The 72089-nt window shown below is 33.6% G+C and overlaps 1 protein-coding gene across 1 annotated transcript; it reads right to left on the reverse strand.

Annotated features, from left to right (window-relative positions):
* Positions 1 to 9736: 9736 nt before the first annotated feature.
* Positions 9737 to 49874, reverse strand: Rab18 (RAB18, member RAS oncogene family). The gene is made up of 7 exons (XM_047520445.1): positions 49654 to 49874; positions 44493 to 44548; positions 24899 to 24960; positions 19618 to 19690; positions 15691 to 15809; positions 15550 to 15616; positions 9737 to 11715 (listed from the first exon to the last, which is right to left on the reverse strand). The coding sequence occupies exons 1-7, from the start codon at positions 49719 to 49721 to the stop codon at positions 11540 to 11542; spliced, it is 621 nt and encodes a 206-aa protein (XP_047376401.1). The 5' UTR covers positions 49722 to 49874; the 3' UTR covers positions 9737 to 11539.
* Between the last annotated feature and the right edge of the window lie 22215 nt (positions 49875 to 72089).

Raw genomic sequence — 72089 nt, forward strand, 5'->3', positions numbered from 1 at the left:
AACCTTAAGGAGGGATATGGTCAATATGGCCACCACCAATAGTCTTGAATGATCATTTTTGGGCTTCTTGTATGTAAGAAAACCTTTTAAACAACTATTATCTTGAATTTTGTTATATAAAGTAGAACCTATCCTAAGTAATACAACTCCTCTTATTTAAAGCTTGTCACTGGCATCCTATCACACTTATCATGAAATTCAAACTTCAGTCAGGCCTACAAGGTCCTATGTGGTCCCACGTTCACTCATGGTCCATAAACATGGCCTTGTTATTCTGAGCTCACTAAGCTGGATATGCTCAAGCCCTTTCACATTTGATAGTCCCTCTGCCAGGAATGCTCTTATCCCAGATTTATGTGTAGCAGGATCTTTTCTTGTTGCTAAGGTCTCAGTTCTAACATTATTTGCTTCAAGAGGACTTGATTGAGGCCGACTGCACTTTTTATCCACTTACTGTGGTCATTTTCTTCTAGTTCTACTTGTTATTTCAAAATCATGCAATTTATTTAAGTTTCCCACTCTACTAAACTACATGAGGGCATTGTCTTTGATTTATTCACCCCTCTGTTTCTAGGACCTAGAACAGTGTCTAGGAAACAGGAAATATGGAATAAATCTTTGCTAAATAAATCAATGAATTATGGCATTTAATTCTAGGAAAAAACGGTTTATTTTAATAGATAGTGTTGGTGCACGTTGTTATCAGCTGGAAGAAAATAAACATTATAAAAACACCATAAATAAATTTCAGACAGATTATATACCGTGAAATGTGAAGACAAAAGGAAGCAAACAAAACTGTGAAATAGCTAGAGAAAACTTATAAGAATATTTGCATAAATTGAGATGGGGTTGTCTTCACAAATAAAGAGAAATTCAGAAACCATAAAAGGAGAGATGACTAGCTTTGAGCACACAAAATGAAATAATTAAAAACAAATGACTACTCTTGACTTGGAAGGGTATACTCAAGCACACATTGGTTCTTATACTTTTTCAAGAATGTGTTAAAATATATTAAAGGGGAATTGAAGAAAAGAACAAATTATAATAGTATAGTCCTTGAAAAATATCATATTGAGATATTTCTGTAGATTTATGCTAAGTGAAAAAAAATGGATTAGAGGAGAAAAAGGAAATCTAGAATCATAGTTGGAAACAGTCAACAGTAGCCAATCTGTTTGGGGGTTGCCAAGGAAGCCCTGGTCAGTGAAAAGAGAACCAAACATAATGTTCAAGGGAACATTTTCATAACAGGAATGTCATATATCTTGATTGTGATAGTGCTTACACAGTGTACATGTTTACTAAAACTCATAAAATGTCTTACATGGGTGCATTTTATGTAAAATACATCTCAATATTTTGAGAATTGCCTTAGGAACCTATCCTCTGTAGATTCAGGAACAATACATAAGATTATTCACTGTAGCTTAATTTATAATTTAAAAATATTAGAAGCATTATAGGCACCTATTTAAATAAGTTGAACAATCCAGTTTATTGTTCAAGGCAGTTTGTGCAGCCATAATGAAATAAGGAAGAACTCTATGAAATGATGATTTATAGAGTGACTTTTCAGGATACATTCTAAAGTAAAAAAGGAAGATTTTAAAAAGTATACATAGAATGCTACTTTCTGTGAAAAAGTGGGCTGGGGGAAGTTGAATTTTTGCAAAAAGAAACACAGGAAGAAAGGAAGATAAACCAGAACCTAGTGTTAATGACTCCATCTGGGAAGGGTGAGAGAACAGGATGAAATACAGAGGGATGGGAACATGACTTCACCTATATACCTTTTCATATAGAATCTAATTTTAACCATATCAATATTTTAATTTTTCAAAAGATTAAAGGATGAAAAGTAACCTTATAATTGAATACAAGCAGAAACAAATCAACTTAACTTATATCACACTGATAATAAAACCACACAGAAAAATAATTTATTCAAGTAATATGAACATCTGACTACATATCCATATTTATAGATAACACCTAAAGACAAAAAGAAAGCAAATTTTTATATTTCATTAGGATTGTGATAGGTAGTTTCTTGGAACTATAACACTGAAACCATTCCTAAGTGATTTAATCATGCTACTGTTAATGAACAGTGAACTGTGCTAGAGTAGGTATAAGCAGACATGTTTATAAACATACATGATTATGACTCTTATATGGTATGATGAAATTTATTACTGTTTTAGAGGAAACTTTGGTTGTGTGCTTATCCTTAAAACTGAGATATGAGCCAGGTGTGGTGGCACACACCTGTAATCCCAGTAGCTCAGGAGGCTGAGGCAGGATGATCCTGAGTTGGAAGTCAGCCTCAGCAACTTGGTGAGGCCCTAAGCAACTCAGTGAGACTCTGTCTGTAAATAGAAAAGGACTGGGGATGTGGCTCAGTGGTTGTGTGCCCCTGAGTTCAGTCCCTGGTACCAAAAAAAAGAAAAAAAATTATGAGTGTTACACACAGGAATATTTAATTAGCTTAAAATTCCTAGTGAAAAAAATATGCCTAAGAGAACACAAATCCAAAAATGATGTCTTGTGACCAGCACCTATACTACTTTGTGACATAGCAAGCTCAATACTTCAAGCTCCTTTTACACATGTTGATTTCACAGTGCTGAGGCACACCAGATGTTGTGTAGTTGCAGGGGAAGCCTGTTGTCAATATTCAGGTCTTCACCAAGAAGGGAGCCTGTTATGTATTCTCAACAGGTACCTCATTTGCAATTACCTACTCCATCTCTTTACAAATCATTCCTGATTTATCTCCAGTTCACTTTTCAAGACTTGTTGTCTAAAAGTGACAAAAAAAAAAAAAAAAAAACTGTCAGAAAGACCACAAATTGCTTGCAAAGAAAACAAATCAACCCAAACACCATACATATAATGCATACATACACACATACCCCAAATAAGGAACTTACTCAGAAAAAAAAATTTTTTTGTGGTATTGTTCTGGAACCCAGTTACACTCTATCACTGGGTACATCCCCAGTCCTTTTTAAATTTTTTAAGTTTAAAAGTGTCTCACTAATCTGCCAAGGTTGGCCTTGAACTTAAGATCCTCCTACCTTAGCCTTCTTAGTTGCTGGAATTATAGGTGTGCACTACCAGTACCAGTAGAAAAATAATTTACAAATTATTTTTAACTGCAATATGTCCAGTTTTGCTCTAGGAAAAATTTGATCCTAGCAAGACAATAAAGCATTGTTTCCCTATGTGAATTACAAAAATGGACTCAAGACAGAACAGAAAAGCTAAGACCAAAAGACCAATAACCAAGGTAGGTAATAATTTGCCAATAGTTGAGGGATACTGTGTTTTATGCTTCCTATTGTATTTAATGCTCACAACAAGCCTGTGATGATTTTGAGACCATTATTATGCTCAGTTTCACTATGAAGAAACTGAAATCCAAAATTTTGAGACCATTATTATACTCAGTTTCACTATGAAGAAACTGTTAATCAAGCTGGGTTGGGCTATGAGCCCAATTTTATTCCAAAAGACCACACTATTATGTTACACTGACTTCTGTGAAACTTGCAATAAACCATTTTTTAAACTCATTTTTAAAAATTATACTTTCCAGCACATAGAAAAAGACAGAAATCTTACCAATTTTAAGGATCTAGTCAAACATCGAGTTGGTAACAATAAAAACACAGTGGTTCAGTTTCCCACTGACATGTGAGAAGAAAACCATAAGGGAGAGTCTGGCATGCTAGGAGGACCTGAGGTCCTATTGGCCTAGGAGTTGCACATTTGAGTCTCCTCTATTCAAAGCTGAGCTTTCTATCAGTTGTTTCATAGGAGGTTTCCTCCAAATGCTTGTCAGAGTCCGGCTTCAAAATATTAAATTTTTATATGCCTACGATTTCCTCTGCATAAAAATATAAATATTCAAAAACTACCAGTTTTTTGGATTTTTTTTTTTTTGTATTTTACTTAGAAAACTAAAGAAACCCTACTTTAAATAAAGTATGCATGAATCTGGAGACTATAATGCTAAGTGAAAAAAGCCCCCAAACTAAAGGTCAAATGTTTTCTCTGATATGTGGAAGCTCACACACAATAAGAGTGGGGAGGGGAAGAACAGAAGTTTAATAGATTAGACAAAGGGGAATGAAGGGATGGGAGGGGGAATAAGAAAAGGAAAGACAGTGGAATAAATCTGACACAATTTTCCTATGTACATATATGAATACACCATGGTCAATCTTACCATCATGTACATCTGCAAAAAGGGGGTCCTAATTAGAATAAGATATATTTCATGCGTGTATAACTATATCAAAATGGATTGTCAGGTATAAATAAAATGATCCAATTAAAAATGAATAAAGGGCTGGGGATATAGCTCAGTTGGTAGAATGCTGGCCTCATAAGCACAAGGCCCTGGGTTCTATCCCCAACACTGCAAACAAAATAAATAAATAAAAAATAAAAGCATATAGGTTTTCATAAAGTTTAACTTCTGCCCTAACATTCTTGTGGCATAACCTATTATTTTAGTTATGCCAATACAAACTTTTTCTAAGTTTTCCCCATATTATCATCAGTATTTACAATCTTTATCAAACACTCATATGAATGTATTTGATTAGGGTGTTATTGGGAGTTAATTACTATAACTGGGCATGTAAAATTACGTGCTTTCAAATTAAAATGCTGCAAATTTATATAAAATTTTTATAAAATATTAATTTTAACATTAATATTTAAAGAATCATTTTTTAATGTAAAAAAAATAAATCAAGTACCCAGTTAAAGAAATTGATTAGGTGGCTGGATAGACCTAGAAAAGTCAATAGCTTTTATTAGTGACAACTCCATAGGTTCTGAAATTTAAAAAAACTTATGATCTATTCGCTGATGAAAAAAATTCCTAGGAGTAACTTTTATAAAGATGCAGAACTTTTGCGAAGAAAACTATAAAATACTGTAAAAAGTATAAACTCTGAATCATACAAAAATGTTTCATGTATCCTAATAGCAAGTCTTGTCATTAAATTATTGGTTTTCTCAAATAAACGCAGACTATCAGGTGATTTCAGTTTGAATGCTAATCTTTAAAAATTGATTAAAATCATTACACTTTTGTTTTTTAAAAACTTTTTAGTATGCAATGTTTCAAACAAATTCTAAGACAAGTCATGGGTGAATATGTGATACATATTAACAAGACTAGTATCTATTACACATTTTAGAAAAAAACCTCTTTCATATGAATATCATTTTAAAAAGGGACCATCAATAGGAAAAAATGAGCACAGATAATCTATAAACTTTATATGTAAAACAAAAATGACTTACAAGTGACTAAACTTCATAAGGACATTATTAACAACTTTGCTTTATCAGGCCCCTACAGCAGTCTGACAGTGAATGACTTGTGGAGCCATTCTAAAAATGTTTTGTAAAGCACAAAACAAAATACACAGGATTAAAGAAAATCAATTATACTGAAATACATGACTTTTCAAAGTTAAGATCTCTTAAAATAGAAGGACAAAGTAGAATACACAGTTATGGGAATTTCATTTAGAGAAAAGTAGTGTTTCAACTCAGTGAGAAAAGGAAGGTTTATTTAATGTATGGTACTGGCACAACCAACTACCCACATGTGGAAGAATGAGATGGCTCCTTAACTTGTGCTATACACCAACATGAATTCCAAATTACTACAAATATGAAAAAAAAAAGGCTAAAGAGACTGCATAATCTAAGGGTTGCAGAATCCATATGATATAAAATATATGTATTTTAAATCACAGAGGAAACAGGACAAAACACATTTTTAAAAAACAGCCAGTTTAGGACAATTTTGCTTATAAGATACACATAAGAATTGATATCTGTACTATTTCAAAAACTCACATAACTGATAAAAATTACAAAACACTGAACAGAAAAGCTATCAAAGGATATGAATGATCATTTTAAAAAAGATAACTCCAAATGGATTACAAATGTGAAAAGTACTCTTTAGAAAATGCAAACTAAAATAGCATTTGTGTTTCACAAAATGTATCTTATAAATATCAAGGTAGCAAAAATTAAAATATGAGAATACCTTTTGAGGCTGATGGGGATTGTAGGGAAAACAATGTCACATATTGTGAGAATGTAAATTGTTAACAGATTTTTGAAAAGCTATCAGCAAAATATATCAAATTTTAAAAATAACATGTTTTCTTTAACCCATGAATCCAAATCTTAGATCTAATAAAAATGTATGTGTACAAGAATATTTACTGTAGTGATACCTCCAGTGGCAGAAAAATGGAAATAGAATAATAACCATTACTAGTGGGATAGTTGAATAAACTGTGGTAGGTATAAATCATGCAATATTAATATTATACAACCACTGAAATGAATGTTACATGTACATAATAAGCTGGCCTGTAGGAATTTTCATATTCTATTATCAGGAAGAAAAACAACATGCAGAGATGAATATACAGAAGATCTCATTTTTACAATGTTCTTAAAATATAAACAGATTTTAACTATATAAAAAATAAAGCTATATGTGTATGTACATTTATGCGTGAATAAAGAGGCATGGAAAAATGCAGAGGGTACATAAACTGACACCTTGGGCAAGGAGGGGGGTGAGAGGGAATGCTTGGGTGACTGTTATGGTTTAGATGTGAGCTGTCCCCCAAAAGCTCATGTTGTGACAATGTAAGAAGGTTCAGAGAAATGATTGGGTTGTGACAGTGTTAAACCAATCAGTGAATTAATCCCCTGACAGGGATTACCTGAGTGGTAACTGAAGTGGCAGGGTATGGCAGGAAGGTGAGAATTGGGGCGTGACTTTTGGATATATATTTGTATCTGGCAACTGGAGACCTCTCTCTGTTGCTTTCTGATCATCATGTAGTTGGTTCCCTCTGCCACACTCTTCTGCTATGATGTCCTGCCTCACCTTGAGCCCCAAGGAATAGAGCAGGACCTCTATGTCATAACCTCTAGGTCATAACCTCTGAAACTGTGAGCCCTCAAACTATTCCTCCTCTACAGTTGTTCTGGTCAGGTCTAAAAGTCATAGCAGCAAAAAAGCTGACTAAAACAGACATAGAAATTAAATGACAGAACACAAGACCTTAAAAATCAACTGGCCTTAAAACAATGTATGAAGTTAACTAACAGTTTTGTATGTACATATCCATAAAGAAATATATGGAAGTAATCTCACTGAAATGTTAGTAAGTACTTAAGAGTAGTGACTTTTCGAGTGATCTACTTTTTTCTTCCTAATGCATAGATACATCAGCAAATTGAACCCAATGTACAAAGAACACCTAACAATAAGAAAAACACATGTACTTACATAGTATACATTTAGTTGTCAAAAAAAATCTACATCTAACTGGCTTAAACAAAAAAGTAATTTATTGGCTCACATAAGTCAATGTCCAGAAATATATCTCACTCCACATCTAGGGGTTCCAGATTGCACCAGGGCTCCAACTTAGAAGTCCTCTTATTTTCTTGGTATTGCTTCAGGTGAAAAACTAGCTGCAGCAAGAAATGTACTCATCACAGCATACTTTCTGCAAGAAGGTCACTTCAATATCTGAGGAAGCCAAAGCAAATATCTTCTTGTATCTCAATAGTCTGATCAGGGTCAGGTATCTATCCCTAAACCATTTACTACTGGGGAGGGGAACACTGCTTAAAAGATAACTGGGCCAGTCAAACTAGACAGATAAGCATGTAACAATGCCATCCAAACCACATACACAGGATGTGGAAGGGGTTATCCAAACAAACAGCAGGTTGTGTGGTATTGACAAGAGAAGAAAGTAGATGCTGATAGGTAACCACAACACACATGAACAAGGAATTCAAGTAATCCAAGTATCCAATAAGATATTACAAGGGCTCAATCTCACCAGTAATCAAAGAAATGCAAACAAAACTACATAATTTATTACTTCTCAACTATAAGAGAGACATCAGACAATAAAGAGACAAAACAGACACTGTTCCAATGTGTTTGTGCACACATTGAAATGTGTGTGCACATATGCACATGTGCATGTATATATATATGAAACAGCTTTACCTAAGAGGCATGTAAGCAAACTTTACACAAAAACACTACTGATTCTTAAATATGAAACAATAAGCTAGCAATGAAAATATTAAAATTTAAACCCCACAAAAGAGGTTGACTACCTTTTTTTCTTCCAACCTGATTGATGTTTCCACTAAAAAAACAAAGATTTCTAAGGAATTCTTTACTCCTTATTCCCAAGTTTGACTTCATCTATCTATGTGACAAGTTCTCATATTCTCTTCTTTCAACATCTTAGACAAAACCTGGGATGAAGTCTATAGTTGACTATCTATAGAAGAGTTGAAGTTAGAACCAAAAAAAGATCTTCTGAAAACTGCATGTTTTTACCTCTCTAACTAGGAAAAATACATGGACAAAAAACTTTCTAATATTTATTAGCAAACTGGACCCCATGGGATAGACATATAATGCTTGAATACTGAAATCTTTAATCTATAATACTTACAGGATTGTTGTCCCAGGTCACTTGAAAAACACAGAAAAAACACCTATCTGTACCTAAAAAATACTGTGGATATGAAATAATTCTGTGCTATCCCACAAGTAAAATAAGTAATGGTGTAAGAACTGCCTTATGAGCCAATATCACACTTAGAGAATTATGTGTATGTCTTGAGTATGCAAAGTACAATACATCAAAATGAAGTCTAATTCCACTACACTCAACTAGAAAGGTCAATAAAGTGTGAGTTTATAGATGAATATTAAGTGCTTGAAATAAAACTATCCCAGATTTTGACTTTAAGCAAAAGACTGTTTCCAAACTTAATTGCTTTCTTTCATGTCCAATTATAAATACCAAGGTAAGGTGCCATAAGTCCCCTAACATTTTACCTTTAGTAAATCAGGGGTGAGAGATCATATACTCCACTACCTAAATATTTAGGTTAAATGACTTATGGGGTAGCTTTACATCAATGGGATTTATTCTATAGCCAATAAATTTGAAATACTTCACACACACATAACCAAAGAAAATGATAAAGAAATAGGGGAACTCCTTTAAGTTGGCTATTGTTAAAGAGCTAGCAACTAGCCATTACAAAAGAAGTAATCAGTAAGAGTATGTGGTCAGAAGTGAACAAGACTTGGAATTCAACTTGCTCAATGATTAGCTATCTGACCTCTGGGAAATAATCTAATATGCCTGTTCCATTATCTTATTCATTAAAATGGACATAACATGAATACCAATCTCTTAAAGTTGCTGTAAGGTTTATGAAACAATTCAGCACTTAGAACAGCACATACCACCAAGGAAGCTTTCAATAAGTGTTAACTATTACTCATAAATTGAAAAGTTAATTTGTTTAGGTCTATGTTAGTATTCCTAGAACTCAAAATACTATATTCTAATTGTTATACTTTGTACCATCTGCAAAAAGCTCTTTAAGTCTACTTCAAATTATTCTGAAAAGAATCAACAAAATCCTCGGGTTGTAGATATGCCTGATTTTAGATATTATAACTATCTCCTTTGCAAATCTCCACTATGAAACACTATGCTTGCAACACAAAATAGTAAAATGAAAGTCACATAAATAAGAGAATTTGAATAGCACTATATTCAAATGTTCCTCAGCTAATGGGAGTAAAAGGGAAATGTATAAGTTCTGTACAAATGCATCTAGGGAAAGCAGGCTATATTTATTCAAAAACTACAAAAGATTACAATATAAATCTATCAAACAAAATTAATTTTTTAAAGTTATATGAGTGACTCATAGGTAACCAAATTCTGAGCAAATCAAGACAACAATCCAATGCACAGAAAGATTATTATGTCACTCAAGGAGCGAAACATAACACACAGAAAAGTTTTGTCAATACAGACTACATAAATACACAAATCTAAAGTTTAATGTAACATGAACAAATCATAAGTACACAGTTAACTACCTTTTTTCTAACATTATAGAAGTAAATGTTTTATATTTAGTGAAATATACAGAATGTATAAAATCTTTAATCACATGTAATGTAGACTAACAAGTGTAAACCAAGTAGATAGTGAGGTTTTCACATGTGAGAATGTACATTTCAGAAAGAACCCAACTTGAAGTAAATTCATTAACACATATTGCAAAGGTCCACAAAAATGTTTATCATTTATAATTGTACAGAGAATAAATTGTTAAGAAATTAATATTAGAATCTTACTGAGGGGTATTGTAGTGACTACCCTTAAAGGACTTATTATTTGGGGGCTTAAAATAGCAGAGATCAATGTAAATTAAATAACATATGGATGGAAAAAAAACATACAATGTACAATACCAGAAGTAGAAAACTGAATACTGCGGAAAAGATATATTAATGTGTACAAGTTGGTTTTAATAAACTATTGGTTACTTATTATAATAAATCATGGGGATTTTCATTGCAATAGCATTTTCCCACAAGGTCAGAATCTGGAAGCAGTATGCCTTTCTCAAATTGTCTTTTCTTTTTTTCCTTTCCTACCCCTCAAAGCACAGAAATAGGTTTTTGAATATCAATTGGCTACTTATGGAGGCCATAAGATGCAGATATTCATAAACATTACATAAGTTACAACCTGGACCAATTCTACCAACATTTATGAAAAAAGATGGTTTTAAAAATGGTCAGTACTAAAGGAGTTATGATAAACACACTATTTATGTCCTTCTGAAACCCCAGTGAGGGAAACCTTACTGCCATTCTGCCAAATGCAACATAACTAAAAGCACTGCACAAAGGATTATTAATCCAATGTACATATCAGAGGATTAAAAACAACTGAGCTAATTAATCAATGAAGTAAATTAGGAAGTAATATCAAACTTCTTTAATGTATTGGTACTATTTTAGAAGCATCATCAGAATAAACAGAGATTTAATTATGAATTGACCTGGGCTACATTCTGTACTGATAATTTTGCTTAGTACTACAAGAATCTCAAATATCCTAGAAAAGCTGTGAAATCATGCTCTCTGTTATTCCTCAAAGGAAATTTAACAGGTTTGATGATACCTGTATACCTCCCATGGTTCTAGAAGTTCTATCTACATAACCAAGTAATTCAGTAATTGACAGGAATATTTAAGCAGGAAAGAAAAACAAAGAAAGGAAAACAAAATAAACAAAAAAGCAGCAGACCCTATATCAACATATACTAGATGGATGTTTAAAAAAATTACATGATAAATGTAAATCATAAAATCAAATGTACTCATAAAGATACACCTATTTTATGTTACATATAAAACTGTAGATTGCAAACTGTGCATGCGTACATAACATTTTACCTGGGAAAGCCGATGAGTAGGATTTCTTGCAAATATTTTACTGCCATGATACAAAACAATTATGTGCAAACTGCAAGGTGCCTAAAATAGCAGTTAAGAGTTTATATACAGAAAGATGTCACTATCTGATCAAATATGCAAGATAGAATTTCCCAGAGTTTATAACACAGAACAATAACCACCACAGGCTCCTCCTCCATGGCTTTCTTCCATGTGTGACAATTTGACTCCTTTGTTCTGGTTCTCACTTTCCCATAGTCCAGGTGTCTGAATGATCTTTTCAACAAGTTCTTCAAAGGCACATTGTACACCATCACAGGTTTTTGCACTTGCCTCTGAAATTCAAGGAAAAAGGTCGTAATATATCCTTTCTGTCCATATTCCCATGTTTTTCTGGAAAACTCTTAAGGCATAAGTATCAGCCTACAATATATTGAGAGTTGATTAAGCAATTTCTCCTCATAGGTTTAACATTAGTGAATTTCGACTCTAAAATTAAGCTACTTAAATTGTATCCATAAGAATATAGGCATATAAGCCCAGAATTCTGTGACTGAATTATAATTTGTAAAGCCCTACTCAAATATTGTGTCCAAGTTTTTTCCTTAGTTTTTCAGTGAACTCTTAAAATGAACCCTAAAGCAGATATTATTCCTATTTTAAAATAAGGAAATTTGTGCCCTGAGTTTAACAATTTCCCTGATGATTCTGTGCATGCAACCAAACAGCTACACGTGCCTGCATAAAATGACATACAACCATGAACACTGGTCCTATTTTATTTATGCTCACCAAACTCAAGTGGACACTCAGCACTGATTCCTAAACTTACCTTACCTAGTGCTTACCTTTCTCACTGTCTTGAAAGGTGACTAATTTTATTCCTTTTTCTTACTACTCTTCTATCTCAGCTGATGATCTAGCTGAGAACTCAGGGCCTTGTACATGCTATGCCCCGAGTCCCTCAACATCTAGCTTCATACTGAGGAAAAACAATCTGGCAAAAAGTATCTGATAATTCCACTAATAAATAAATTTACCAAACTAACTACATTTGTATCTTTATTTACTGCCTTCACTCCCTTTACAATGGATGAACCTGCTCCTACCTAAATCCCCTTTACTAGCTCATGGAATCCCATTCTTTCTCATGTAGTGAAGGATCATGCTCTCCCTCTTCTCTAACATACCCAACGCCCTAAAGTCTGCCAAATTATTGAAAAAAAAATGAATTTTCCATATAACCCACACATTCTTCCCGCAACTATCCAGTTTCTCTAGTCTCCTAGGAAATTGTTTAAGCAAAGTTATCTAGAGAAGCAGCTTCCACTTTTTAATCTTATATTATATTCTTCAAATGATAGCAGTCCTCCCTTATCCAAGGGGGCTAAGTACCAAGACACCCCTGTATACGTTTTTTTCTGTATGTGTATACCTATGATAAAAGTTTAATTTATAAATGAGGCACAGTAAGAGATTAGCAATGAATAAAATAGAATATAACAATACAGTGTGATAAAAGGCATTTGAAATTTTGCACTGTAATTTCTAAAATCTTACATTAATATGTTAGACCAAGGTTGACCATGGTTTACTGAAATGTGAAAACAGGGGATTACTATTCCCTAATTAGGCTCTTGTTCCCCACTGTTACAGTTTGGATGTGAGGTGTCCCCTAAAAGCTCATGTGTGAGACAGTGCAAGAAAGTTCAGAGGAGAAATAATTGGATTGTAAGAGTCTTAACCAAATCAGTGATTTAATCCCCTGATAGGGATTAACTGAGTAGTAACTGAAGTGGTAGTGTGTGGCTGGAGGAGGTGGGAATTGGGGCATGGCTTTGGGTATATATTTGTATCTGGCAAGTGGAGACCTCTCTCTGCTTCCTGATCACAATGTGAGCTGCTCTCTCTGTCACACACTCTGCCATCATGTTCAATCTCACCTTGAGCCCCAAGGACTGGAACCTGCTGTATACCATGAGCCCTTAAATAAACCTTTCCTCCTTTATTATTGTTCTGGTCAGGTCCTTTAGTCACAGCAGTGATAATGCTGACTAAAACACCTACCAGGTCCATTAAAACCATTCTTTTCAAACTCACCAATACCCTTTGTATTGTCAAATCTAACATCCTATCTTTGACATCTTTCAGCACTTCTAATCACTTACTCATTCTTTAAATACTGTTTACTTGACTTCCAGGACAATAAACATTCCTGGTAATCCTATCTTATTGCTATGTCATTTACAACATTACTTGCTAGCACCTTTTTCTGCTAACTTCTAATTGTTAGAATGCTTCAAGGTTCAAACTTCAGAACTTTTAACCCATTATTTTTGAAATGATCGCCCTAATTAGAAGACATTAAACGCAATCTAAATGCCAATGACTAACATATCCACTGGTTATCTGACAAAATACCTTTTTATGTCTAAGCAAAATTCTTGACTTCCTGCTTCTCTGCCCCAACCTGCTCTTTTCTCAATCTACCACATCCCAATTTATGGCAGTATAATCCACCTACTTGCTTATGCCAAAAACACGGACTTGTCTTTGACACCTTTTTCCTTATCTTCCACACTCAATATAGATGTACATTCCTGTCAGTTTTACCTTCAAAGTACTTCCCAGAACTACCAGTTTTCTATCACCCATCATTGCTATGTAGTCCAAGTTACCAAGTTATCTGGGCCAAAGTAAAAGCAGAACAAGACTCTTGCTTCTGCTTCTCATAGACTATGGTCTACAAAAATAAATTTTAAAAAGAGCATCAGACTCCACGCTTTCTACCATACTTGAAATAAAATCAATCTCTTTACCACAACCCATGAGGTACAACATGACCTTTTTAGCCTTATGTGATCACTATCATCGGTCTTCTTCTTCCCCAACATATGCTATACTCTATCCCACAAGCTTTATTCCTGTTCCTTAAATACATTAAACTGGTTCTGGACTCAGGAAATATTTGCTCTTCTCTTAGCTGGAGTTGACCTCCTCTAAAACTCACATAATGAATTTCTGCTCAAACAACAATATCTCAAAAATTTTTTACTATTTGATCCCTGCCCTAGTCCTTCTATCTGCCCTAACCATGTTTTCTTTGCTTCATTGCACTACTTATTTATTTAAACCTGGTTTTCCTACCAGAATGCAGACTCCATGAGGGCAGTAAGTTTGTTTTCTTCACTGTTACATCCTCCATGTTTAATAAATACTGACTAAACTAATGAATGAGGGACATACTGCAAGTAAGGAGTAAAGGTAGTACTCAATTTTTTTTTCTTGAAAAATCTTATACTTTCTACTTATACCACTCTGCTTCTATCCATATATGCTGTTCCCCAAATCCACCTGAAAATTCCTAGTAGCTTCTAACACCATGGGATAATCAAATCAGTAATTGCTAAAGCTGCTTTCATACTGAAATCACCTTAAGTACTTTTAATAAAATGCCTTTGGTTTTGTGATAAGAGACAGGGACCTGCAGTTTAAAAATCTCCCCAGGTGATTCTGATGTAGCTGTCACTTTTTAAGATGAGGGGTTGGTAAACTTTATCTGTAAGGATACAGATAGTAAATATTTTATGGTTTGTGGGCTATATGGTCTCTGTGGTAACTACTGAACTCTGCCATGTACAATCTACATAGACAATATGTTAATGAAAGGGCATGGCTGGGTTTATTACAAATGATAGAGCCAGATTTGATCCGTCCTATAATTGGCCACACTCTGCTATACTATGTTCCTCAAATATTAATATGCATATGAACCATCTAAAAATCTTGTTAAAATAAAAATCTCATTAAAATGCAGATTCTAATCCAAAAAATCTGGGGCAGGGTCTGAGATGAAGCATTTCTAACAAGCTCCCAGGTGGTGTTAAAACTACGTGCACATGGACCAGGAAGACGCAACTTTAGCAATGGGTGCCAGGCTGAACTGAATCCATTAGGTTTTTAGAGAAATGATTCAACTGTGTTCACATAATGTGATCCTATTTAACTTTATAGAAAGAAAGAATCTCATTCTATTGTGAGATTTTTGTAGCACCATCAACTATAAACTAAATAATATATTTTGTGGTTCATAAGCAAATAAACTTAGCAAAAAACCCACTTTAAGTTTCCTCATTAATGAAAGTACTGATATTTACTCACATACTTACCGATAAATAACATGGAATGCTTTCGTGCAAATTTCAGGCCTTCATTTCTATCAACTTCACGATTTTCCTAAAAGATAAATGCTATAATTAAGAAAAGCTGCTGAAATGTAGAACCAAAATGCCAAGTATCTGCCTTCTTACCTTATCAATTTTATTTCCAACTAGCATGTTTACTATGTCATTTCTTGTACAGTATGTTTCCAATTCATTTAACCAATTATCCAATTTAACAAAGGTGTCTCTTCTTGTGACATCATAAACTGAAATAAAAGCAGAGTCATTTATTAAATAAGCATTAAAAATAAGAGGCAATGACATATTTTTTATATGTAGCTAGAAGCTGACACTACTATATAGGTAAATTTGTATTTTGTTAAGCCTTTAATGCTTAATGAGTGTCTAGTGTCTACTGACCTACATGGAAAAAGTTTAAGTGTTAAAAAAAATAAATCAAGAGAAGATAGAAAAATTAAACAGACCAATAAGTAACACATAATAAGATACAAGCAGTATTAAAAAGTCTTCCAACAAAGAAAAGCTCAGAACCAGATTCTCAGCTGAATTCTGCCAAACCTTTAAAGAAAAACTAATGCCAATATTCCTCAAATTATTCCATGAAGCCAGTATCGCACTCATACCAACACTAGATAAGGACACATCAAGGAAAGAAAACTACAGACCAATATCCCAATGAACTTAGATGCAAAAATACTTAGTAAAATATTAGCAAATCATGTTCAATAACATATTAAGAAGATTATATACCATGACCATGTTGGTTTATTCCAGAGATGCAAGGATAGTTTAATATATGTAAATCAATAAATATAATTCATCACATTAATAGAATTAGGGACAAATATCAACTAGTAATTTCAATACATGCAAAGAAGGCCTTGGACAAAATTCAGCACCTATTCATGATAGAAATACTGAAGAAACTAGGGGTAGAAGGAACCAACCTCAACAGCATAAAGGCTATATGTGAAAAACCCAAAGCCAACCTCATAGTAAATGGGGAAAAACTGAAAGCATTCCCTTTAAAATCTGGGACAAGACAAGGATGTCAACTTTTACCTCTCCTGTTTAACATAATACAAGAAATTCTACCAAGAGCAATTAGGCAAGAGAAGGGAATAAAAGGGATAAGAGGAAAAGAAGAAATCAAATTATTACTGTTTGCAGATGATAAGATTCTATACCTCAAAGATCAAAAAAATTCCACCAAAAGACTGCTAGAGCTAATAAACAATTTTGGCAACAGGTTACAAACTCAATATACAAAACTCAATAGCTTTCCTATATACCAACAACAAATGTGCTGAGAAAGAAATCTGGAAAACAACTCCATTCACAACAGTCTCAAAAAATAAAAACAACATAAATCTCCCAACACCCTAGAAATAAATCTAACAAAGGTGGTGAAAAACCTCTACAATGAAAACTACAGTACACTGAAAAAAGAAACTGAAGAAGACCCAAGAAGATGGAAAGACCTCCCATGTTCATGGACAGGCAGAATTAATATTGTTAAAATGACCATACTTCCAAAAGCAACATACAGATTCAATGTAATTCCTATCAAAATACTAATGACATTCTTCACAGAACTAGAAAATACTATCCTAAAATTCATTTGGAAGAACAAAAGATCCAGAATAGCCAAAACAATTTTAAGCCAAAAAGCAATGCCAGAGGCATCACAATTCCTGATTTCAAATTATACTACAAAGCAGTAATAAAAACTATAGTAATAAAAACTGCATGGTACTGGCATGAAAACAGACACATAGACCAATGGTACAGAATATAAGACACACAGACAAACTCACACAGGTATATAGTCATCTGATCCTTGACAAAGATTTCAAAATCATACATAGTAGAAAAGTTAGCCTTTTTAACAATGGTTTGAGCCAACTGGTTATCCACATGTAGAAGAATGAAACTAGACCCATATCTCTCACCATGAACAAAAAATCAACTCAAAATGGATCAAAAACCTAGGAAATAGACCAGAAACTATGCAACTCCTAGAATAAAATGTAGGGTTAACACTCTAATTTTTAGGAATAGACAAAAACTTTCTCAATAGAATCCCTAAAACTCAGGAAATAATGCCTAGAGTTAATAAATAGGATTGCATCAAATTTAAAAGCTTCTGCACAGCAAAGGAAACAATTAGGAATGTGAAGAGACAACCTACAGAATGAGAGAAAATCTTTGCTAGCTACTCTTCTGACAGAGGATTAATATCTACAACATATAAAGAGCTCAAAAAGCTTTACACCAAAAAAAAAAACCAATAAATAGGCAGAATTAAACAGACAATTCTCAAAAGAAGAAATACAAATGGCCAACAAATACATGAAAAAATGTTCAATATCATTATCAATTAAGGAAACTGATAATCAAAACTACACTGAGATTTCATCTCACACCAGTCAGAATGGCAGTTATCAAGAATGTGAACAAAAATAAATGCTGGAGATGATGTAGAGGAAAAGAAAGACTTTCACACTTTTGGTGGGATTGTAAATTTGTACAACCACATGGAAATCAGTATGGAGGTTTCTCAAAAGATTAGGCAAGGGAACCACCATATGACCCAGCTATACCATTTCTCAGTATTTACCTTAAAGAATTAGTCATCTTACTATAGTGATATAGGCATATCCATGTTTACAGCAGCACAATTCACAATAGTCAACTATGGAACCAGTCTAGGTATCTATCACCAGATGAACAAATACATAAATACGGTATATATACACAAAGGAATTTTATCTAGCCATAAAGAAAAATGAAATCATGGCATTTGCAGGAAAATGAATGGAGTTAGAGACCATCATGTTAAGAGAAATAAGTCAAGGATCTTTATGTTTTCTTTCCTATGTGAAAGCTAGAAAGAAAAAAGGAAAATAAAGGTGGGGGTGGATCAAAGGGACATCAGTTGAGGAAAGTGACCAAGGGGTGGAAGGTGAGAAGTTCTGGTGAGTGATACTGGTCAAATTATATTTATACTGTGTGCATGTACAAATATGTAACAATAAACATCAATATACACAACTATCATAACACCAATAAAAATGCGGAAAAATATTCAACACACATCTCAGTCTTATTAAAACACATGTTGTTACAGAAATGAAATTATATCCGATGTGATAACTGAAAGCTAATTACAGCAAAACAAAAGCTATTCCCATTCATAATGATACAAGAGATATGTCTAAATACCAAAGAGTGTTTAGATTCAAATCCTGGAAAAATATAAAATATATTTTATATAAGTTTAAAAGCCTATGACCCTATTAATTTCTTAAATGGGCCAAATATTGCAACTTTGAAAAAATTACAGTATAGTAAGTAGATGGGATCTTAAATGTCTTCCTCTGTTACTACCGTCATCATATATCATCTTACATCATAGTAAGAAGCTTATTTAATTGTTTTCTAAAATTACATGTCGAACCAAAATGGTAACAGTCACTATCAAGTCATGATGTAAAAAAATTCTACCTATGATCAATCAATATTCTTTATAGTTTTCCAGAAATATTGAGAAAACTTTTCAACTAACAGCACTTTTCAACAAATTACACTGAAAGTCCACATTTCTTTTTCAAATTGTTTGATTATAGATTCATAGTGTTCAGTGCTTTGTGCTACTTTTATAAAGAGAATTGATAAAACAGATTCTATTAAGCAACAAATACTCTTCTTCCTTTGTAGACTGAAGAAAATATTAATTTAATGATGAATAAAATTTTTGGTTAATACTCCAAGATAGGACCACATGTATGTGTTTTCAGTTATGTCCTCATCAACATGTACTTTTAAACAAAAGGAAATAATGTTATCTTTACTTTTTCATTGCCACACAATGGACTAAACAAAATTTTTGAAGTTTTAATATTAATTAATATTAAATAAAGTTAGTAGAACTTCAAATTACCTAAAAATGGTCCAAGAGAAAAATAAAACCTTTATAAACTTCCCAGAATAGGAAAATTAGAAATTTTAGTGAATAATATTTTTAAACATTAAAGTAAAGTAAAAACTTACCTAATATAACACCCTGTGCACCTCTATAATAGCTGGGAGTTAATGTTCTAAACCTCTCTTGACCAGCAGTATCCTAAAAGTGAAAATCAATCACTATTAAATAAAACAAACTATAAATAAAAGACCTTCAACATACTTTGTAAGAGTATAAAATCAATGTCATTATTAAAAATAATATCAATGTAGAAGCTCATTAAAAACCTGGAATTTAAATAAGTTGTATTTTTTAACAGATATTACATAAAATAAATATTGATTCATCTCTGGAAAACTGGAACCAAGTAAAAATTTTTTTTTGCTGTTGGGGTTTAAAATTTTTATCACACATGAAACCCATTCATTGAAAACCATAATTCTCAATCCAGTTGTGCAGTCTTTTCTGAGAGTCTTTGTCCAACACCCAAAGATTCTGACTTAATTGGTTGAGGTTAAGGACAGAAATTTAAAAAATCTCCCTAGGTTATTCTATGTGGAATCAAAGCTGAGAACTACTAACTTAAAGACAGTGTCTTGTTTTAGGTAAGGAATTTTGAGATTGGGCTCTGTTAAGAGATTCTATGTATCTTCTTTTAGGAAAATGCATAAAACCAAATTACTCTTTTATATGTTTCTGATTCATGTTAGGGTTAATGAACTACCAAAGATGTATACTAAGTATGAAACACAAATTTTATAAGGGCAGGGACCTCATCTTTCAACTACCAGTTTAATCCCAGCATACAATGCATTTGGGGGCACAGAACAGTTGCTCAGACATTTTTAGGGGGAAAAAAAGAACAAACTAATTAACTACTTCCAGGCTTGGTTTCTTCTGCCTTTTTTCTAACACTGACCTTGAATTGTGGCTTCAGGGCAACTATGATCAAATCAGAGGCAACCACTCATATTTTTATATAACATTTATTAAATAAAGTTTTAACAAAGATAGGCCGATTTATTCACATATTACCACATGTCTTGCTTTAGGGTTACACTGAATATTTACTACCTGGCCTTTTAAGAAAAGTTTGAAGTTTGCTGATTAAAAAGAAACCTGAAGAAAAGTAAAAACATACATCAAACCTCAATAATGCTATGACAATAGAGAATGTCTGAGGCTATTTATAGCACAAAGAGAAATTTAAGAGGAAAATAATTTTCAATATAAACTACTTTGAACATAAATTGTTTGTCCAGATACACTTATATAAATGTGGAATGTCCTTGCTTCCAGATTCTCAGTATTAGAGTAACTAACCACCATCCCTGTCATGTTTAAGTGAAGAAAAAAACACATCTAAAATTCAACTTTCTATACAGATAAATTTATGATTTCTCTCTTTACAAAAATTCTTTCAGCCTCCAAGTTTCTTAAAAAAAAACCTGCCTCTGATATTTTAAATTTTTCAATTTGCATATTTCAACTCAACTTTTCAAGACTTAACAATATAAAATAAAAGTTACATAAAGCAAAGTCAACTTACTATCTAAAGCAGATTAAAATTCTGATATCATCTATAGCTTGATATTTTAATTTACTAATCATTAACAAAATACTACATGGATGCCCTCTAGTCATTTTTGATCACAATAATCAAATGATCAACACTTTTGTTTGGAGAAAAAAGAAATCAACTAGAAGCCATGATGATATAACATCACTTTAGAAAGCAACTGACAAAAAAAAAAAAAAAAAAAAAAAAAATATATATATATATATATATATCTCACATATATATATATATATATATATATATATGTGTGTGTGTGTCAAAAAACTAGAAGTGCTCATAGCCTTACACCAGTACTTATCTGAAAAAAACCTGACTCAAAAGCTAAATTAAAAATTCTATTTCAAAAAGACAAATTATGAGAAATATATCCCAGCAATTCACTGACATACAACCCCCTATTAATTAGCAGCATTCAAATTATTCAGTATTTGGAACTCCATCATATAAAGTACTATAAGTCATTTTTTTTTGACAGAGCAGGAGAAAAAATAAGACTTAGTTTTGGAACAGAAAATTTGGAAATTTAAAAATTAGCTGTTTTTCCATACATGGTACACTATTTCACACTTAGAAAAAAATTTGGGGCAAGGACCAAACATGAAACAATTTAGTTCCAAGATATCTTCATTATGGCAAGGAAAAGAGTCGTTCTATTTGCCTAAGGAAACAATATCCATAACTTTAATTAATTTCAGACATAACAGAAAGCAAATGAATATGAACTTTGTTCTCTCTACTCCTCATTGAGATTAACTTTAAAAACTGCCTTTGATGAAATACAACATAAAAATACAAACTGTAATTCCAATAAAATATCTACAAAGCCTAATGTTTTAAAAGTAAAGATGGAAAAAGTATTCGCATATTAAAATATTACATATTATTTTTGCACTTAACATGTGGATATTAAAATAGACCAATGTTTAAAATCTTGACATTTTGGATTCACTAATAAAAATGTTTAAATAAGTATGATAATTTTGAGTGAAAAACACAAAACCCTGTGCCATAGCATTGGACCAGAATTTATAAGAACTATATGCCTAAACAGAAGTTACACTTTTGCTTCTCACTGTTTTCAAAAGCAGGAATATGTGGGAAGTGTAATGATATCATTGTGAGATAAAAGAAACTGATCTTTTAGTGTTTATGTTGTGGTTTTATTTTCTGAAATGATAAGGAGAGAAGGGACTATTATTGATATAGATAAACCAAAGGCTAGAAAACATCTAGAAATACCAAATAATAGAATGTGGGAGTGGAAGTGAGGAAAGGATACAGAAAAGGGCAACAGAAGAAAAGACAACTCTCAGATGCTATTTAGGTCATGATGAGTATGTGTTAGAGAAGACAGCAAGGGCAGGGCTAAGTTTAATTATTCTATTTGATCCTAGGAGTCATTCTCATGTGGGAGAGTAAACTCATTATATCAGTATGAACAAAACCATAGCAGTTTCATGTATTTCTAATACTGAGTGGAAAGGCATTCCTAAATACGACATGACACTCTGATGCCATGAAGAAAATAAATGATCTGACCATATAAATATTAAAACCCTGGTATGGTAAAATCATCCCCACCAGTCAACTCCCTAGCTCATCTCATCTTTAACAATATTTGAATGTAATGACAAACTGAAAAAAAAATCTGTAGAATATCAAAGAATTATTATTACATGTATAAGAACATAAACATTCATCTTAAGATTTTAAAGACAGATGACAGAGTAAAAAAATATACCATATGATAAAGAGCTAATATTTTTACTATATAAAGACTAATTGTGGAAAGATGAATGCTAATATAAAATGGGCAAAGTAAAAATTCATTTTAAAATATGATCAATAGATATATGAGAAACACTCAAAAGAAATGTAAGAATAACTAAAAAAGTATTACTCAGAAATGCAAAATTGAGAAATTAACAATACTTAGAATAAATTAAGATGTAGAAGAGTGAATATCAAAATACAATTGGTGGAATATAATTGCTAGCACTAAAAACTGAAAAATAATACTTTTTTGGTAGTACTGTTAAATCTTCACATTTTTTAAACCAACATTTCTAATTTCAGTTGTACATCCTAAGGTAACCAGACAAGTACACACAGACGTATAAATCATGATGCTCATGAAAGCATTGCTTATTTTTGTGAAAAACTGGTATTAAATATACTTCACTGAGGGATGACTAGTTAAATAATAACCATAAAATGGAATACCAGGTGACCATTTAAACTGACAAACCTCTATACCTACTGACACAGAAAATCTACACATTGTGAGCAGGTCAATGGACAGACAAGTTAAAAAACACATACATAAGTATTTAATACTATGTATATACATTATTAGACATTTTAAAAGATGTTCACTAAAAAGTTATACTGATTAAAGATGAAATTTTTCCTCTATTGATTTTTTGTCTTAATTATACTTTTTAGAATGAGCTTATTATTTTTCTTAGGGGAAAAACTTTCTTCTTTAAAAATATTTCTAAATCTAAGTTTAAAGATGTCTCTTCAAGAATACCTGCCTGCATTTTCATTGGGCAGGAAGTAGAAAATAAATTTAAAACAAAACAGAAAGAACCTTCTTGTATGAGAGAAAAATCACACAGCAATCATCAAGCTTCAGATCCTATTCTAATATCTGTGTTTCATGAAGCCATAGAAAAGACAGAAAGAAGCAAAAAATTAACCATGGAAAGCATATGAAAAATTAGGTTCTCACTTTAGTACAGAAACCAATATTCTTAAATTGTTCAATATATTTTACTATGGTCTAGTTCAATGTTTCCCAAAATGTTTCTGTTAGACATTACTGTTCTGATTCATATTAAATATAGTTAGGGAAGAAGGGCAAACAGGCTAATAATCAAATATGACATGTTAGGAAAAAATTAACATGAAATATTAAACACACTCAGTCATTATTTTGATATAAAATGTGTGATAGAAATAGTAAATTCAGAGAATACCAGACAATGAATGACATCATAAAATGCATGAACATCTGCTATTTCAGTCTATGACTGATGAACAGGCAGCATTTAGTATTTAGCCACCCTGTGGAAGCAGGTCACAATTTGATGCTTGCTAATCAGTTCTGATATCATTTATCAAGTTATAAAATATGCATATATTAATTATCATAGTATTTGTAGAAAATAGATATAAGTAATATGCATAATATATAATTATATAGTAGCAATAATGCCTCTTGGATGTTTCTGACAGTTAATGGTACCTGACTCAGCACTAGCAAGACGAGATCTAGTTAGCAGAGCAATGTGGACCAGAATAGTAGGATTCATAGAAATGAAAACAAGCCAGTAAAGAAAGACAAGGTATTAAAAAACAAATACAAAGTGGCAAACTCAAATTTTATAAATACCTATAACAACAGATAGGAAAAGTATTTTTTCCCCTAAGTATCACTTCCCTTCCCTTCCTCTCAACAACTGCCTTTAGTGTTGATTTAGTCTAGATGGTCTTTTTAAAACTCCAGTGACACATATCCCATAACAATGACTGGCAGACTAGGTAATTTTTTTAAAGTCTTCTGTTTTGAAATATTCTGAAGTGATTATAAATTTAAAAATTTTAAGTAAAACAAGTTTCTTCCTAATTACCCAATTATAAGATGTATTTATTGTGCATTCTCTAATTAACATCAAATCTCCCAAGTTATTTAAGTTCTCATTTATCTCTACAATACTAATCAATTTCTGCTTCCCTGAAAAGTTTAATTCTAATACTTATTAAAAACATTTAAAAACTCTTACCCAAATTGCAAGTTTAGCCTTATTTCCATCCACTGAAATTGTTTTCACCTTAAAGTCAACACCTTGAAGAAATGAAAAATTTGATAAGTCATCCAGAAATATACTTTTAAAATTCATTATTAAGAAAACCAGAAAATGGAAAAGCCACTTATCAAGTGCTCAACCTCTCATCCCGAATTCTTAGAATTATGGATGTGAGATAAAAGAAAAAATGTCATTAAAGATCAGCAGCTCTGAACTGAATGAAAATCAAATTCATTAGAATTCAAACACTCACCTACTTGTACTTCTCCCCAAAAGGAAAAACAAAATTCAAGGTGATTAACCACTTGTATTTAAAATCAAGAGGGAGAATTATAGTACTAAAAGAATATTAACTGTGAATCATGGCAGGTTTTCAGGGGCTCCCTAATGATATACACACCGTAGTTAAAAATCCTTCACTACCCATCAACCATTAACTCTGATCTTGCTATAAGCAGCTTGCAGGACTGGTTAAAATGTAAGAGGCCCATTTACTCCTTATCTTAGGTATTCTTTAGTTTTGTCCTAAAAAATACATTAAATTTATATAACTAATAAATGATCACTTGCTACTACACAATTTCAAAAAGAATTTACATACAGAAACATTTGTCCCCAATCCTCTAAAAAACTTCGCAATTGACAGAATCGTGCCCAGAATTCTATGAAAAGCTTCTCTAAATACTAATATATGCAAAGAGAAGAAGAGCTTCATAAGTTACCCAAGGTTCTATTACAACAGCACCCTCTCCCACGAATTCCCTCCTTTCCAAGAAAAGGAGCTGACACATGCCATCTGGCTTAAGTAAACAGAAACTTCCCATGTCTTTAGAAGAATCTAAAAATAATGTTCAGTCTAGCCACTGGGCAAGAGGGGAAAACATGAGCTCAAGAAATTTAGAGAAAAACTTACAAAAGATCTTACTAGCTTGTCACAATCAATTCATAAGCGCTCCAACAAAGATGAACAGCACCCTCATAATGTTACTAAATGCTTAACAGAACACCTGTCACCAATATGGAAATATATTAGTAATTTTGGGATGACTTTTAGTGATTATTACACAAATAAGGTAATAAAAATGCATACTCAAAATGTGCATTGTGTCTAGTTTTCTTGTATGCCCAAGATAAAGTTTTAAAAAAAGTTCAGCAGTTTGGATTAGGAGCTGATAAAATCCATCCTACAATGACAGGCAACCATTAATGAAAGGACAGCACTGATTACATAGTCCAAGAAAAACCTTAATGTAGCAACCAACCAAGCAAAAAAAATTTCACATACTAAATAAGAGAGAAGGAAGAGAGGAAAAGAAGGAGAAGGAAGAAGGAAGGAAGGAGAAGATTTAGGGAAGTGAAAGGTTCGGACTCAGTGCAGGAACTAAATTAAGGTCACTGGTAGACAATACATAGAGTCTCTCATGCATATCTTGAGAACTGACTGTTTAAATTCTCAGGGGAAAGTACAAGAGGAACTTTTCCCCCTTTAACTTCAGATAATGTGCAGGGCAAACCAGTCTCTTTCCTAATTAGTTTTCCCAAGGAAAGAAACTCACCGTTCCCAGAATATTTGTGTTTCCTTCCTTCCCCATCACCTTTTTCTCTTTTATTATTTCTTGATTTTGCATATGTTAAAAATAGTCCAATAACCATCTCTGTCATATGAAAAATTTGCATGTCAATAACTAACAATATTTCCAAGTTATTCTTTTGACACATTGTGTCTGTAATTTACCAATAACACTCAAAGGAGACAATGCCCACTGGAGTCCTGCTATCAAAGCCAATAGTAGTAGCCTGAAGGGGCACCTCAGCCGGATCCAGATCCCTAAAGCCTCCATTCTTCTTCCCTTGGTTCTTGGTGAATCTCATGTAGCAATTGAGCTCTTTAGTTTTTACACTCTAATACTCATTTCTTACCATGCCTGGTTCTTTTTTTGAATCTGATTGATATATTGTCTTTATTGGTAGCAGCAACAGGAGTTTTTTGTGATTAATTTGCTTTTGCCAACTTCTTACCAGATTTAAATAAATCACCTTCAGCTGCTTCATGTGGGTGACAAGGAGCTCATAACAGAACTGTTATTTCAGTTTTTCTTTTGTTCATCTGTTTGCATTTTCAATATGATGCTTAGTTCAGTTTCTATTTTTTAAGAAAATATAACTATATAATAACTATATAATCTATATAACTATATAATCTATTTTTTAAGAAAAATATAACTATTGTTTATTTTTAATATAACATCATAAATAATAATTATTTTTCTGAAACAATTTTTTTAAAGTTGAGGAGTTTAATAAGGAAATATGAGAGGCACAGACACCCCAAGTGACAGAAAGAAAACTCAGAAGATGTCCCTTAAAGTCAAGTGGGGCCCTACCCTTGAACTCTCCAAAAAGGAAATCAGTGGGTTAGCAACAACATTCTCTGGCAGTAACTGCCAGGGCACAAGTATCTCAATCAGAACTGCCCTCACCGCCCATCCAAGGTGGGGAGGAAGACAAAGACTGTCCACAAAATCAGTGCAGAGGCAAAGAGGAAAGTCTGAGAGAGAAACAATGAGAGGTGGAAGTACCTTAACAATGAAACTCAGACTTTTGGCTTTGAACACCTCAAATACATCCATAAGTAGTTCCATAAAATATTACTAAAAAGGTAAAATGTCTAATGTTGTTTCCAAGAGTTCCCCTAGACTTCTCCCCCATGCCACAACACACTCCCAAGATATACACACAGAGTCCAAAGACCAAGCTTTTGAAAAAAGGAAAACAAGAAAAGCCCTGTTGTTCCTTAAGGCAATAAGGAGCTGAAAGCTGCTGGGGCCTTTCCCACGTGGCCTGCGTTCTGTAAAGTAAGTTCCAGCAGCAGGATGGCATAATTCTAGGTGAGTGTCTCACCTTTTGTCAATGTACTCTATTCTCCTTTCAAGGGCTGTAAATTTCTCATTTAGTGTTGTGAGTCTTGAACAACAAAACATATCAAATGAGTTGGGAAGGTCCGCGATTTCTTGATGCTACTAGTAATGACTTCAATGTATTTCCGGCTCGCCCAGTCCTGGTGAATCTCCCATTGCACTGGATCTTCAGGTCCTGCCACAGCAGCTATCTGAGGAAGCCATAACTTATCTTTATAGTAACAAGTTAGCAATTCAAAGCTATTTTCAACCACAAGAATTATAATCAGAGGTAGAACCATGACTTACTCTTTTGTTTTCTTATAAAGTTACATAAACCGATGATTCTTTAAAATACAAATCATTCCAAAATCAAACAAGTTCAGGGATAATTAGCTAATAACAGTGTGTGAGCTAATGAAAATAATATAAAAGTCCAAATAAAGCAATATTGATAGTATTTATTTTACCACAGTGCATGGAATTTGTGAAGACTTTTTGTCACTTTTAATATTGAGAAGTTGGAGTTTTTCTGAACTGCATTTAGAAACTATAAAATCCTACGATGCATAGTAAAGTAGTGATTGAAAAAGCCCAAATGGGTTCTTAAAAATTACTACTTCTTTGATATTCTATATTGGCAACGAAAAATCCACAGCCGTGACTAGCTTCTTGGTACTATAACCTGATATGCAAATTCAGGATGTAAAGACTGAATGTTGTGTTCATGTTGCTACTTCCTATGTATGCCCAGATGCTTCCATTTTGCTACTAAAAACTCTTGCCAACTTTTTATTGGCATTCTTTTATGGGATGAAGTAGCTAATCTTACATAATTTATAAGATTATACATTCTTCAACCCTAACCCTAAACTCACCCCTTCATAGGGTCCTATAAAACAAATTTTTAGAAAGAAATAAGTGAATAAGTAGCCTATGAATATTTTTATTTCTCCTGAATTTTCTTGAGATAAAAATGTTTCTAACATTTAACATATATTTCCTCATTGTTCCTTTTTTTTTTCCTAATTGTTTCTTTTTTCTGGTTTTGTTTGTAGTCCTCAGATGCAACTATTTTAGTTATTTGTGTTATTTTTGCATATGTTTTAATCTCTTGTCTTGACCTCAGTTTTTCTTCCTATAGTTTGTTTCTTTTACCTTTTTTATCATTTTCAATTGATATTTGAAGGTATTCCAAAATTTCAATTACTCAGGATAATCTTCCCTGGTTCTTCAGATTAGGTAGATGCTTCCATTATGTTATCTTAAATTATTATAGAGTATTTTTCCAAATTAGGACTCACAAAGTTATGTGACTATTTAATTTATGATAATTTTTTATTCTAGTTGTAAGCACTATGGTATGAAGGATCTATTTTTCTAGAAATGAGTACTTCATTCATTAAGTTTTCGTTGAATATTTTAAATGGATAATTCAAAAATATATGAATGAGGAGTACAAAGAGTAGTCACTACCTCTGTGGTCTAGTGATGTCTATGAAGATACTGATATTATCTCTAGTTAGGCTTTAAAAACTATTGACATCACACCTATTAAACAACCGATAGCTTATGTTTCACAGAACTTTTTGTGAGAGTAGCATGTTGACTTCTGGGCCATTCATGATTTTGAAACTTTAGTAGATAGAAATTTTATATATGAAGATTTACAATAAGCATTTCAGCAATTTTCTAGATCAAACAATTGCAAACAATGGTTTGTATATTCCTCTGTGGGTGGATAAGAGGATAGAATATAGGCATTAATTAGAAGTAGGGAGACTATTGAGTTATACCAAAACATATCTCAATTTTCTAAAATCATATCAAGAAGATTAACTTGAGTAAATAATAACTTTGCATATATGCATTAAAACTTTAAACATACAAAGATGCTGGTATGAAAAACATTTCTTTATCCATAATTATTGGATTTATTGTTTTATTGTAATGCTTTCTATCTATAGACAATAAAACATAATTACTATTATGTAAGGAAATGGAACACATTTTAATACCAGTTTTGGTCATTCATACAGCTTAAAAAACAACTTCATGACTCAACTGCTTAAAACATAACTTATTTGCATTCACATGTCAGCAAGTCATCTCCTGACTGGATGATGTATACTGGGGTTGTCTGGACTTAGATTTAACTACAGAGTAGGGCAGGTCTGTTGCATGTGTCTCTCTCATCCTCTGAGGTCCCCTGGTCTAGTGGAGGTGTATATGTCTATTAGCAATGGAAGTGAAAGAAGATACATAATAGGAAATCTTTGGTGTCTGTTAAAGTCTAAGCTCACATCTGACACAAACTTAGTTTTGCCCACTCGTCCTTGGACAAAGAAGACAAGGCAAAATTGAATATCAATGGTTTGGAGTAATAGAAACTACTTTTTAGTGCAGGAAGTACTGAATAATAAGAAAATGGGATGGATGTCAAGGTGACTGAAGGATCAGGAAAAGAACACTCATTTCATCCCACAAAATAATTCTCTTGAGGAACTGAGAAAGTTGATTCTCTAAAATGTATCCCTATTAAGCCACAACAACAGAGGGGTGCTTGTTTGTTTTTTGTTTTTCCAGTACTGGGGATTGAACCCAGGGCTTCACACATACAAGGGAACTGCTCTACCACTGAGCTAAATCTTGAGTCCAAGGGGTACATTTTTTTAGCTGCATCACCAATTTGTTTATTTACAATTTGCTTACAATAGAATATATTCTTTCTGCTTGGTGTATGGTTCTCTGCACCTGGATAAATGCATGCTATATTACTTCCACCACACAAGATGCTCTTCAAGGGTGATTACCAACAAGATATATTTACCCTGGAACACTAGTTACTCTTATTTGGTACTTTGGTTTTTTTCTTCAGAATGTCATACAAATAGAGCCATTCAAGAAGTGACTTTTAGATTCTGGCTTCTCTCACTCGGAATGATGCTTTTGAGAGCCATTCATGCTGTTGTCTATATGAAGAGTGGAGTAGCTTTTTCTCTTTCTCCCTTAATTCTGTCATTTTTCAAGAATTTCACACATAAGGATTTAATATTACTATGATATTTTGCAGAATTGACCTTTGTATCATTACGTGGTGACTCTTTTTCTCCCTGGTTCTTTTTCCTTTCCTGAATTTTACTTTGATGATAATAGTACAGTCACTCCAATTTTCATTAGTGCTTGTATCCTGCATCATTTTCCATCTTTTTTTTTTTTCCAGTATTATTTTTCTCTTCTGTCTGGTCACAGTGTATTCTTTTCCTTTTTTTTTTTTTTTTTGTTTGTTTTGTTTTGTTTTGTTACAGTGAAAGCCTTGGCATAAGTAAAACTTTTCATACATATTCTGGTTTTTGTGAGGTCTTTGGAGTTAAGATGTACCCCTTATGTGACAGAGCTTATTACAAAAGAAAGTACTATAATTTTGCCACTTTTGGGACCTGACTCTTTTTTTTTTTTTTGATCTTTTAATTTTTTACAGACTGCATTTTGATTCATTGTACACAAATGGGGTACATCATTTCATTTCTATGGTTGTACACAATGTAGATTCGTGCCATTTGTGTAATCATACATGTACACAGGGTAATGATGTCTCTCATTCCACCATTTTTCATACCCCCCTACCTCTCATTTCCTTCTATATAATCTAAAGTTCCCCATTCTTCTCTCCCTCCCCACCCCCACCCTCATTATATATCATTCTCCACTTATCAGGGAAAACATTCGACCTTTGGTTTTTTGGGACTGGCTTATTTCACTTAGCATGATATTCTCCAATTCCATCCATTTATTTGCAAATGCCGTAATATTATTCTTCTTTATGGCTGAATAATATTCCATTGTGTATATATACCAGTTTCTTTATCCATTCATCTGTTGAAGGGCATCTAGGTTGGTTCCACAAGCTAGCTATTGTGAACTGATCTGCTATAAACACTGAAGTGACTGTGTTACTGTAGTATGTTGATTTTAAGTCCTTTGGGTATAAACCGAGGAGTGGGATAACTGGGTCAAAAGGTGGGTCCATTCCAAGTTTTCTGAGGATTCTCAACACTGCTTTACAGAGTGGCTGCACCAATTTGCAATTCCACCAGCCATGTAAAAGTGTGCCTTTCTCCCCACATCCATGCCAACATCTATTATTGTTTGTGTTCTTGATAATAGCCATTCTAATTGGAGTAAGATGAAATCTTAGAGTTGTTTTAATTTACATTTCTCTAATTACTAGAGATGTTGAACACTTTTTCATATATTTATTAATTGCCTTTATGTCTTCTTCTGTATAGTGTCTGTCCAGTTCCTTGGCCCATTTATTGATTGGGTTCTTTGTATTTTTGGTGTAAAGTTTTGTAAGTTTTTTATAAATTTTGGAGATAAGTGCTGTATCTGTAGTGCGTGTGGAAAAGATTTTCTCCCACTCTGTACACTCTCTCTTCACATTCTTGATTGTATCCTTTGCTGAGAAAAAACTTTTTAGTTTGAGTCCATCCCATTTATTGATTCTTGCTTTGATTTCTTGTGCTTTGGGAGTCTTGTTGAGGAAGTCTGATCCTAAGCCAACAGGATGAAGATTTGGGCCTACTTTATCTTCTACTAGGTGCAGGGTCTCTGGTCTAATTTCTAAGTCCTTGATCCATTTTGAGTTGAGTTTTGTGCAGGGTGAGAGATAGAGGGTTAATTTCATTTTACTGCATATGGATTTCCAGTTTTGCCAGCACCATTTGTTGAACAGGCTATCTTTTTTCCATTGTATGTTTTTGGCTCCTTTGTCTAGTATGAGGTGACTGTATTTATGTGGTTTTGTCTTTGTCTTCTATTCTGTACTATTGGTCTGTTTATCTATTTGGTGCCAATACCATGCTGCTTTTGTTACTACTGCTCTGTAGTACAGTTTAATGTCTGGTATTGTGATACCTCCTGTTTCACTTTTTCTACTCAGGATTGTTTTGGCTATTATTGTTCTTTGTCTCTTGATCTTCCAGATAAAGTTCATGATTGCTTTCTCTATTTCTATGAGGAAAGTCATTGGGATTTTAATTGGAATTGCATTAATCTGTATAGCGCCTTTGGTAGAATGGCCATTTTGACAATGTTAATTCTGCCTATCCAAGAACATGGGAGATCTTTCCATCTTTGAAGGTTTTCTTCAATTTCCTTTTTTTACCTCTGACCTAATTCAAATATATCCCTATATAGCATTTTATTATGGTGTTGCTATAAACGAAGGTGAATACAAACATTATTTCTGATATTAATGCATTAAGTTAGATGAAACTTACTAGCTTACTCTGTGTCTCATTAGGAGAGAACGCTAATAGAACTTTGTGTGTGTATGTGTCTGTATTAAACCAGGTTTTAGCACTGTAGTACATCCCAGTCTTTTATTATTTATTTTGAGTCTTGCTCAATTTTGCATGAATTTCTTTCAAGGCCTATTTTATGAAGGGTAGTTAGTTAAAACTAGGTAATATCCTTAATAATAAAGCCTTTGAAACAAGTAAGTAGAATATGAAAACTTAACAAAAAAATACTTAAAATCAACAAGGTATGTTTGTAAATGGAAGAAAACAAATATCAATGAAGTACCTGCTTGTCAAAGAGGAGAAAAATCAAGCAATAGAAATTGACTTCAAATTGAAACAAATGTTAGACACAGCAAACAAGGAAATTTAAACATGTTTTTAAAGTTAGGAAGACATAAGTGAAACAAAAGAATCAAATTAAATTTCTACATATAAAAATTGCAATATCTGAGATGAAAATCACACAGAATGAGATTATCAGCATATTAAACATTGTAGAAGAATATATCAGTGCATATGAGGACATAACAAAGAAACCATCCACAACAAAAGACAGAAGAGATTCAAGGAAAATGAGAGAAGTGGGAGCCCAGTGATGTTAGCAAGATGGCTGACTAGAGGTGTCTGGCCTGCTTCCCTCTGCAAAAGAAGACCAAAACAAAGAAAACAAAACAAAATAAAACCCAAACAAACGAACAAAAAAATGCTATTATCTGGCATGTCTAAGGCACAGTGCCAGAGCGTAGCTGGGGATGTAGTAGAGATGTCACAGAACATGGAGACTCATGATGGATTATAAAGAAAGGAACTAAGCCCAGTCTCTACTATCTCCTCTCCAGTTGAGATTAACTCTGAACTAAAAGGGACTTCACACACAGAGGAATGGGTAAGCGGAAGGTTGACGCAATCTCTGCTAATATTAGGAATGCCTAAAGTATTTGCTGCTGGAGAAGCCTGTAGACCTCATTGGCCCTGATTCTAGTTTAGGAAGCTTCCAGGGAATCAACACCACAGTGCCACCCCAGAGGAAGAGTCCAGTTCATGCTGTGCCCTCCCTCTACCAGGCTCCTGCTGAATAACACCATCTTAAGATTCTATATCCACCCAGGATTTACAACAGTTTAATATATTTTATAAATATAAAATATTTATAAATATTTATAAATAACTAGAACAGAGAAATTCAAAGCTTCCCAGAACAAAGAAGTAATAAGTGATTTAAGAAGAAAATGCAAATTACACTGATTTGACCATTATATAACATATATACCTGTAACTGAAATATCACTTTATCCCATAAATATGTATAATTATTATGCATCCAAAAAAAGAAAATAAGATAGCATCAATGATCTGTGGGACAATTTCAAATAGCCTAATTTGTAAGCAATCAGAGTTAATAAAAATGAAGAGAGGAAGAGGGATAAAAATACATATGAAAAAATATGGTCAAATGTTTCAAATTTGATGAAAAATAAAAGTCCACAAATTAAAGACACCTAATGAACTCCCAAGTACAGAAACATGAAGAAAATTAAAGTAAGGGACATCATGCGTAAACTGCTCAAAAAAATTAAATACATCTGAACTGGATATTTTGAACAATAAAAAAAAACACCAAATGATATAAAAATTGATGAACTGTGAAATGCCATGAAAGCATAATTAACAGGAAATTTATAGCACTAAATTCTCACTTTAGGAAAAAAAAAAATCTCAAACCAATCAGGACAATAGTAAAAGCAGATGACTAGATGTGTAGGTCAGTGGTAGAGTGTATGTGGCATGTTTTGCTCTGGGTTCAATCTTCAGCATCACCAAAAAGAAAAAAGCAAAAATAAAATCCAAAGCAAGAAAAAAGGAATTAAAACTCTTATTAAAAATCAAAACCAGAAAAAATGACTTTAAAAAAGTTAATGAAACAAAAAGCTGGTTCTCAAGAAAAGCAAAAAAGCTGGTAAACTTCTATCCAAACTGATCAGGAAAAAGAGAGAAAACAAATATTTCCATTAAAAAAAAGAAATTTCCCAAGGTTTATAGATAGTATAGAGGTTAAAAGAATAACAAAAGAATGTTATGAGCAAGTTATGCCAATAAATTAGGTAATTCAGATGAAATGAACAATTTCCTATTAAAAGCTACCAGAATTGACTCAGAAACAAATTACAAAGAAAATGCCTCCAGAATATATGTAAAAGGAAATGTAAAGGGAATCAAAGCATATCACTCTAAAATAATTAAGTAATCAAAAGGCATAAATGAAGAAAAAAGAAAAATTCTTTAAGAAAACAAACGGCAAAATGGCAGAAGTCTTTCTTCATCAGTAATCACATTAAATGTAAATAGATTTAACTTGAATCAAAGGCAAAAATTTATAGAATTAAAAAAATCCAACTATATGCTGTATACAAGAAACTTACTTCAAATCTAGAGACTTGTATAGGTTGAAAGTAAAAAAAGAGGGAGAGGTATTTCACGTAAATAGTAACAAAGAAAGGGCTGGTTATGTGAATTAAAACAAAAGAATTTTTAAATCAATAGTGATGTGAGGAAAAGAAGGACAAAATTGTTGATGAAAAGGCCAATTTATCAAGAAGAAATAATAATTATAAACAAGCATGCACTGCAGAATAGAGCCCAAATATGTATAAGGGAAACATTGAAAGAAATGAAAGGAAAAATTGTTTTACAAAAGGAGTTAGAGATTTCAATACACTACTTTCACTAATGGCTAGAACAACTACATACATCATCAATGGGAAATAAATGATTTGAATAACACTACAAAACATTTTACCAAACAAACACTATTTAACAATAAATTTTTCTTAAAAGTAGACAGAACATTCTCCAAGACAGATCATGTGCTAGTTACAAAATAAAGTCTTAATAAGTTTCAAAAGACTGAAATTGTACAAACTACCTTTGTGAATGAAAATGAAATGAAATAAAACCAGAAATAACAGAAAAAAAAAACTGGAAAATTCACAAATATGTGAAGATTAAACAACATTTTTTAAACAATCAATAGTTTAAAGAAGAAATCATATAGCAAATAGGAGAGTATCTTGAGACAAAAACACAATATAGAAAGACTCAAAAAACTCAATGAAAACAATACTAAGAGGTAACTTATTGCTGTAACTATATGCATTATAAAAGAAGGAAGATTTCGAGTAAATAAACTAACATTATACCTCAAGTAACTAGAAAAGAGCAAACTAAGTGCAAAACTATCAAGACAAAGCAAAAATGACAGAAAACAAGATAGAGAAAATTGAGCTAAAGTTGCTTTTTTCAAAAAATCAACCAGTAAACCATATTGACTGAAAAAAAAAGAGTGAACACTAAAATTACAAAAATCAGATATAAAAAAGGGCATTACAGGTTGAGCATCATTTATCTCAAATGATTGGGATCAGAAGTATTTCAGATTTGGGGGTTCTTCAAATTTTGGAATATTTGCATAGACTGTAGTATCACACTGGTGCATAAAAAGTTTCAGACTAGGAAACTCGTTTAGTCAGTTTTTTTTTAATCAGTGAGACCAAAAGACCTGACAAGAACAAGTAGAGGAGGAAAAGTTTATTTTGGCTCAGGGTTTCAGAGGTTCAGCCCTGGGTTGGATGACTTATAGCTCTGTTTAAGATGAGGCAGAACATCATGATGGAAAGGCAGAGCAGAGGAACACTGCTCAGGACGTGGCAATCAAGAAGCAGAGAGCGAGTTTGGCTCACCAAGGACAAAATATAAACCCTGAAAGTATACCCCTAGTGACCTACTTCTTCCTGCCACACTCTACTTACCCATAGTTACCATCCAGTTATTCCATGATTAATAGATTAGGCTAAATCTCTTGTAATCTATCATTTCACCTCTGAAAATTCTTTCATTGTCTCACATGTGAACTTTTGGGAGACACCTCATATCTACCAGTGGATTTCAGGTTTTGGATTTTTGGATTAGGGACACCTAACCTATACTACTAATTTTACAGAGAAGGACTATAAAATAAAATTGGACAACTATATATCAACAAATTAGATAATCTAGGTGAAATGGACACATTCCAAAAAACATACAACTTGTCAAAATTGGCTCGTGAAGAACTAGAAAAACTAATTCAGTAGAGAGAATGAATCAGTAATCGATGATGTTTCTTCCCAGAATGCAAGAATGGCTAAATATTTACAAAATGAACAAACAAACAAAAGACAAGGATCAAGGTAATATATCACATTAATAGAAGGGAAAAAGAACATATGATCATCTTAATTGATTCAGAAAAGGCATTTGACAAAATTCAAAACCCTTTCATGATTAAAAAAAAATCAATGAACTAGGAACAGAAGGAAAGTTCCTTAGCATAATAGAGGCCTTGTATGAAAAACTCATAGTGAACATCATACTCAATGGTGAAGGATTGAAAGTATTTCTGACCTCCCCTGAGGTCAGAAAAAAGAAGATTAACACTAACTTTTACCACTTCTATTCTACAGAGTATTGAGAGTTCTAGTTAGAGACATTCAGAAGGAAAAAAAAAAGCATCCAAATTGGAAATACAAAAGTAAAATTATGTCTATTTATAGATGACATGATCTTACATGCAAACAAACTTTAAAGATTCCACACAAATATACAAACACTGTTACAACTAATAATTGATTTCAGTAAAGCTGCAGGATATAATATCAACAGGCAAAAATTAATTACATTTCTATACACTAGTAATAAAAAATCCAACAAGGTAACTTTTAGAAACCACTCCATTTAAAATAGCATCAAAAAGAATAAAATACTTAGGACAAACTGTAACTAAAGAGGTAAGGACTTGTACACTGAAAACTACAAAAGTTGCTGAAGAAATTAAAGAAGACATAAATATGAAGAAAGACATCCTATATTCACGAATCGGAAAGCACAGTATTGTTAAGATGACAACACTAACCAAGGTAATTTACAAATTTAACACATCCCTATTAAAAATTCCAACAGCTTTTTTGCAGAAATGAAAAAACTGATACTTGAATTCATACAGAATTCCAAGAGGTACTGAATAGCAAAACTTTCTTAAAAAAGAATAAATTTGAGGATTCACACTTTGAAACTGCAAAACTTAATAGGAAGCTAAAATAATTAAAAACTAAATAGTACTGGTATAAACACACTTATGTAGACCAATGGAACTGAACACAGAGCCTAGAAATAACCCTCACATATGTACTTAAGTGATTTTGACAAAGGAGCTAAGATCATTCAATGGATAAAGAATAGTCTTTTCAACAAATGGTTCCAGAAAAACTGGATGTTCACATGCAAAGAAATGAAGCTAGACCCTTATCTGATGCCATAAATGAAAGTAATCAGAAAATGGATCAAATATCTAAATATAAAACCGAAGTCTAAAAAACTCTTTGAAGAAAACAGAAAATCTTTGTGACATGGAATTTGGCAATCATTTTTTGGATATGACACTAGAAACACAGGCAATAAAAAAACAGAAACTGGATTTTATTAGAATTTAGAAATTATCAAAGGACATTATCAAGACAGTGAGAAAACAACCCCTCACAATGGAAAAAAATACTTGCGAATCATTATAACTCAATCACAAAGAACCCAAATTAAAAAATGGCCAAAGGATTTGAATGAACATTTCTCAAAAAAAAAAAAAAAATATATATATATATAAATGGCCAATAAGCACACAGAAATATACTCATCATCATTTTGCCATTAGGGACATGCATATCAAAACCACAATGAGATACTATTTCATACCCATTAGGATGGCTTCTTTTTTTTTTTTTTTAAGGAAAACAACAAGTATAGACAAGGATTTAGATAAATTGTAACCTTTGTACATTGCTCATAAGAATCTGAAGTATTGCAGCTGTTGTGAAAAAGTGTGGCAATGCCTTCAATTCCACTCCTAAGAATACACCCCAAACAACAGAGGTCAGGGACTCAAACACTTGGACGACAAAGTTCATTGTAATAGTATTCATCATTGTCAAAAGGTAGAAGCAATAAAGGCTTATTGATGATAACCAAAATATGGCATATATACATACAATGGAACATTATTTAGCCGTAAGAAGAAATGAAATACTGATATATACTACAACATTGATGAACCTGACAACATTGTGCTAAGTGAAATAAATCAGACAATAAAAGACAAATATTTTATGATTTTTCTTCTGTTAGAGACCTAGAATAGGCAAATTTCATACATAAAGTAGAATAAAAGTAACCAAGAGCTTTGGAAAAAGTATAGGTAGAATTATTATTTAATTGGTTCACAGTTTCTGTTTAAGGTGATTAAAAAGTTCTGGAAATGGACAGTGGTGATAGTTGCACAAAAACGTGAATATACTCAAAGACAGTGAATTATTCATGTAAAAATGGTTAAAATGGTAAGGTTAATGTTATGTATATTTACCACAACACCAAAAAAAAAAAACAGAAAAAAACCCACCTCAACCCCCAACACTGTAAAATAAGTAAATAAATAAACAAATAGATAACCTTGGAGAGTTAAATATGTATTAAAGAAATTGAATCTGTAGTTAAAAACTTACCCATGCTGGAGTGGGGGGACTCCAGGGCCAAAGTGAATTTTAGTAAATATTTAAATAATAATCCATTCTAAAAAAGATATTGCAGGAGCTGGATTGGTGGCACATACCTATAATCCCAATAGCTCAGGAAGCTGAGACAGGAGGATCACAAGTTCAAAGCCAGCCTCAGCAACTTGGCAAGACCCTGTCTCGAATATTTTTTAAAAAAGGGGGTGGGCAAAATGCAGTCTGTAAAAATAAAAATAAACAAGATTTTTTTAAAAAGGGGGGTGGGGTAGAGTAGGAATGCAGCTCAGTGGTTAAGCACCACTGCGTATAATTCCCCAGTACAAAAGAAAAGAAAATCTTGCAGGAAATTGAAGAAAAGCAAACACTTCCTTCATTTCCTTGTCTTTCTTTAAGTCCTACATCACCCTAATGCCAAAAAATTACAAAGACTTTACAGAAAACTACTGACCAATATTTCTCACAGACATAAACTGAAATCCTAAACAAAATTTTACATAATGCATCAAAAAATGTATAAAAGAACAACATATCATGATCAAGAAGGGATAATCCCAAAAATGTAAGGAAGGTCTAACACTGAAAAAACAAAATCAATGTGTACTTTGCTATATTAAGTTAAAAAAGAATACTACATGATCATCTCAACAGATGAAGAAAACATATTCAACAAAGCCCCAAATGCATTCCTAATAAAACCTCTTGATAAACTAGTAATAGAAGGGAACTTTCTCAATTGGATAAATGGCATCTATAAAAAACACACAGCTAACTTCATACTTAGTGGTAAAAGACAAAAAGGTTTTACTCTTAACATCAAGAACAAAATAAGAAGATCACTTTTACCCCTTCTATTAACACTGTACAGTAACTGAAGATTTTAGCTAGGGCAATAAAATATGAGGGTATAAAGACTAGAAAGAAAGAACGTAAAAAAAAAATACTAGAATTTAAAAAAAAAACCTCCTAGAACTTATAATCAAGTTCAGCAACGTTAAAGAATAAAAAAATCAACATAAAAAAAATCAAGAATATTTCTTCATTTAGTAATGAACAAAGGAAAAATGAAAGAAACACCATTAACAATGAAAATCCACTGAATATTTAGAGTTAAATCTGGTAAAAGTTATGAAAAGATCTGTACACTGAAAATTACAAAATGTTCAAAGAGAAATTTTGAAGACCTAAATGAATGGAGAGAGAATAAAAATTCTGTTCTGAGATTGATTCTCCTCAAAATGATCTATATAGATGATTCCTCTCAAAATCTAGCAGGCTTGTATTTTTAAAACAAGAGGACTCTAAAATTCGTCAGGAAATGCAAAGGTCAGAAAAACCAAAACAACACTGAAAAAGATCAAATCTGACAGATTAACAATATTTGATTTCCAGACTTATTATAAGGCTACAGAAATCAAGACAGATGAGATGATGACATAAAGATAAATAAATGAAAGTAATAGAATAGAGTTCAGAAATATATTCACACATATGACAGCCAACATTTTCACAGAGGTACAATAGCTATTAAGTATAAAAGGACAGTTTTTTCAATTAATAGTGTCAGAACAACTAGATATCCATATGCAAATAAAAGAAAAACAGAAGAATTTTTACCCATACTTCATGTTGTTTTAAAAAATTAATTCAAAAAATTATGCTTAAGGTAATATCTACAACTGTAAAACTTCTAGAATGGAGAAAAATCATTGCGACCTTCTGCTTGGCAAAAGATACAACACTGAAAAACTGATGAGCTGAATTTCATTGAAATAAAAAACATGTACTTAGAAATATACTGTCACATAAATGAAGACAAGTCAAAGACTGGGAGGAAAACATCTGCAAAGCATATAACATCTAATAAGGGACTTATATGCAGAATATATGAAGAACTCTCAAAAATCAAGAAATAAACCCAATTAAAAACTAACAAAATACTTATACTTCATACACACACAAATAAATACATATATGAGCAAACAAGAACTTTAAGAAGATGCTCAACACTGTGAGTCATTAGAGAAATGCGTACAAAACCAAAATGCAATACCAATTTTGAATGGTTAAAATTTAAAAGGTGGCTCATGCTAAATATAAGTGAGGGCTGTGGAAGAACAGGAATTCTCATAAGCTCCTTGTGGGAATGCAAATTGATACACTCATAAAAATATAGCCAAACTGTTTTCAAAAGTTAAATATACATACACCATATGACTCAGCAATCCTACTACTGGATATGTACTATAAAGAAAAAAAATTAATATTCATGCAAAATCCTGTACATGAATGTTTACAATAGGTCTATTTCAAATTACCAAAACCTAGGAAAACTCAAATGTCCCACAATAGGTGAATGGAGAAACCAAAAGTGGGACATTCATACAATGGAATTAAACTCAGTCAAAACAAAAGGAATCAAATTATTAGCAACAACCTGGATGAAGCCCCAAACCATTAAATAGTATCAGGTTAAATAAAAGAAATCAGTCTCAAAAGTTATATACTATGTGGTTTCATTATAAATAACAGTCTCAAAAGACAAAGATCCAGGACCCATTTGGGGAGAAAATTATATTCATTCTCACCAGCATGCTATACTCTTAGTATTTGTTTCCACAGAACCCAAAGTCCTTTTAGTAGTAAGATGATCTATCATTCTACAACTCTCCATGTTTCATGTGAGTTGGAAATGAAGATACTTTTATATTATATTCAGGTTCATTCCTTCAGTCAAATCTGAGCTTTAGGCAAGCTTATTTTTCTACCAGTTACTACTCTTCTACTTCACATTATATATTACCAGCCATCTTCTCAACAAAATTGTTTTACTACTAAATAACCTTTTAAAGGAGCAAAAACACACAAAGTCAAGTTAAAATGGATTCTGAATTACTAGTGTTTTAAATGATTCCCTTTCTTATGGCACATATAAACCTATAAATATCATTGTCATACAAAAGTTAAGTAATGCCTGATTTTTACTAAAAATTTAGAGGCACTATGAGTTCATATTGAAAGGAAACAAAGAAGAGCTCTTCCTTATAGAATTTCAAATAAGAAATAAAAACAGAATGAAAGCATTTGAAATATCATTTGACAACCACAGCTAGGCTGACAGGATCATGTATTGTCCTTACTACCTGTTTCAGGCAAGAATTGTCTATGCATGCTAAAACAAGAGGGTAAAAAGTGTAAGAATCAGGATGTCTATTCAGTCTCAAATATCTCTCCTCTCCATAAGTAATATATGAGTTACAAAGAGAAAAATATAAACTTTACAGAGGAAAAAAATTGCCACATATCATCCTATGTGACCAAAGTTGTATTCTATTGGGACAAATGAACATGGTGTGCTCCTGACATAATGCTTTGAGCAGCAGTTTTGTGGAATTCCTACCAAAAATACATAGCCAGAATCTGACCCTGAGGATACAATGGACAAGCACAAATTGAGGGACATCCCGACAAAGTTCTGTAATCTTCAAAACTGTCATGGATATAAACAAACTGAAGAACCATTTGGATTAAAAGAGACTGAAGAGAACTGATATCTAAATTTAATGCTCTACCAGAACAATTCTTTTTCTTTTCTATACAGGATATTAATGGGACAATTAATGAAATCTGTCTGTAGATAGAAGAATTATATCCACGCTCATTTAGGAAATACACATAATGCACATTATTCAGATATTAAAACATGTCTGCAACTTATTCGCAAACAATTCATTAAAAAAGAACACTGCATGTAGGTAGAAAATAAAGCAAATATAATAAATATTAATATTTGGGGAATTTGAGTAGGATGTGTAGTAAGCACTCTTTGCTATTTTCTACAACTTAACTCTAAGTCTGAAATTATTTCACAATAAATAAAAACAAATAAAGCCAATGGAGAGAAAAATTTTCTTTTCCCTGACAGTGCTACTATGGTCATCTTTACCATATTCTAACTCAGTAGCTCATGAGATTTAGAATTGGAAGAAAAATGTTTCATCACTCCCTAAAACCTCTTAATTTACAGATGAAAAGAACCAAATGTCAAATGACTTGCTCAAGATCACACCCAGTTCAATAAGGAATCAAGATAACTAAACAGATCTAACTCAGCTCAACAATCTTTCAACTATCCCAAAATGTCTCCTGATGGCTTTATACATTGTCTACTCCCAGCACATGTGATATCAAAATATTTACCTCTATTTTCTCTAATATTCTAATATACTAGTGTAATAAACCACTTTCAGGCAATCTAAATTTTATTTCTTAAAAAGCATTTGGGTATCATTGCTTCTAATAATCTTTAATAGCTATTTTCAATAAACGAGGGAGTTCAGAATATATACCACTCACTACAGTAAATGTTAAAACTACAAAACTGGCATAATTTAGATTAATAATGATAGAGACCAAATATGTATTATTCACCATTATGGCCCCATCTCTTAGGACAGTGTCTAGTATATAATAAATACTCAAATTATTGTGTATGCTACAAATTAAAAGAAAATCCATAGTAGGAATGAAACACATACAGATAATCACATTAGCGATTTTAACAAAGTGCCATGGACAAATGATAAGGAAGTTGGTTTTGCTGGGTGAGATGGAAAAAGACCATAGATTTAATGACACCAAAGTTAAGTCTTAAAAGACAAATAAAATTTCAACACATGGAAGTAATGGGGTGGTGAGAAGAAGATAGGAGGATTTAGACAAAACAACCCTTCTAAAAATTAAAAAATTTCTTCTAAATTTTTAAACTTAGACTTACCTATTGTTGCTGCAAGTTCTGGATCAAAAGTATCATCTGTGAACCTCAAGAGCAGGCTAAAAAAGATTTAAAAAGACAGATTAGAAATTCAGCTGTTCATCACAGTTATATTTTGACACAATAGATGCAGATAAGAAGAGCTGATGTAGGTCAGCTCCTGGGAATACTGCCACAGGGAAGATATGTAAGGAGGAATTATGGAAAGGCAACTCAAAAATTCCAAGAACAAAGCAGCTTACTAATAAATGCATACCCTATGTTCCCCTACACAATTCCCCAAATGCAAAAAGATGTTTTTTGTTTTTGCTGTTGCTGACCTTAAAAAAAAAATCTATACTGGAATGCCCTTCTGAGAAAATGATAGCAACATGTCATGCTTTCATAGATGAAACTGGGGGTGGATAAACCAGCCTCTTGGAATGAAATAAAATCACTTAAAAAAATTCTGTTGGGTTATCTATTCTATACTCAAGTAAAAACAAGAAAATATAAAAGCATAGCATTTTGTAACAAGAAGTATGACTTATTCAAGTGAGAAGAAAAGATATGGTTAAAAAGGAAGGAGATAAAAGATCAGTGAAAGGCAGAATACATCTACTCTGGCAAATACTCCTCAGGTTGTATGAAAGCAAATAAGTATTTTGAACTAGTGAAGGCTTTTAAAGAAAGAAATGACAAAAACTATTTTTTTTAATTTGATTTTTTTTATTGTAAACAAATGGGTTACATGTGTTTCTCTGTTTGTACATGGAGTAAAGGCATACCATTTGTGTAATCATAAATTTACATAGGGTAATGTTGTTTGATTCATTCTGTTATTTTTTTCCCTTTCCCCCACCCCTCCCAGTCCTCTTTTCCCTCTACACAGTCCTTCCTTCCTCCATTATTGCCCCCCTCCCTAACCCTAACTCTAACCCTAACACTAACCCCTCCCACCCCCCATTATGTGTCATCATCACTTATCAGCGAGATCATTTGTCCTTTGGTACAAAAACTATTTTGAAAAGTTAATTCCAGGGGAAAAAAAGGAGGAAAATCAACAGAAGAAGGATATAACAACCATGATTATATGGTGATGATGGGGGGGGGGATTAAACTTGGAAATGGTAAAGAAATGAGAAAGGAATGAAAATAAGACATCCAATTGGAAGGGTATGCTAAGATTTATGTTTCCCAGCATTATTTTACTTAATATGAGGCAGAAGAGTCAGTTATTAAAACTTTTCAAAAATAAATCTATAATCATGCATGGTAGTGCATGCCTGTAATTCCAGCAACTTAGGAAGCTGAGGCAGGAGGATTGAAAGTTCAAGGTCAGCCTCAGCAATTTAGCAAAGCCCTAAACAACTTACAGAGACCTTGTCTCAAAATAAAAAAATAAAAAGAACTGGGGATTTGGCTCGGTGGTTAGCGACTCCTGGGTTCAATTCCAAGTACTAAATAAATAAATAAATAAAATAATAAATCTAAGACTTTGTTAAAGCCCAAGATTTACAAAATTAATCAACCTGTTCTCACATAACTCCTAAAGTATACGATTGTTTTATTAACCTGTTTGCATTAATAAAATCAGGGAAACCATTATTCCATGTCTGAGTTAGAAATTTTATGAAACTTCTTTAGGTTGTGATTACTGCTGCTAGAGATAGTTTTGTCCACAGAATTTATGGACTCCTGCTAGTTTCCAAACCCAATGTCATTAATTATATGTAAGAGATTTAAATTTGGTTTCGTTGTGTTTTCCATAAGACAGGCTCCACAGAAACAAAGTAAAACACAAGAGTCAAATTCTAGATTTTTCTACTTAACATCTTAACTATATTTTTGCTTACCTTCAACATGAGTCAGGTGACAGCACTAATAAGACTCCTAATGACTTTAATTTTTTCTTCCCTCTCACAATTTAAGAATAAAAGATATATATCTACACTTGGTCAACACAGAAAATATTACTACAAAAACAGGTTATCTGGTTACAGTGGCGGACTCCTGTAATCCCAGTGGCTCAGGAGGATAAGGCAGGAAGATAGCAAGTTCTAGGCCAGTCTCAGCAACTTGGTAGACCCTAGGCAACTTAGCGAGGCCTTGCATTAAAACAAAAGATAAAAAGGACTGGGGATGTAGCTTAGTGTTAAAGTACCTCTGGGTTCAATCCTTAGCACCAGACAATAAAAACAAACAAAAACAAAAACAAATCTTAGGTTAGTATATAGTATATAGTATAGTATAGTATATAGTATAGTATATAGTTAGTATATAGTATAGTAGTAATAACAATACCATATAATAGTAGTAATAACCTTGTATAGTAGTAATAACAATGCCATAATAATAAAGTGCCAGACACTGGGCCAGAGATTTTCCTTCCACATTGTTAATCCTTACAACAGTCATTAATGTACTTTGTAAGGAAAAGATAGGGAACTGGTATGGTGTAAAGCAATAAACCCAGACTGAGTGTAAGTCAGATTTTTGCCAGTACAGAGGTAGCCCAAAATGTACTCTCAACTCTATGAATGCATTTTTCTAGGCAGAGAGTCTGTTTCTCTATTAGATTTTGAAAGGAATCCAGAACCCCAAAATGTTAATAATACTCTCTTATGTAGTATAAAAGAGTATACATTTAAGCCTTCATATTTTCAATGTTAAAGGAGTAAAATATTCTCTATGCAGATATAGATGAAGAGTAACTACCACTCTGCCACTTAAATACAACTAAATTTATAATAAACAGTGTGATTACAACTAATTGGCCTTTCCTAATTTATAACTGGAATTCCCCTAAGGAATGGGAATGGAAGGGGTATGGGGAATAGCAATTTAGATAACATAAGAGTTCTGTTCTATAACTCCTTCCTGTTCTTGATACACTTTGCTACATTTTTATTTCATCAGATCTAGCCATGGAATCAGAATCTTAAATTGTACATTTAACTTTGGATAGTTACTGAGAGGTTTCTATCCCAAACCCTTCACTTTTCCAGTGAAGACCTAGAGCATTCAAGTATCACACACAAGGTTACACAAGCAGCAGCACTAGTTTCATAATTCTGGTATCACAAAGTTTTTACACTCTTAACAGTATGAAATAAACTAGAAAGAAATTCACTAATTCAGATTAAGACATTATTTGTCGTGCAATAATTTCTCAACAACACAATGTCATCTCACTTCTGCTTGATCTAGCTCTGTAAAGAAACAGAAGCAAATTACTAGTTAGAACAACACTTCATGAGCACATCTATGACAAATGTTTTTGTACTAACTTGCCTTAAAAAGAACATGCTTGAACTTTAGATTAGTCGTTTATTTTCACTTTATCTGTGAAGATAAGTGTTCACGGTTGCTTTCTATAACACATTACACTGACCAAGAATATCCATCTAGCTAGAAAAATAATAGCTACCTCTCTGGATGCAGTTTTTTCTTGAAAGAGATACAACTCTTAAAATTTTGCAGTGAGGGGCTGGGGAGATAGCTCAGTTGGTAGAGTGCTTGCCTTGCAAGCACAAGGCCCTGGGTTCGATCCCCAGCACCCAAAAAAAAAAAAAATTTTGCAGTGAATTCACAGTTCACCGTTAAGTACTGGTCACATTAAGTTTAAAATAAGATTGTCAGAGGGAAGTGAATGAGGGAAATTGATAAATCCACATAATAGACCATATTCTAAAATAGGAATTTCAACTATCTCCAGTTCACTGTACCTCCAGTTAACCCTCCAGAAAAAAATTCACACACCTTAATTCATCATCCATTCAATACATGAACGTGCCAGTCAATCATATAATGGGCTGAATCACATGAAATGACAACCAACTATTCTTGATTTCAAAAACAGCAATTTCATGTCTTAAATGAGGGCCCTATCTCAAGGGGAAAGGAGGAAAGAAAGATCACAAGGTTTTGCAATTCTTAGTAAAACACTATATTAACTAATTTTCAAAAACATACAAAAGTAGAGGGTAATCATGAAAATGATTTTGTTCACACACACACACACACACGCCATTCTATTAGGCTAATGCAGTATTTCATTAATCTACTTCTTAGTATGTGCATATTCTGCAATCTAGTATACAAAGTACATTAAATGAGAACTATGAGAATGTATTGTCAAACTTGAAAAAAAATATAAATTTTCAGATTTTATTACATAAGAAGCTTGCAAATCCTGAAGTACCAAAAAAAGTAAGACTTCATAATCTTAAAAAAGTATGTGAAAAAAAGGTATATCAGGAAGTATAGCTAAATATGAGATTGCTTACAGCCCCTGGAGTTGAAAGATCAATATGACCTAGAATACAATCCATCATAATCAGATGGCAAGGCTGACTTCATCTGGAGAATTCTGTTCAGACCTGGATGAAATAACAAACCTCTGTCAACAGTCACCTACAGCCACATCTTCCCTAGTATGCAACTCTTGTGAATTTTATTTACCCTAAAGAGAGAGAGTCAAAAAAGGAAAAAAAAAAAAAATGCTTATTTGTCCTTTTATCTCCATATGATGTGGCAAAAAGAGAAGGAACCATTTCGGCTTATGTTCAAAGGTGGCCACGGCTTAAGCACTCGCATCTTACATTAAAGTGAAATTTTCAACAGTACAAGGTCAATGGGTTCTTTCGCAGTTCACTAATTTTTTAAAAAATATAATAAGACGCGACAATAGGCTGCGCCAAATTAGGCCAGGAATGTGACCTAAGGCCTCACGAAACTTCCTGTGTAGAACATTACGTATTTAGAGAAAGCCCGACAGAAATTCCAAAGTCTCTGGGGGTGACAGGTACCCTGAACCCCCAAGGCCAAGGCAAGCGTTGCTCTCGACTGGACTCTGGCCCAAACCCCCCGCCACGCCCTGAACTCCGCGGTGGCAAACCCGCGGCCCTGGGAATTGTTTTTTCTCGGTGGACAGGAGGGACAGCAATCCAGAGAACTGGGGCCCGGTCGAGGCCGTGAACCCGGCAGGCGCGGGGTGGGGCGCGGGGAGCAGGGGTCGTAGAAGCGCGAGGCGAGAGGCCCACGAGAGCGCGAGCGAAGAGGGTGCGAGTCGGGCCGCCGTCGCACCAGCGCCGTTTACCGTTCCCGTCACGGCCCAGGAGACAGAGGCCGCGGAGGCAGAAACTGCCCCGCCGCCCTCATCACTGCCCGCACGCCGGCTCACCTGGACTTGCCCACCCCACTCTCGCCGATGATGAGGATCTTCAGAGTGGTCAATACGTCCTCGTCCATCCTGACCCTGCTCCGCTCCGAGCCCAGCTGGCCAACCCTGTCCGCCTCTCACCCCTTCACCGCGGAGGGCTGCCTGCGCATGCGCACCTCTCGATGGCTGCCACCTTCTTTTCACACCGGGTGTTTGGGTTGCTGAAGCTCAGGACGCCCGTTCCGCCTTGAGGTAGCTTTGCGTCTGCGCACGCCGGGAGTCCGGCGTCTTTCCGGAGAGGTTGTTCCTCTCGTGCGCAAGCGCAGATAGGGAGAGTCGCGTGTGACCATCTCTCTTTCTCTTCTGAAGCTTGAACTCCTCCCCAACCCTGAGACAGCCTTCTTAAGTTTGTGCAGTTGGGCGATGACTTGAGTCCAAAGAGTATGTACAAAGCTTCTTTTATTGCAGCAGTCGCTCATGACAGCTGTATTGCGTTGGGAAAATCATAGCGCTTTGAAGCAGATTATCATAAATGTAGGTTCAACACTACCATATAATCGTTTTCTCATATTACTTTGCCACCTCAGCCTGTTTCCCCATCTCAGGGAGACAATAATTATTCTTACTTGCTTCTTAGAATTGTTATGAAGACTAAATGAGTTAATGAAGTCCTCTATAAAAGATGTGAGCAAGTTTTAACCTCTAATAGATTGAAGAGTACTCTTCATATGTTAATTCGCCTTGAAAGGGAAATGTAGACTTCATGTAGATCGGGTGCATATAAATGTGGCACAATTTCAAACCAACTATTCTTGCTTATAAGAACTGCTTCGTCACAACTGCAGTAATTGTGTGTGTGTGTTTTTCTTCTCTACTACTCTTGGAGTACCAAATCTCTCATATATACCTAACAAAGTGCCTGGTATATGGCAGACACTCTATAAACTTTAGTTCTCATCCCTTATTTCCTTATACTTGCTGCTAATTTCATATGCAATAGACATTTGATTAAAGAAAATAAGTAAAACTTAGGAATTAATTAAGGAGTTAATTTGTCAAATAATTTTTAGAGCTCTTCTATCAGATATCCAAATGGTTCCTTCACCTTCTTAAGATCTTTGCTCACATTTCCTTCCTAATGAGCTTATTCCCTATTCATAATACCAAACTTGCAAATCCCTCCAGCATTCCCTCTACCTCTCTGCATTATTTTTCTATATAACACTTACCTTCCTCTGAAAGACTAGATATTCTACTACTTTGTTTACCCATCTAATTTTCCTCAAAGAGAAATCTCATTAGGGCAAAAATTTTTCTTTTTGACTGTTTTGTTTACCCATATATCCTCAGTGTCTAGAATGCTTTCTGGCACATAGTATGTTCTAAATAAATAACTGCTCAACGAATTAATTGCAGGTTGTTGAGTTCATACCTAAACTTGGAGAATGATGTCAGTGAGACAACCTCAATCCCTCTCTGCAGTTTTCTTGCTCATCATTTAACCATTCTTGTCCTTTGAGTTTTAGCTTGTTTTTATCTTCTTAATCTACATACCTTGTCTCCTGTTGTCTTCTTGGATTTACATGGTTTCTTATTCCCACGTACTTTGTCCCAGAGTTATTTCTGTGGCCTAGATTTTTCTCAAGTTCAGACCAACATACACAACTGCCAAGATACCTCCACATGAATATGCCCAGGTGGAATATGCCAACCTAAACATGACAGACACTAAACTCACTATCTTTTCCTTTACAATAGTTTTTCACCTGACTTCCTTCTTAATGAATGACATTAACACTCATTTAATTTCTTCTCTCTCACTTCCCACATCTGTTTAGTCCTCACAGATTTACTCCTTTAAGCATATCTGAAATTTACCCACCATTTTTATCTCTACCATCACTACTGTGTTCGTCATCTGTTTGCTGGATTACTACGTTAGCTGCACTGTACTGTGGTACTGCAGCCAAATTTGTATTTTAAAATGCTAATTTAATTGAGTTATTCTGCCTTCTTCAAGCTATCCAGAGGTTCCTCATTGCCTTTACATGTATTTGTTAGCTTATTGTAAATACTGATATCCCTCCAACCCATCTCTTGCTATTGTGTGTCGTACATTTTGTATTTCAGCCAGACTAAACTTCTTTCATATTTTCAGTGAACCAAGTTTTGCTTGTCTCCAGGACCTTGTGCATATTGTTGCTTCTGCCTGGAGTACTTTTCCTGTCCTCTCTTCTGCACATACTCTTACACATTTGCTTGGATAACTCCTATTCATTCTTTGAATCCAGCTCTTTGATTCCTTCCCTCAGACAACTTCCATGGCAGTGTTACCTGTTTCTCTTATGTGTTCCACTAATAGCCTATACTTCTACTGTGGTGTGTATCCCACAGTATTATATATTTACCTCTCTGTTCTCCTACCAAAAAGTATGCTCCCCAAAAGAAGAACCGATTATTGTCCTGTCACTGTTTCAGATTCAGCATTGAGTACAATGTCTAATCTTAGATTAGTTACTCAAAAAGTGTTGATGTAAAATTCCCAAATCAGCCTTAGGAATTTGGAACAATGTAGTCTACTTGTTTATATAGACTGAGTTGTCTCTTGAATCTCTATCTTGAACATTAGAGCTGGAGGAAAAAATGCTCAAATAATTTCTAGTGCACACCCATTATCAGGTCCTGCTAGGCAGAAAGAAAGCACTTATGCACAGATTAAGCAAGGTAGTATTTTACCTACTAAATGAGTGATGTAGACAATAAATTCATCAGAAGTTCAGCCAAGAGTACAGTCTTCCTCAGTATGGGAGATTGGTTCCAGGATCCTCTGTGGACACTAAAATCAGTTCCTTATGTAAAATGGCATAGTATTTGCATATGACCTATGCATTTCTACATGATTAAACATGTCTAGATTACTTATAATGCCTAACACAATGTAAGTGCCATGTAAAGAGTTATTATACTGTATTTGTTAGGATATAAGAAAAAAAATGTCTGTACATGTTCAGTACAGATGCAGTTTTTTCTGAATATTTTCAATCTGCAGTTGGTTGAATCCAGAGATATGAAACTCAAAGACCCAGAGAGCTGGCTGTAGTTTGTCACTGAATCTTAGAACAACCAGAAAAGTATTCATGAAGGAAGCAAGACTTAAAAGAAGGGTACAATTTAGACAAGCATGACGGACAGGGGCCTATACTGCTAGAGATGGAATACATGGAATGAAAGGACTCACCTGACAGCCCTGGAAATTTTATGGAAACAAATGGGAAACAAATAGTGAGAGGTAGACTGGGAACAACTTTGACTGCTAATCTAAGGTGTTTGTGCTTTATTTTAAGGACAGCTGGTTACCAGAATATCTTTGGCAATATTCTTTCTTTTTGTTTGTTTGGCATTGCTGGTGATCAAGACCAGAGATTCATACATGTTAGGCAAAATGCTCAACTGTTGAAAAGTCTACCTATCATATAATTCCAACTACATGACATTCTAGAAAAGCTACAACTGTAGAGATATTAAAAAGATAGGAATTGTGGGGAGGGAGGAACCAATAGGCATAGCATGAAGATTTTTAAGGTAGTGAAAGTATTTGGCATGATAATATAACAGTAATAACATGTCATATGCGTTTATCTAAGTCCATAAATTGTACAATCCCAAGAGTGAACCCTAATGTAAACTATATAGTCTTTGGAGGATAATGATGTTGCCTCATCAAATGTAACAAGTGCAGCACTCTCGTGGCAGATGTTGAGAAGGGGCAGTCTATGCATGTGTGGGGAAGGAGGTATATAAGAAATCTCTGTACCTTTCAATTTTGTTGTGAACCTAAAATTTTTCTGAAAAATAGAACGTATTATTTTTTTTTAAATAGTAAGATATCCCATTAAGGACACCAAGAAATAAGAATGGTGTAGGAGACTGAGAAAGATTACAAGTTCTGCTAACCAGCAAAGAGAACACAGGGAATATTGAGATTTAGGGTATCAATTTGCATAGTTTGAGCTGTGTTTTATTCCAAGGCTAGTGAAGCATTTTAATGAACCAGTTATATCACTAATCCTTCTGTATAGTACTAATAGTCATCATCAAAAGGGCTAACTTTGTGAATTATAAAATGGTTATTTCCCAACAGTTTATAGAAATACATGTTTTTAAATACCTTATTTTATGCTGGTAATTCAGGTTAAATTTTTTACTTAAAGTTATGATGAGTTGCTTGCATTTTTGTCTTATTTTTCCCATGTGTTAATATCTAGAACACAAATAAAATATTTTGAAGGTACACAAACAAGAGAAGTACCTACAAAGTATACCTTCATTTTTTAAAAAAGAAATTTGCATTAATTTCCTTAAATTCTTGACTCTCTTTGATATTTTAAAATATTTGACATATTTTGGCATAAATATATTTAAAATTCATAGAGGAAGACTTCTACTTTTTCATCCCAGTCTACTCTGAGAAGTCCATTCTTTGAATACCTTGACCTCCTAAGTTTCAGTCTTTCTTAGTTTAAATTACTTTTCAAATTCTGTTTCTATTAAGTTTCCCAATTTCATCATGATGATAAAAATAAAAAATTCTCTTATTTATATTTTAATTCTGTAGCTCCTCCAAAGTGTTATCATATCTATAAATTATTGAAAATTATAATAGAAAATATGGTAGTCCTAACTTTACTTTAGAATGGTTTTAAACCTAGAGAAATAGATAAGTACACAAAATAAACATTGCATTGATAGTACACTCCAATACACAATATGGCCAATGTTTAACAATGCGTAATTCAAGATGATATGTTTTAGATCAGTTTGAGGAAGTTTCCTTGTACTACAGGTTTTTGAGTTTTTATTGTGAGTGGTTGTCGATTTTGGCCAAATACTTTTTCTGCATCAGTTGATAAGAACATGTGGCCTGTTAAGGCAGTGGATTACATTGATGGATTTATATTTATGACTGTTGAACCAGGCTTACTTTCTAGATAAACCACAGTTAGTGTTGGTATATGATTTTTTAAAAATATTACAGTATTCAATTTGCAAATATTTTCTTGAGGATTTTGAGGTGATATTGGTCTGTAGTTTCTTTGTTTATACAGTAGTAGTCTAATTTTGGTATCAAGGGTAATGCTGATCTAGTAAAATGAATCAGGAAGTGTTTGCTCTCTTTTCTGTTTTCTGGAAGAGATTGTGGAGATTTGACCTAAACTCCATTTAAACTTACCTCTTCCCTAAATATTTGTAAAATTCACCAGTGAAATAATCTGGGCCTGGAGATTTATTTTTGATAGGTTAATATATTAGGAATTGAATAGTATTGGTGTTATTCCTTCCTTATATGTTTGGTAGAATTGACCAGGAAAATTAGTTAGTTCTGGAGATTTCTTTTTAGAATGAAATTTAAGTATTTAAGATAGTTACAGGATTATTTGGGTTATCTATTGCATCTTTGATTAGTTTTGATAGTTTTTTTCCCCAGAATCAGTCCAGTTCACCTTAACTGACAAATTAATGTGAATGGAGTAGGTTATTATCCAAATATATCAGTATATAATGATTTTCCCTTTTTCTTTCCTGATATTGGTAGTGGGTAAGATTAGACATTTTCCTTCCTTCTTTTACCTTTTCTTTTTTGTCTAGACTAGAAGTTTATCAGTGTTTTTGGTCTTTTCAAAAAATGAGCTTTTTGTTTTTGACTTTCTCTAGTTTTTCTGTTTTCAATTTCATTGATAGCTATTCTTTTATTATTTCCTTACTTCTGCTTGCTTTAAGTAATTTTGTTTTTTCTACTTTCCCATAAGGAAGTTCTAGTTATTGACTTGAGATTTTTTTTTTAATATAAGCATTGAAGGCCAGAAAAGTCCTACTGAGTACTGAGTTGGCTACATCCTATAACTACATTCAAATGTTGTATATTTTCATCTTATTTTATTTCAATGCATTTGCTTATTTCTCTTAAGGCTTGATTCTTGACCCATGAATTATGTAAACATGAGTGACTTAATCCCAAGTACTTGGACATTTTTTGTTACCTTTCTGTAACTGATTTCTAGTTTCATTCTATTATGGCTGGAGAACAGTTTCTATGATTTTTATACTTTAAATTGGTTAAGATTTGTTTATGAACCAGGATATCAACCTTGGTGAATGTTCGTGTGCACTTGAAAGGAATACGTATTCTGCTGTTTGAGGGTGATGTATTCTTTAAATGTATGTCTGATCCAGTTGGTTAATAGTGTTATTCAATTCTTTTACATCCTGGATGATTTTATGTGTTCTATCAGAAAGCAATATTAAAATATCCAACTACAACTATCTATTTCTCTTATCAGTTTTTTGTTCAGCTCCATTGATAGGTGCAAATTTAAGATTGTTTTGTCTTATTGATTAATTGACCCTTTGTTATTAAGTAGTGTTCCTGTCTATTCCTTTACTCCTTTTCTTTGCTCTGAAGTCTAATTTGATAAACTGTAATTATTTTAACTCTCTTTTAAATGAAGCTTGCATAATATAGCTTCATATTTAAAATAAGCTTCTTGTAGACAGCATAGAATTAGTTCAGATATTTTTAATCCATTCTGATAATCTTTGCTTGTAATTGGTATATTTAGACCATTGAATTTGATCTACAATTTTATTATTTAGTTTCTTCTTGTTCCCTGTTTCTCATTCCTCTGTTTCATGTTCCCTGACTTGTTTTGGGTTATTGCACATATTTTAGTATTGCATTTTAACTATATATTTTACCATAGTTTTTAAATATTGCTCTAGGAATTACAATAAACACACTCAACTTTCTACATACTACTTAGAACCAGTTTTACCTCTTCTAGGTGAATGTAGAAATCTTAGAAACTTACATATCTCTGTAATTCCCTCTTATGTTTTAGTTGTCTTACCTGTACCTTCCTTGAAATTCCTGTCACATACTGTTAACATTTTTTGCTTTCAAACATTGAACATATTTAGTGAACAAAAAAGAAAAATAATATTTACCCAGATATTTATCCTTTCTGTTGTTCTTCCTTAATTCTTCATATTATAGATGTATTTAGGGCATTGTTTCTCTTCTGTCTGAAAAATTTACTTTAGTAGTCCTTCTTATTAGGTCTGCTGGCAATGAATACTGTTTTCCTAATCTAAGAATGTCTTCCTTTTTCCTTCATTATATATATATATATGAATTATAAATATATATATGAATATATATATATTCATATATATATATTTTTTTATTTTTTTACCAGATATAGGAAGAACCTTTTCTTTCAGCACTTGACACACATCTTATTTCTGACCTCCATGATTTCTGAGGACATAGTCATTTGAATCTTTGTTTCTCTATAGGTAACAAGGCATTTTTCTGACTACTTCCAAGATATTTTTTGTCTTTAGTTTACTGTATACATACATACACACATTATAGTTTATAATGGTTATTCATTATAGTTCATATAATATCTATACTATGTATACACACATATACATATATATTAAATATGTGTGCATATGTATATACACACATACATACATATGGGAGACAGAGAAAGTGAGTAATGGATTTCCTTGGGTTTATTTCAGTCAAGGCTTGCTGATTTTTAAAAATCTGTAGGTTTATGTCTTCTGCCAAATTTCAGAATTTTTAACCATTTTGTCTTTATATAGTTTTTGACACTTTATGTATTTTTTTTTCTCTTCTCCTTCTGGGACTTTGATGACCTGAATGTTAGAACTTTTACTATTGTCCCATAAGTCCCTGAGTCTGTGTTATTTTTTTTTATCTTTTTTTTTCCTGTTCAGATTGGATTATTTGAACTGTCTTCACATATATTGGATTTTTGCTCTGACAGCTCTATTTTTCTATTGAAGTCAATCAATGAGTTTTTAATTTATTTTGTATTTTAATTCTAAAATTTCTATCTGGTTCTTTCTTAATGTGTTTATTTTCTGAGACTATTTTTTCATTCATTTTAAGAGTATTTCTAATTGCTTGCCAGAGCATTTTTAAATAGCTACTTTAAAGTGTTTGAAAATAACTTCAAAATCTGTATCATCTCAGCATTGGAACATATTCAGTATCTTTTGAGTTGACAGTTTTGGATTGTATTCCAGACTAATTAGATATTGTTATAAAATATCTAATATCTTATTTAAATCCTATGAAAAATGTTGGTATTTTCTTTAATCAGGGAGTCTACCTGATTAGGTTGAGGAAACAAATTCCAACCCACTTTCTGTTGGCTGTGGTTCCCGGATCACCTCAGTTTTCAGAACCCTTGAAGGGCTATTTGAATCTATACAGTGTATATACCACCCAGTGGCCAATCTAGTATATGGGCTGTGATAAATCTATTCTCCAAGTTTTCGGTATGCTGAACAGGATCAGACTCAATCATATGATATTGGGGATTATCCCAGGAGTTCATAATCAACTATAAGGAGACACTTCCTTAATCTGCCTAATTGTTTATTTTCTGTAGATACTCATATCGGTCTTCTAGGAAGAAAGCTAGCTGTGCTGTGGACTTATCATAACTAAGTCCATGTCTGTTGTGGGAGGACTGAGAGAGAAAAACAAAACCAAAAAAAAAAAAAAAAAAAAAGGTGGTTTGGATAACTTGGAAGCTGGGACAAAAGAGAACAAAGAAAATTTTGAAAAAAAGAGGAAACATAGGAGGAGGAGAAGAAAATGGAGATGATGAGCTCCATACTCTGAGCTCAGAAGTTACTTTCCCACTTCTCAAGTCATTACCAGAGAACTTCTGAGGCTCCATTGCCCGCTTCCGGGGCTTTAAGCTTAGACCATCAATGAAGGAAAGGGGAGAAAAGGTAAACTCATTGCTGATTTAGATGTATGTCAAATTCTACTCTTCTTTCCAAAACCATATGCTACTATTTACTTTTTAAAGTTTTCAAATAGGACTCCTTACATTCTTTCCAGGTTGTATATCTTAAATTAGTGGGACAGAGAGGGTGGAGTATATTTATTCCTTCTTACTTAAAACTGGACCCTTTTTACAAGTTGCTTTTAGGTTTTAGAATTTCATCATAGAATTCCATCATAGGGTTATATCTACTGAATAACAAAGAATAATCTACCATGACAACAGCTCAAACAGAATACCTGTCAATCATGCATTTAAAACATAATTATTTATTTTCTAGATCTTTCACAATCTTTGATAAACATGGAAGACACTGTCAGAGCCTTTCTCATAGTATTCTCAACCCAGTTATATTATCAAAGGAATATCCATTTAGGAATAGACTGCCTGCCCTCTGCCTCCAGTGAAGTAGTATTAAGCTGGCCCACCACACATCAAAATCTCTTGCCCTGCTGCTCTTACCTAAGGCTACTTATGTCAGGCATGTCTATAGCTCCGGTGTAGCAAGAGGTGTCGACAAATACACATCATAACAAAGTCTTCAATTCAGAGACTCAGGTTTCTGCCACTCCTGGTGCTACAGTGTCAGTGTCCTATGGATCAAGCCAGCTGGCTGCAACCTGCTTCCGGATTCATTCCTGCAAGTCCTATTGCCTGGGGACTATGTTCTGTTCTTCTCTAGCTCTGAGATAATTCTGAGAATGACCTGGCTCTGTAATTAATACTCTCACTTCCCTGTTCCAAAGAAAGCTTGTGTCCTTGTTCATTGTCAAGTTCTTATGTGGCTAAACTGGACTAAATCTGTCAATCTCTGTTAATTTGGTATTTTGATGGTAGAACAATTCTCCTACCTTCTATTTGTGATAATTTCATACCCCTTTTTTATATAAAGGACTTATATAAAATCCTCTAAATGCATTTGTATCTTAATGTTTTCCCCTTAATGCATTTACTACCATTTTGGAAAAAAAATTACTGGTGACCATAGCAAGATTCATTTTTTTCTTGCTCCTAATTCTTTTATTTTAAAATAATTTTAGGCATCAGGGGTCTTTCCTGGTTGCCCAGGCTAACCTGAACTTCTGGGTTCAAGGGATCCTCCTTCCTCAACCTGCTGAAATTGGGACCTGAGGTGCATGCCACCAGGCAAAACTTTCTTGCTCCTAATTTTAATGAGAATAGCTATAAAGTTTCAACTACTGTTTGTTATATGTTATAATTTATTAAAACGGTATATGATCTGTAGGTTTTGTTACGTTATTCTATCCTTAGATATTAATTGATCTTGGTAATTTTTGCTACTGTTCAACAATATTTTCTGGCATTTTATTTGTGAGTTTGCATATATATATTTATACATATATATAATATATACATATATATGTGTGTGTGTGTGTATATATATATATATATATATATATATATATATAATCCTGAGACTGATTCATATTTTCCTGTATGTCACTGTCACTTAGAGATGGTGAAGCAAAGCAGGCATTGTTCTATATAACCACAGATATTGTATATAGGCAAATCTTTGTGGAGGACTCATCATGCTAGATTATCAACTCTTTCTTATTAATTTAAATATGTTTCCCCCTTCTGCAGTTAGCACTGTCTATATTCCTTGAGAAATCTTTCTCTAAGTGTCATTTGCAGGAATTTTATCTCATATCTCACCAATTCCAGGGTATGGCACATAACTAAGGCACAACTAATCAGCTCACTCCCCTAGTAAAAATGATTTTAATCTAAGGATGGGACATGATTCAACAGGATGAAATTCTAGGATTCTTACTGAAACTGTTAGAAGTGAGAAGTGCATTTTGCAACAGGTGACCAAACATTAAGACTCAGGCCTAGAGGTACTAGTTGCCCTCATGCTATGGTAAATAAAGGACCTAAATAGGCATAATACTCAAAGAGATAAAAGCCAGCTAAGAGATGAAGAGAGAGAGCCCTGGCAATATCAAAATGACCCTCTAGATTGAGCCAGACACATATTCATACACTTGCATGAACTTTCTGTGACATGACTCCTCTTTTAAGGTTGATATTTTTAAGGATACACCAATGAGCAGAGAATGATATGAGGAAGACTCCTTTTATCAAATATGTTAAACATGATACATGAGGTGTTTTTAATATGACATGTTCAAAGACAGGTTTAAGACGCCTTATTGCTCCTCCCTGATTCTTTTCCTCCCACCCAGACATAATTGCTGTCATAAATTCAGTCTTTATTATGCCCACACATGGTGTTATATCGCTACTTCCTGTTTATGTATCACACAGTTTTAAACTGTATAATTTTGTCAACTTATACAGACACTTCTGCAACTTGCCTTTTTCATCCAGTGTTAAGTTTGGGAGATTTAACTATGTTGAGAGATGTAGCTGTTAGTTCATTTCAAGTGCTATATTCTACATTCCATACAATTATGTATTCATCTGTTCTCTCTTTGATGTTTCTGTAGGGGATCAAAATATGCCATCCTAAAATATGTCACATTGGCATGAATGTTAGTTTGAGCTGAAGGCATTTGGGATTCAACAGATGCAGAAAGAATCCTTCCCAGAGCTTCTCTAATAGACCCAAAGCAGAGACTTCTGAGAAATAAGGACTGAGAATTAAGGACTGCCATAAATCTCCTGGAGATGGTCTATGGCCAGGAAGAGATGGAAAGTTGGTGCTGAGACCTGAACAAACCAACCCCATTCCATTTGTTTACCCCATAAGCATAAGGCATAAGCCCTTGAAAGCCCAAGCATCTTCTCTGTCTTGTCACTTCTTTGTAAGTTTATTATTCTTTGCTAAGCTGCTCTTTAAATCCAGTTTCTAACCTCCCCTGTGAATTATTTATCACTGCATTTGTCTTGCAAATACGCCCACTGCATATGCTCATAAACTCTGTTATCCTCTTGTTAACCTGTATATTATCAGTCTAAATCATAGTTCCTCACAGCCAGAGAAACTGGGAGAGTGGAGACTTTTCCAAAGTTTTGATATTTACCCTAAATCAGGTTGAGTTTGAGTGCTCATTACTCTCCAACCAAAAATTCTTCATTGACCCATTCATAACATCTCTAAAAGTTCCCTGTATCTCTGTCTCTTCAAGTTGCCTAAAATCCACAGCATCAAAGTCAATTATGGAAGGCTCTCATAAAGGTATTAGTCAGGAAGAGCCAAAGGTGAACTCATCACGTGTTCCACGGAGTGTAGAATTATTACTACTTGGGGTAGAAGTCTCCTAAAAGAAGAGAGGGTCCTGGGTGGAAATAGTGAGTAATTCTCTTCATGTGAGACTGTGAAGAAATACAGCAAGCCTGAGCTGGGGGGTAATTGGAGAAGACTCAGTGTAAGAGCACTAGGCACCTGAGAAGGGTTAGCAGCTTTGCCTTAAGGTGAAACACAAACTATTGACCTTACTAAACTAGTCAGGGCTAATCAGACAGACCTGATTTCAAAGCTTCACTCAATAATTTACTGTCTGTGATCTGAGGAAAGCTGTTCAAATATTTTAGCCTTGATCTTTTGTGGAATGAAATGAATTATACCTACCTTTAAGTGTTGACTGTATTATGTAACATGGTGAATATATGGTGTTGGGTGAATATCAGATCCTCAGGAGGTGGTGTTATTAATTTAGCTATTCCCATTTTGAAATTGCCATCAGTGTTGGTGATTCTCTGGGGGTTTTATTGTATACTGTTTGGTTTGAACCCATTTTCAAAGATGGGTCTTAAATGTAAGAAGTTTATCAGAATCAGGGGGTATTCTTTTTCTTCTGGCAAAGACACTTCTTGGAAGTCTGGAATAAATCACCCAATGTGGTATTCCCAATCCAGGGAAATATTGGGCTAAAATGAACATGAAAAACAACTGAAAGGGGAGAATTAAAAAAAAATCAAAACAGAAGGAGGCAGAAAGAAAAGGCATAATTCCCAAATACTTTCTTTGATACTATAGAGAAGGGTTGGATTAGTCAGCTGTGCTTCACTATAATGAAATACCTGACACAGGCTACTTATAAAGAAGAGATTTGTTAAGCGTCCATTTTTGGAGATTGAAAGTTGAAACTGCATAGCACAAACTCTATGGCTGCATCACTTCATGGTGCAGGCAGCAATAATGGAATCATAGACAAGAGCAAACATGATTACATCTCAGACCAAAAACAGAGAGATAACAGGAAGTGACAGGCTTGCTCCTTTAAGTCTCTTGAAAGAATTACCAAAAAAAAAAAAAAAAAAAGAAAGAAAGAAAGAAAGAATGAATTACCAAAGGCATCACATGAAAGCTACCTGGAGGTTGCATGAGAAATACCTCATGCCCCAATGACCTAAGCAACTCCCACTGGCCCCACCCCTCAAAGGTTCCACCACCTCCCAATTGTGCTACCCTAGTACCTAGCTTGGGTGGACACCCAAGCCATATCCAAACCATAGCTGGCATTCAGTAGGGGCTGGAGATGTTGGGAGCTGATTTCATATGTGTTTATGAACTCCAGGCCTGTTGACACATCTCCTGTCATGCTTTCTTAAGTCATTGCCCTCCTTTAGTATCTACATCATGCAGGTAGTGGGGCAGGATATAATTTCACAGAAGGTCTTTTGGCTACCGCCCTTCCCAGTAATAAAGAGCCAGAGAAAGCAGGCATATTATCAGATTAAAGGAAACAAATACTGATTTTTCTTCTGTCTTTTAATTGTGGGAAGAATACTCAGCATGAGATCTGACCTCTCAACAAAATTTTAAGTGTGCAGTATAGTACTGTTAATTACAGAGATGTGTTGTATAGTGGAGCTCTAGAATTTATTCATCTAGCATAACTGAGACTCATTTTTCTTTGTAAGGCAAGCCCTCCCAACAGCTCTGCCAATGCTGACACCTCTCTTAGAACTCATTCCAAACTGAACTTCTAGGATACTCCCTTTCCTTGCCAACCACTTTGAGCAAACAATCTTCTTAACTCATTCTCCTCTCTTAGGACACCATAGCAGATTCAAAGAAAAAGATGTAGCCAGTGAGTGATTGATGATTGTTGGTGGTAAAACTGTCTTCCAAGACAATAGGGAGCCTCTTGCTTATGTGGCTGTACTTAGGGGTAGCCCTCCAGTCCTGAATTGAACACTACTGAATGAAAGTAGAAGAAGACTCGGCTTCCCTTGAGGATGGATTCTAATGAACAGATCTTCATGGCAGGAATTCTGGGTCATCTGATCATTCCTACCCAGTGTTCAATGAAATATTAGAAATAATGGGGGTAGTCTGTCAATTTCTGACAACCTTAAGGGTAATCCTTTAATTAAACACAAAAAGTCCTACCTTATGTTCAAAGGGTAACTGGAGAATCCAATTTGGGCTGAAATTTTAGTTATCTTCTGGTATTGCTGATATGCTTAAAATTGAGATTGAAGGGAGCTCCAGGAGAGGTTGAGAAGTTGTAATGTTTTCCAACATGAGTTATACTTTAGAGATACCCAGCACTTTAAGACAATTGATACTGGATGCCATTTCTCAAAATATTCTGATGTCTTGGTTTAGCGTGGGTCCCGAGGGATATTTTGCTTTTGTTTTATTTAATTCTGTAGGTAATTTTATGTAGTTCCAGAGGTGAGATCCACCAGGGTAGAGAATTCCCCCATACTTCAGGGGCAACATGTGCAGAGATGATTACAGTATAAAATAATGGTGGTGGTGATATTGAGAGCAGTAAACTTCACACACAGTATAAGATCTGATGGCAGAGCTGTAACCACTAATTAAAATATATCATGTCCATTGAAACTGCCATTGTTCTGAATAAGTGCCCCTGGAAGGCCCATGTTTGATCACCTTGCCTATAGTGCTTTTGGGAAGTGGTGGAACCTTAAGTGGCCTGGTGAGAGGAAGTTAGGTCACAAGAGGTGTGCCCTTGAGGTAAGGATATTGGAACTCTGATCCCTTTTCCTCCATTTCTCTTCCTGGATGCCATGAGGTGAGTAGCTTTTTTTTTACCACGTGCTCCTTATCATGATCTGCTGCCTTGCCAATGCTGCCTTGCCACAAGCTCAAAATCAAAGTAACAAACCAACCATACAATGAGACCTCTGAAACTGTAAGACAAGATAAATATTTCCTTCTCCTAAGTTGATTATCTCAGGTATTTTGTCACAGTGATAGAAAGTTGACTAACATAAAACCCAAAGAAAATTGAGGGTTCTCAGGTAACTAGGAGAGAACCTCACCTAAGAAAGACTGATGTACTCTGAAAAACACCAAGACAGGGATCTATGATGTTTCTGTTTACTTCTTGAAACCCTAAACCACAATATGAATGTGATATATTTTTCAATAACTTGATAACAAACTAATATAAGCAATTGTGTCTCATGGATGAATGTATGATTGAATGCAATAATAAAACTGTGTTATTCATTGCAAATCTCTTGGTTAGAGAGTATATTCTTGCATATGCAAACTGTCACCAAAAATATTTAACTGATTGGTAAAGGGAATAAGTAGGCTTCTGGAATGCTTGTAATATTTGTTTATTGTTCTGGATGCTGGTTACACAAGTTTTTCCAGTTAATAAAAATTAATAGAGATGTATGCTTACAAACTGTACACTTTTCAGTATGTAATTTACTTCTACATAAAGTATTTAAAAATTAAACACAGGGGAAAAACTTGAAAAAATGAATAAAAACCTCTTCTTTTCAAGGTGTCTATGGGAGGTTGGCTAGGTAATTCTTATCAATGGGAGAAGAAATTTCAAAATTGAATTCTTCCATCTAACAGAGCTTCAGAGAAGTTAGATGGGGGTGGGTTACAGAAGAAAGAAATTGTAAAGTCTTTGTCAGTTCTTCAGTGCTATACAGGGTGAGCGAGTGACCTTTTGGAGAAGTGATGAATGTGTCTTTAAACATGCAGAGATAAACCCCAGTGTGAGGAGGACAAACTAACAGCTTTACTCTGTAAATAAAGGGAAACTAATTTAGGAGAGAGCAAAAGAAGGAGGGACATAGGGAATCAGTGATGAAGAGAGTACTTAAGGGAAAGCTTGAGCTATGTGATGGCAGATTAGATAGTTCCTGAGAACAAGACACCTGAAAGAATTGGAAATGCATCCTTGAAGATGCAGTGACCAAAGGATTTTTAAGAAAATGTGTATCTAATATTTAATTTCAAATTTATTTATGTGATTGCATACCCTTCATTGCTGAAAATCCTCAGTAATATTTGCTACTGTACCTATCCTGATACTTAGAATATTCTTCTGTATGTTCCTATTTTTACCTAATGATACTTTTAATCCCAAACCAGATAGATAGATGAGCCTATAACTGAGACTTACAGCGATTGTGAGTCTGATAGTACCTATCAAACTAATCACTAATTGTGATAGTGCCTCTTATAGAATATTGAACTATATTTAAATGCTGATACATGCTGTATTGATCTGTTTTCCATTGCTATAAACTCCTGAGGTTCGACACTTCGTAAGAGTTTTGTTTAACTCACAGTTCAGAAAGTTCAAGGCATGGTGCTAATACTGGCTCAGCTGTGGTGAGGACTTCATGGTGGATGGCATCATGGTGGAAGCAAGTACCAGGAGAGATCACATGGCAAGATGTGATTTCACAGACAGACCAGGGTAGGGCCAGGCTTCCTCTTTTATAACAGCCTCTCATAAGAACTAACCAGGGTCCCATGCAAACTATATCAGTTCCTTCCTAGTGAAGCACGCTCAACAACCTAACTACTTCCCAGTAGGCTCCACCTCTTAAAGGTTCCACACCAGATTTCAAAATTACCTCACTGAGGACCAAGATCCATATACATTAATCCTTTGGGAAGACAAACCATATTCAAACCATAGCATAGGCCTGAAACTTGGTGATTTTGAACTAGAATCTTAAACTGTAAAATGGAAAAGTATGACAGTGCCATGAAAGAATGACTGGGGCCCTTATGATATAGCTAGTTCTCACACATAGATTATAATTGCTACTCGTACCTTCAAGTATAAATGATCAGTGTTTCACAGGGAGCTGTGATGTGGGATGGATAGAGTAGTAAAACCTGAAGTCAAATGGTCAACTGTATTCCTTGGGAAAGTTGCTTAACATTTCTAAACTTGTTTCCTCCCCTGTAAAATGGTGGAAAATAACTCCCAGGTAAAGATTCTGTGAGTTATAAATGAAAGAATATATTGAAAATAAGTCCTTTAGCAGACAGCATATAGTAAATACTCAATATTTACTTACTTCCTTCTCTGTCTTACATAATATTGTATGAATATGTTATAAATTGCAAAGTGTCAAAAAGAATTGTTAGAAAACTATTGAATTTTTTGACCATTTACTCACAAACTATTTCTTCTTAACAACAAATTTCAAGAAGCAGAAAGAGTATTTTTGTATAGTAAATTAGTGTTTTTAGTGCAGTGATTTTCAACCAGGATTAGTTTTGCCTTCCAAGAATCATTTGGTGAAGTCTGCAGACATTCATTTTTTACAGTTTGGGGATTGTACTGACATCTAGTCAGTAGAGACAAGGGATGCTGCTAAATATCCTACAATGTAGAGGATAGCCTCCTACAACAAAGAACTGTCCTAACTCAGAATGTCAATAGCACCACTGTTGAGAAATCCTGTTTTGGCGGAAAGACTAGTTCGTCTGGTAGGCTTTGGTTTCAATTTTGTCAAGTTCCTATGCACATAAATACATTCCTTAGCCTTAACAACATTCACTCTTTAGCCTGTAAACTTTCAAAAAGAAAAGTGAGAAGATTCATTTCGAAGGTGATCCCGTGCTTACATGTTCATGAGTGCCTGTTACATCAATGCAAAACTTGTGTCTGCCCCAGAGAAGTCTAGAGAACTCTCTCATTAGACATTCTTCTCCACACCCTTTAGAAGATGTATTACATTTTGTAAATGTTACCATTTTGAAGACCTGTACAGTCCTGCCTGTCTCAAGCAATACTTAGTAAAGCAAATTCCACTGTTTTCAATTCATTCCATGACTCAACACTGTGGATGAAGCACTTTCCAGTAGAGAAAATGATTGTTTCAGAGTAAGAGCCCTTTTCCATACCAATCCTAAATCTTTTTTTTTCCTAAATCTTAATTTTAAAAATCAGAATGAAAGAAAGAGTGAAAAGATTGCTCAGATACATTTCTGTTAACCATAATTTTCAGAAATATTCTTCCCAGCTATAAATCTAAAAGAGGGTGTAGCTAGCATTCTGAGTCAACAGCTTGTGTTCAGCTTCTTCATCTCCTATAGTTCCTGCTGTTACTGCTGTCATCCTGTCCCTGCTCCACGACAGGGTCCTGAGGTCCAATAAGAAGGTCAGAGCCAGGTCGGCCAAGCAGCACAGAGTCCTGTTTGTTATTTACTTTGAACTTTCATAACACATTATTTATTTTATGTTTCCAACAGCCAACTGGTGTGGACAAGATAAATATCATTATCCCCAGTGTATACATGAAAAATCTATAAATTGTGTCTTGCTCTAAATCATGCAACTAAGTGTCGAGAATCCAGGTCTTCCAACTCTTGAGTTCTTTACACTATAGCAAACAAAATTATAAAGTTTACCATGTGCTTTTTTCTTTCCAGTTCTAAATTTGATTCATTTGTCTCAACTGCAGAATTAGAGAGAATTGGACATATTGACCTGGTGTAGTGTGGACCCACAGAAAAGGGCAGAACTCTTCCAGAACAAATATATCTTAGCTTGCAGGTGTTCTCCAAACCAAAGACTATCTGTCCTACAAAAGTACCTTTGGGAAATCACTCATTTCCTAAAAAGTCATTTCATAACTTAATTAATCATTTTGGATGGATTTTTCAAAATTAGTCTTTATTTATTTGCTTAATTTCACCCATTACTCTAATCTAAACCATATTACTATGATTTAATGTGCTAGTCAAGGTGATTATTTTAAACATTTGAAAATTTTGCTCCAAATTAGCAATGTCATGATCTGAATGTATATGTGCATTTCCTCCATCAACTCTTAAGAGAGCTATTCACTCTTCCTTGGTCTTTTAATTCCCCTAACTACTTCTTACTTGAACATTAATTGTAAGTTTATGCAGAACATAAAGATCTTTTTTCTTTCTGAGAATGTAGAGTCATGCTTGTGCCAGTTGTAGGAAGTAATTTTGATGGTAGCTTTATGTGTGCACAGGTAATTTTAGTTGTATTTTTGTTTGTTTGGGGAGGAGTTACAAGTTTCAGAACTAATTTAGTACTATTTAAAGTTAGGATTCTTTTAATATATAAAATTGTAACTTGTCTATAACTATGATGGACAAAACCAATAATGTAATATTCCTATAGCAGTGTGTAACTTCTGAATTAGGAATATATATACCTTCTAACTTCTACAAATATAACCCAGTTATATTGTTATTATTCATTTTTGCTGTTGTGGTTTATAATTTCATAACTTCAAAGACATAACAAAACTCTGAGTGAATAGATGTGATTCATTCTCTTCTCCACAATAAAGGAGGCTTCAGCTTAGAAAAAAATATTCTGTTCTGGAATCTTCTAGGAGAAAACAGGAACATAGTTGTTTTAGGAGTCACTATAAACCTAAAAGAATTCAGCAAAAAGGGGATCAAATATGTCACTGGATGAAGCTCATTTGCTTGAGCTCACCAGCTCTTTCATATTTCAATTCTTGCCTATCTTTGAACTATAAAGACTTTCCTTCTTGTACCTGAATACTTATTTTCTCCTTTTCATTTTTTAAGATAGTAAAATTTTTATTATTGCTAATAAATTTCTGCTTTGTTGAACAAGTTTTTGGGACCACACAAACCAAACCAAACATCAGTCTTTCTCACACATGTGCAAATATACGTCTGTGTTTTGAGCCGTTACCCATATAGAAAATGTACATGCATATTAACAAATAGTTTAAAAATTAAACCCCATTGAAACCATCATGTAGGTTACAAAACAGAAATTTTGATCACTGTAGCAACTGCCCCAGTAGTCCTTCCTACTCCCAACCCCTGCCTCTTCTATAGAGGTCACTGCTATTCCAACTTTTATGCTAACCATATCCTGCTTTTCTTTATAGTTTGAATAAATATTTGTAATATGCATCTATATCGTGTGTAGCTTTAATTCAATTTCATTGCTGTGTAAGATTTATCTTACAAAATGACTACACTTTGTCCTTTCTGCTGATGATAAACATTTGTTTCCAGTTTTGATCAACTTTTTCAATAAAAGTACTGTGACCATTCTGTACATGTATCTAGCATATGGCTAGGAGTGAAGCTTCTGAGTCACAGGGTAGGCATAACACTACATACAGTGTTAAAATATTTTCCAAAGTAGTTGCGCCAGTTTAATTCTTGTCTGTTGTACTCGTTAGGGCTTGCAGTTCCACTTCCTTGCCAACTCTTGGTATTGTGAGACCTTACACTTTCTGTTAATCATGTAGCAACTTAGATAACTAAATGGTTCTAGGAAAACAAAGTTCTGGGTATCATTTTTGTAACTTTTCAGTACATTCAAAACTATTTACTAGGAAGATCTCAGTGCTCAATCTGGGCTAACATTCTCAACAAGTGGAGTTCCACTTACCACATATCTAGATATTGAAAATATGAGACAAGTGAATGAACAGTGAAGTCCAAAAAAACCTATCTGATGATATTGTAGTTGTATCTCATTATAACATTACCTGCATTTCCTTGATCCCTAATGAGATTGAGATATTTTTCCTATCTCTTGGCCATTTTGATTTCCCCTTTTGTGAAGGACCTAAGTGCCTATTTGGAGGCTTTTGCCCATTTTTAGCATTCTTTATGATTTCTCAAAGAAGAAATTCTCTAAATGTTCTGAATACTAGCCCTCTGTCAGTTCTACACAGTTAAAAATATTTACTCCTGTACTAAGCTATACTTATTACTGCTTTTATGGTTTTAAAAATGATACCCTTAATTTCAATATAATTGAGTTTTTGTATCTTTTCCTTTACGTGTTTTTAGGTTTTGGATCATGTTTAAGAAATTCTTCCTTTCTCTTAAGCAATAAAGGTAGTTACCTTTATTATCTTCTAAAATTTTATAAATTTGTCTTTTCCATTTTGGCCTTAATCTGATCAGATTCAATTGATATATATATAATAGAGATTTAATTTCATTTTATTCCATGTGGACATCCAATTATTTCAGAAATTTTGTGGAAAGAATCTTCTTTCTCATTCCATCACTTCTGTCAATATAGTAAGGTCCATATATGTGGAGGATCATTTGTGATCTTTCTACTTTGATCCATTTACTAGTCATCTAACTATTAGAGCTTTAAAATTATCTTAATATCTAATAGAGGAAAACCTCCCACCATGCATTTCTTTTTTCAGACCACCTTGGCTACTTTTGTCTTTAAAATTTTTCATAGACATTTTAAATTTAGGCTTATTTTTTCTTTTTCTTTTTTTTTTTTTGGTACAGGGGATTGAATGGAGGAATGCTTATGCCGAGGCTGACTTTGAACTCATAGTCCACCTGCCTCAGCATCCTGAGCCACTGGAATTATAGGCAATGCCACTGTGCCCGGTTTCTTTTTATCTTTTGTATACATTTTACCATCAATTTTTCAAATTTCACAAGTATGCACAAACATCAGTTGGAATTGTTCCTGAGATTTTACTGAAAAATATGTTATTGTTATCGTTTTGAATGTATAAATCAGTTTTTTAAAAATTTAGTCTTTGCATTATTGAATCTTTTAATCTATGAAGTTTTTTCAATTATTTATTTATAAATGTCTCAATTAAGTTTTTCAATTTATCCCATAAAGATTTTATATGTATTTAGTCCGATTTATTTCTAGATAATTATTTCTGTTTGATGCTATTGCCTGGTTTGCAGAAATGCAAATGAAGTTTATGTACTGATTTTTATATAGAGTTATCTTGCTAAACTCTCATTAACTCTAATATTTTATCTGTGTGTCATGTCATTTCATCTATGAACAACATATCCAAGAAAATGACTTCTGGAAGTTTTATTTCTTTCCAGTCACCAAAACTGTACTTTATCTTGTTTTGGTGCTCAGCTTAGAGTCAATACTAATTTGTTGAATCAAAGAGATGATAATGAATAGTCTGTCTTTCCTTGAACTCAAGGAAAACTTTTAATGATTCACCATCAATATGATGATTCTGGAAGATTTTTTTGTTGTTGTGGGGGGTAGGCTACAAATATTTTTTTCTGTTCTACAATTACTGAGAGTTTTTAATTAGTAAATGTTAATGGATTTCATCAAATACTTTTTTCTGAATATTTTCCAAATTTGCAATTATTATAGGTTTTATATTCTTTGTCAATAAATTACATGTATTGGTTTACTAGTGTTAAATTTGCATTTTTCATCTGAACCCATGTAGTGAGGAATTTTCCTGTATATGTAGTACCATTTTGGTTTGTTGGGATCTTTTCTGTATGTCCTTGTCAGATTTTAGTACAGAGTTATGCTGGTTTCACAACAGAAATCTTCCCTCTTCTTTTTCCTATTGTCTGAGAGATTTTATGCAAGATAG

Source organism: Sciurus carolinensis, chromosome 12 (genome assembly GCF_902686445.1).
Source record: "Sciurus carolinensis chromosome 12, mSciCar1.2, whole genome shotgun sequence".
NCBI lineage: Eukaryota > Metazoa > Chordata > Mammalia > Rodentia > Sciuridae > Sciurus > Sciurus carolinensis.

Excerpts from the sequence above, each read along its gene's own strand:
- Rab18 (XM_047520445.1), bottom strand. The coding sequence starts at position 49,721 with ATGGACGAGGACGTATTGACCACTCTGAAGATCCTCATCATCGGCGAG. Across the intron at positions 19,691-24,898 it reads AGGCTAAACTTGCAATTTGG|GATACTGCTGGTCAAGAGAG; the intron begins GTAAGAGTTTTT and ends TTTCACTTTTAG. Across the intron at positions 11,716-15,549 it reads GCATTCCATGTTATTTATCG|AGGCAAGTGCAAAAACCTGT; the intron begins GTAAGTATGTGA and ends CTTGAATTTCAG.